The 72,089-nt window shown below is 35.9% G+C and overlaps 4 protein-coding genes across 5 annotated transcripts in view; 2 read left to right on the forward strand and 2 right to left on the reverse strand.

Moving 5' to 3' along the window:
- The window catches only part of LOC107640526 (alpha-amylase 3, chloroplastic-like), an 8,797-nt gene extending 6,119 nt beyond the window's left edge, over positions 1–2,678 (reverse strand). For both annotated transcript variants that reach the window (XM_021123603.2, XM_021123602.2), the window contains exons 1-6: positions 2,300–2,678; positions 1,877–2,007; positions 1,350–1,404; positions 1,131–1,256; positions 878–980; positions 374–735 (exon numbers count right to left, since the gene is read on the reverse strand). In XM_021123603.2, coding sequence (XP_020979262.2) covers positions 374–735; positions 878–980; positions 1,131–1,256; positions 1,350–1,404; positions 1,877–2,007; positions 2,300–2,605 — 1,083 coding nt within the window. In that variant the 5' untranslated portion in view covers positions 2,606–2,678. The remainder of the gene's footprint in view (positions 1–373; positions 736–877; positions 981–1,130; positions 1,257–1,349; positions 1,405–1,876; positions 2,008–2,299) is intronic.
- Positions 2,679–19,304: 16,626 nt separating this feature from the next.
- Positions 19,305–22,123, forward strand: LOC107643538 (mitochondrial outer membrane protein porin of 36 kDa). The gene is made up of 6 exons (XM_016347217.3): positions 19,305–19,679; positions 19,767–19,834; positions 20,439–20,549; positions 21,104–21,190; positions 21,297–21,505; positions 21,591–22,123. The coding sequence occupies exons 1-6, from the start codon at positions 19,631–19,633 to the stop codon at positions 21,895–21,897; spliced, it is 831 nt and encodes a 276-aa protein (XP_016202703.1). The 5' UTR covers positions 19,305–19,630; the 3' UTR covers positions 21,898–22,123.
- An 876-nt stretch (positions 22,124–22,999) lies between these two features.
- On the reverse strand, positions 23,000–25,405 carry LOC107643539 (uncharacterized). The gene is made up of 7 exons (XM_021123607.2): positions 25,180–25,405; positions 24,811–24,890; positions 24,608–24,701; positions 24,350–24,504; positions 24,107–24,227; positions 23,821–24,012; positions 23,000–23,473 (listed from the first exon to the last, which is right to left on the reverse strand). The coding sequence occupies exons 1-7, from the start codon at positions 25,276–25,278 to the stop codon at positions 23,438–23,440; spliced, it is 777 nt and encodes a 258-aa protein (XP_020979266.1). The 5' UTR covers positions 25,279–25,405; the 3' UTR covers positions 23,000–23,437.
- Positions 25,406–28,276: 2,871 nt separating this feature from the next.
- On the forward strand, positions 28,277–29,221 carry LOC148563892 (uncharacterized). Its single transcript, XM_088486974.1, has 2 exons — positions 28,277–28,568; positions 28,773–29,221. Exons 1-2 carry the CDS (start codon positions 28,277–28,279, stop codon positions 29,219–29,221), a joined length of 741 nt encoding a protein of 246 aa, XP_088343100.1.
- Positions 29,222–72,089: the final 42,868 nt, after the last annotated feature.

Genomic DNA, 72,089 nt, shown 5'->3' on the forward strand with positions numbered 1-72,089 from the left:
GAAAATAACAAGAGCAAGTACAAAGTTCTTGAATGCAATGTTGCTTCAATAGTATGCATGTATCCATTAAGGTATATAAACTTACATCAGTGTCTAAAAAAGAAATTGTAGTAAAATGAAAGAGAGAGTACAATGCATCCGGTCAGTAGTCTGCATATAATTTAAACAAAATCAACCTCTTGCAACAGAAAATCATATGGTGCAAAAATCAAGTTTAAAATCTATTGGAAGTATTAAGCATGCCTATATCTTCATAGAATGCATGAATGGCGAGGACCACGCCAGCGGAAGAACAGAATTCAAATTATTTTGATAGCTTAAGGCTATGTTCTAAAACATTGAAAGAAAAATTCACAGCTTGTCAGCACTGTACCTGCAGTTGAGATCTCAAAGCTTTGTCTTTATACGGTACTGTTCCTGGTGGATGAGGACCAGGTGGAACTTCCCACCTTCTTGAATTGCCCCTGCAAAGTCCCCAGTGAAGTACAATATCTCCAGGTAGGTCAGTTTCTAAATATAGGACATTTTTTAATGTCTCAGACTGATAACACTTTTTAACAGAGACAGTAACAGAGTTATTGAAATCAATCTCCTTTGTGATAGGCACTTCTATACAGAAACCTTCTAGTTGACCATTTTCCTGTTTTGGATTAATTAGCTCACTGCTTTTATCTTGATCATTGCGAACTGTTGTTATTGACTTCAGGAGAATGTTACATATCTTTGTCAAACCTCCTACAAGTAATGAAACTACAAATCAGGAGCTGCATCACAGGATAATGATTAATTTGATACCCTCAGAGCACTAAAATGAGAAGGTAATATACACTTTATCAGCAAAGTAAATAAAATCACAACATGCAATGATTTCAGAAACCTGGCCATAAACTAAAGCCCCTTTTAGGTGTCTTAAGGTATTTGGCCAAAGGAACTTTGAAATCTCTTCCCTTATATTGATGCCAAGCTCCATTTTCGTCATCCTAAATCAACCAAATTCAGAAAACCAAAGTAGCAAACGGAAGCAGCGAAAGGAAGAAAAACAATGTTCAGTCAAAAAGGATTCCAAGATCCATCAAGTTATCTACTACTAACAACAAAACAGATACAACTTGTAATTGTTAAACCTAAACCTTGAGAACAAAATTAATTGTGGAAATTTTGCTGTCGGGCTTAAGATCAATCTTGACTTCATAAAATGTATCTCCTTCATCAGCAGATATTGATGACTTTTTCAGGGGTGTCTCTATTGCATAGTCCTGAAATTTTTACTTTCCAACTCAAACTTTTGCCATGCGAATAATGAGCACGCAGCATAAGTGATCATGGCAGGCCATGAAGCCATTGTCTACCTTTATAGTAACAGATCCAGGCGGTATCATATCACAAGGAGGTTTATCCCACTCCCTGCAAGAATCAAGAACTTTATAGGGTCACTAACATTATCAATTAACATACAACAGCATGGTTTCAAACTTAAAGGAAAGAGAGTTCTTAGAGCTTATTTGTTTTGTGTTTTGTCTTCATATTTTCTTTTTTCATGATTGTAAGGAAAAGTCTAGAGGGCCAACAATTTTTGTGTTTTGTGGCCAGCACTTAACCATCAAGAGAAAAGTGAGTGATCTCCCACCATTGGATGTAATCTCACACCATTAAAAAGACTATTGATGGCCAATTGATGGTTACAAAACACAAAAATTGCTGGCCCCTAGCACTCCTCTTTAAAAAATATAAGCAGTGTGAAATGATTTGAAAAAGAGATTTCTATTTAGTTATTTATTTATTTATTTATTTTCCTCACCAACTTCCGAAACAAAAAAATACTCAAAATGAAAATAGTAAATATAAAGAGAAATCAACAATAATATGTACTAAGTACCTCCCAATGTCATCAACATAGGAAACTCCCCAATGAAGAGTCCATTTTCCAGGTAGATTGCAACCCACTGTAAGCTCCCAATTCCTCAAATCCTTACTCTGATCTAATCTCACGAAAATCATTCCCTCCATCTGCAAGATTTCGTTACAATCAAGACAACAATCCCGTAATGGCAAACGCCAAAATATGCTGAGATACATTCCACATAAGGCATGTTAAGTTACAAGTAAGGGGGAAATTTTGTAACATAAGTTTACCATTATCAATCTTTTTTTCTCTTCCGAGTATATTCCCCAACAATTTCTTAGAAAACCATGCACATACTCACGCATAGACATTAACAAAAACACATAATATGCATATCAAAAATATTTTCGTGTTCAAAAAACATTGTTTCATATATTAGATGGTTAAGTTGAGAACCATTTGTGTTCTCTTGATTGGGAAAATATTGGTGAAAAGCAGATCATCAGAGCATTGATGAGGGGAGCATTGCACGTTAGGCGTGTCGATTTCAGAAGCAGCAACCACATGAGAAAGAAACCTATGGGGGTGGAAAAAGGTGGTAGTGGTAGAAAATGCGTTGTTGTTGTTATTGGTGGAAAAGCAAGTGAAGAAGGGTTTGAATTCGTGGTGGTGATTGGAAGATCGTTGTTGAATTGGAAGATTATTTTGTCCGCAGCAAAGGAGGAAGAGTGGGTCTATGGTGGTGAGGGTTCCCATTATCATGAATTGATGATCCCTATTTCTTTTTCAGTCCCAGCAAAAATGGAAAAGCGGTTAATTGGAGGAATGAAATGAAGATACTTTGGCTCAGCATGAACATGCTTTGTAGTACTTTGTAGTTTGTAGTAATTTTCTATACTTCCCGATTGGTTAGAATTTCCTTTTTAGGAAAAAGAAACAAAATGAAATTTCCGGAAAGCAAAAAGAACCATTTTTCAGAAAAAAGGACGTGTAGAATGAGAAGGAATTGTGTCTTGTCTTGTATTAACTAGTGGATTAATAGAAACTATCTATTAATTGATCTATTTATAAATTCAATAGGTATAATAATAAATACAATGGTTAGCTAAGATGGTAGAATACTTCAATCAAGATATGTTGTGTTTAGGTATCTCGTAATTATAAATATATATTTTTATAAATTATATATAATAAAAATTATTTTATATAAAAAATATATCAAATTTATTTCATACCGCTTCTATAAGGTGAAGGTTGTGGTAGGCTTAGAGAAGGGAGTTGAATCTATGCCTTTCTTTTAAGTTACTGAAATGACCCTTTAAAACAAACTTTGAATTCTTATTCTATTTGAACTCAGCAGCGAAAATTTATGAGATAATTTATTTTTGTCTCATGAATATCAGAAAACAGAACATTGCAGAGAAGAGAGAAGCTAACACCAGCATGTATCTTGGTTCGGTTGCCTTGTGCTATGCAACCTACATCCAGTCTCCTCTACAACAATGGAGGAATTTTCACTATAGTTAAAAGTATTACATACACCAATTCCACATGATCGACACAATCCTTTCACACTCAAGTTCTAACCTAACTTGACATTGGCTATGCTAATACCTAACTATTCACTCTTAGTGCTAACCCAACTAAGAAAGGGATACCTCACAAGTACAAGATACAAGACATAAACACACCTAAAGAAATCTGAAAATAATTCTAGATTTTTCTCTCAAGTGTATCACTCAACCTTTTTCCACTAATGGTTTTTACTTGAGCTCTCTCAATATGCCTTTTCACTCAAGAAATTACATAAAGATAAACATTGAAAAATACTTTACAATCTGTAAAACATGAAGGAGATTGACTTCATCAACAGCCTCTTTGCTATGTGATAAACCAGACTTGCAAACCTCTGATTTGGTTCTTCAGTATTGGCCGAATGCTTCTTTGAAAGAAAACATTATCCAAGTAGAGGAACTTCTTTAGGGAACTCTTCACAGAACACAACTCGCTAAACTCTGGTTTTCTCTCCTTGGTTTCTGAATGAGCAGAAAGTCTTCTTTTATCTCCTTGCATATTGTTGGGTTCTTCTTCCTAGGTCAACTCCTTGAGCACTGTGCTTCACCAACCCACACACTCACTTTTTCTCATTTATCCTCACAATGAAAACTTTACTTCTGACTTTTCTATCTTGACCGAAAGCCACATTATCACAAAAAAAATATATATATTTCTTTAATGGTAAACCCAGATCTTGACCATTGAAACACAACTTGGTCCCCAAGACATATTTTCAACCGTAGATGCACAGCAGAGAAGAATAGAAATCCTCTTTTCCATATAACTCAGAATGGATAGACAGAACGTTGAAGATGAAGAGAAGAAGATCTGATGCATGTAAAAGGAAATGGGTTACCTTTAACCTTTACCTAAGCTTGATTTGGTTTGAAATGGTTGATTAGACTTCTGCCTTTCAAGCTTAGTCTTTCTCTTTCTTTCTTCTTTCATGACTAGCTTAGGAACTAAGCTCTCTTTCTTACTTTTTCTGAGTTTTGTGATTTGACTTAGACAGAGAAAGAGAACATTGCTTTGGAAGCAAGACGGAGGGATTTGCTGAATTCAAATTGGGCTTAGTTCTGATATCTAATAGGCAACCCGTTTAATTTCTTTGGTTTTGTTCCTTTTGGGCTTCGCTTGATTTACCAGCCCACCAACCTTGTTATTTTATTTTCATTCCAATTTGGGCTGCTAGATTTAATTTTGGCCTGCAATATTTAGTAAAATAATTAGTAACATACAATTATTAATAATCAACACTAATTATTTATTTTATCCAAAAATAATGTTTGTCATCACTAATTAATTTAGTTAATTCTTTTATTAAAATCTGACCAGCACTTAACTAACAAAAGAAAGTGAATAATTTCACACTATTAAATATAATTTCACATTATTAAAAATACTAAGGATGGCTAATTGATGGCTACAAATAACAAAATCTGTTGGTCCCCTAGCACTTCTCATATTAAATACTATTTATAATTTTAGATCTTGTTACATATCTCCTTTGCAAACGGTATATTTGAAATTTGAAAAATTACACATATCTCATTGAGATATATTCAAAATTATCTCGTTTACAGTATAAACGAAATATATATATATATATATATATATATATATATATATATATATATATATATATATTATGATTAAAATAATATTATCACCAAAAAAATTTTTATTAAAATAATATTAAATTAATTTTTATGTTTTAAATTAATATAATTTTTAAAAATTAAAAACTTTTGTAAACGGCCTCTCTAATATAATTTACTTTTATACAATAATATCAATTTTAATTCTTTTTAATAAAAGTGATTTAAAACCGTCTATTTTTGAGACCAATACATTAGTTTTTAATAACCCATTTGAAAAATAGATCAAATTAGTTTGATTTAAATTTGGAAAAAAAAATTATAAGTTTCATGATGAGAAGAAAGACAGTAATTGTGTCCACAATTAACAAGCAAGAGAAGATGAAAGATGAAAAGTTATTAAATTAAAAGAAGTGTGAGGTTGAAGGAGTAAATAAAACAGAAAAAATATAAAAGATAACTGCTTAAATTACACAAAAAAAGTGGGAGAGATAACAGTTTAAATTACAGAAAAAAAATGAGAGAGATAACTGATTAAATTGTGTCCACTTTTTATTCATCCATGGTCTTCTCTTAATTTAATAACTCCTCATCAATCTCACTTTTCTTCTAATTTAATAACTTTTCATCTTTGATCTTCTTTTATTTTCTAAATATTTCAAATGAATAATTTCAAATCACTAATTTTAGTTTAAAAAGATTAAAATTGATTTAAATTGTATAATTAAATTATATAATATTTAGGAAAAAGAATAGGAAAGAAAAGGGAAAGGATTTGAGGGTAGAAGATGAATAGGAAGAAGAAAGAAAGGGAGGTCGTGGTTTACTGGATAGCATAACGCAAAGTGAAGAAGGAACCCTTTTAACTGCTTAGAGAGAGAAACTATGCACTTCTTTAGGAGAGAGAAATTAGTTTACTTAGACATTAAATTAATATTATTTTAATTGTAAATTTTTTTGTGATAATAGACATATCTCGTTTAAAGTATAATTATAAATACACACTATAAACGAGATATGTGAAATATTTCAAATTTTTTATACCTCGTTTACATGTAACGAGACCTAAAATTGTAAATAGTATCTAAAATATCTATTTCAATAAATAAAATAATTAAAATATTTATTTAGAAAAAAATTTCTTTTTTTTGGTGACTAAAGAAAATACAGAGATCAACTAAGTTGGGGAGAATAGCTCCTTCCTAATAATCTCTTCAACAATACTACAAGGAAGCAAAAAATTAGTATAAGACTATCTGTGTCTAGCCGCCGTCTTTGCTAGAAGATCAGCAGATAGTTCGCTGCAACATCTCAACAATCTTGCAGAGAATGTCACTGCCATCCCTTCGTATCATAGTAGAACTCTTGTATATCATAAGATAAGCCTCCAAGCAATCTATTTTAAGATAACCTCCTTATTCCCACTTTTTCAAGCCAAGCAAAGATCCATCCAAATTGTATATAGCTTACACCGTATTATGGAACCTATCAAAATATTTGTAGCACAACCCATCAACCATTTACCAGTGTTATCCCGAAGAACACACCCAAAGCCAGCCAAATGATAACGCTCACAAAGACTAGCATAGTAGCATAACAGTTTAGCTTAATGACATTGATAGGAGGAGGGCACCAAGAATCAATAAAAAAGGTATGATTAATCACTTAGTTAGTTCGCTTAATAATGCCATAATCAGATGCAAAATGTCTAATAAGCATGCGAACATTTTCCTTACTCCAACTGTCATTTTGATTAAAAAATTCATGGTTCTAATCTCTCCAAATCCACCAAAATCCTGTAGCAAATATCGCTTCCATGACCCGAAGATTAACACAAAGCCAGCTCCAGAAATCTAAAGAAACATATTTAGTTCTCATTCCCACCTTTAAACTTTCCCAAATAGGCTTGACTTTAGTACAAAATCTGAGGCAATGTTCCACGGTTTTTGACGCTTTGTTGCACCTAGGACAGAAATCCGTGGTTGTCAAGCATCTGCGAAAACGAAAGCTGGAAGTGGGAATGGCACAGTGAAAACAGAGACAAATCAGTCTTTTGACCTTTTCAGGGATATTCATATGCCAAAGCCACAACCAATTCTCATTGTAATCCCACCCAACCTTCCTTTCTAGCAACCAATCGTAACCACTCCTTGTGGAGTACGCCTTGCTTTCATTCGACCCCTCAAAAATTAGTTGGACTCATCCCCTTGCTGCACATCTAGATTATAGGTTAAAATATCTAGTTTTAAAAACTCTGGTAAAATCGTCTATAACTCATCCAAATGCCAGCTACCTCCAGACCACATGTCACCTAGCGAAAGGTCTGTGTCCATGATATGCACAAACGGAATCGCATGATCAATAACCCCAGAAGGCCTCGAGGGATGGTACCAGAAGGACTAAGCTAAAGAGCCAGTACACCAAACATAGCCTCCTTTTAATCTACTAGCTACCTTTGTGATGTTGAGCCATATTCCCGAAACATGCATAGGGAAAACAAGGTCCAAACTCAAATTTCATGGCATATATTTCGCAAGCATAATGCGCACCCATAATTTGTTACTATTATGAAAGATCTGCCAAACCAATTTACCGAGAAGGACCGTATTAACACTGTGAGCATCACTACCAAAACCCCATACCTTTTGGGCGTCATCACTGTACTCCACTTCACCAAATTCAAACACCGCTCATCCGTCTTTCTTTCCACAGAAAGTTACGCATAACAGAATCAATCCTAGAAGACACATTATTGGGGAAAGGGTCCACCTGCATCTGATAAATAGGAAGTGAAGAAGCCATAGATTTTAGAAGACATAGTTTGTTGACCCTATTTAGAAGACGACCCTTCCAGCCAGCCAGTCTACTTTTATTTTTTCCACAGACTCCAGACAGGCCACTCTAGAAGCCTTTGGATGATTGAGATTAACTCCCAAATATCTATCCAAGTCATTAGCAAATCTAATGGAGGACATGCCGGCCAGTACTTCCTTACGACTATTAGGCACACTGCTAGAACAAATAGCTTTCGATTTGCGTATGTTCACTTTCATGCCCGAGGCCTTACAAAACAAATTCAAGGAATACATGACCTGTTAATCTTGAGTCTTGCTAGCTTTACAGAATAGAAAAAGGTTATCAGTGAACATAAGGTGCGAGATTCTCAGTCCTCCTCAAGAAACAGCAACTGAGTCCCAAAACCCCAGCTCTGTCTTATTAGAAATAAAGCAAGCTAGCATCTCCATACATAACACAAACAAATACAATGACATTGGATCCCCCTAACGGAGCCATCTTCTAGGTTGAAAGCCTTTTAACCTACTACATCCACAAGATCGAAAGAGAGGACGTTTGAATACACTTCATAATGAGATTCCTGATAGAGGTAGAAAAGCCAAAACAACCCAAAGTGTACCCCCAAAGACTTCCAATCAGCCTTGTCATAAGCCTTCTCTAGATCTATCTTGAACGCCATAGCACCCTTTCTTGACTTGGTTTTCTTCAAAAAGTAGAGCACCTCTTGAGCCACAATAATGTTGTCAGAAGTTCCTCTTTCAAGGATAAAGCCTCCTTGATTTGGACTTATAATGTCAGGTAAGTAAAGTTTTAGGCGGCTTACCAATACCTTAGTCACAATCTTATACATGACATTGTAGAGACAAATTGGCCGGAAGTTCTTCATTCTACTTGGGACTTCAACCTTGGGGATGATTACTATAAGAGTTTCAAGCATAGAAGGTTTAATCACATCTCCTTGCAAAATCCTCTGAACTAGACCCCACACATCCTGCCCCATTACATCCCAGTACTCTTTGAAGAAGAAAGCTTGGAACCTTTCTGGCCCCAGGATTTAAAAGGGCTCATGCTATCCACTGCTACTTTAATTTCCAAGACCGAGATTAGCTTTAAAATGTTCTCACAATCTTCATGGATGAGATAAGGCCTCGAAAAATCCCCCAAACAGTCTACTTCCACCGGCTCAGTTGAACAAGAAGGATATTTGTAAAAGGTCAATGCCTCCTGTTGAAGAAAATCCGGATCTGATGACCAAGACCCATCACTCACAAAGAGGTTATGAATCTTATTTGCTTTTCGTCTAATGATAGTCTGCATATGAAAAAATTTCGTATTTCTGTCATCATTTCTAACCCATTATTCTCGAGACTTCTAAAAGTAGAGCATTTTTTCTTAGGCTAGAACCAAATTTTCTGTCACCATATCTAACCCATTATTCTCGAAACTTCTAAAAGTAGAGCATTTTCTCTTAGACTAGAACTAAATTATACTCCTCTCTATACCTCCTTTCCTCCTCTTTAAGGATAGCCTCATCACAAATTTCCAATCTCTTTTTAAGAGCATTAAGCTTGCGTTTAGGATTTCTTTTCTTGACAAAAATATTCCCAAAAATTTGGAAATTAAATTCTAGAGAAGCCTGTTGTTTCTTCCGAAGCTTATCCTGAATGTGGGTGTTATTACTATTCCAAGCTTGATGAACAACACTCTTGTAAGCCAAGTGAGAGGTCCAAGTAGCTTGAAACCTAAACGGCCTACTACCCTTCTTGGATGGAATTTCATAGCATTTGGTGAGTAAAGGACAATGATCAAAATGCAGACGACTCAACATCTCTGTGAATGCTTCAGGAAACATAACCCTCCAACTACTATTACTACAAGCTCTATCTAGTTTCTTTGCCACCTCCCGATTTTTCTTAACCTTCCTGTACTAAGTAAAATTTTTTTCCACTGTTATCAGGTCAAACAGATTATAAGCATGCAGAACATTAGAAAAAAAAGTTGCTACAGGTAACATTGAAGAGGCCCCCTTTCACTTTTTGAGTATACAAAATTTCGCTAAAATCCCCAGCTACAAGCCAAGAAACCTGAATAGAAATTCCAAGACCTAAGAGATGTTCCCACAATTCTCCATGATTCGTCGATTGAGGGCTATTGTAAACCGCGCTACAAACCCATTTCTTTTCTCCCCTATCAATATCAACAGTAATACATTGATCCATAGTAGCAATTACTCGACACTTAGCTTTACTGTCAAAGAACAAGAATCATATACCCCTTTTGTGGCAATAGCTTCCACTATCCCAACCGGAAAAAAACCAAGACTCTCCCAACAAGATTTCATAGAACTAAAAACATGTGTTTCAACAAAAATAACAAAAGTTGGATTAAATCTTCTTATCAGTTTTCTGCAGTGAATTCGAGCCATCTTGTTTGAAGCTCCTCTCACATTCTAACTGATCAAGTTCATAAAATCACTATCTATAAAAATTGTCATATTATTTTATTTAAAAATAATTTTATTTTTTTTAATTTTTATATTGGATATTTTATGTATATTAATTATATTAAATTTATATTTAAATTGTGTTTTATATATTGGTGTTTAAAATTTATTAAAGATTAATATCCATGGATACACATAGGAATTTGCATCCCTGACAAAGAGAACTAAACGAAAATTTGTGATAGGAATGGGATGGGTACGGAAACACTATCCTGAACGGGAATAAAGATCAGGAGAGGGGTACTCGCCTAATAGATATCAATTGTCATCCCATTCTAATGATCTAACAATCTAATTGATTTGATTACTGGTGCGGTAATTTACAACCACAAACTAACCGGCAAGTGCACCGGGTCGTACCAAATAATATCTCAGGTGAGTGAGGGTCGATCCCACGAGGATTGAAGGACTAAGCAACAATGGTTACTTGATTTACTTAGTTAGACAAACAGAAAAGAGTGTTTGAATATTCAAAGAGCATTAAACAGAAGACAGGAAAATAATTAATTTGGGAATAAAATAAGGAGAAGGCAGTTAAGGGTTCAGAGTTATCTATTTTTTTGGATTAACTTTTCTTACTAACTATTTTAATCATCTAGAATTTAATTTATGGCAAACTATATATGTGACTAGACCCTAATTTCTTAGACCTTTTTAGTCTCCTCTAATTTTCATCAACTGCCAATTCCTTGGTCAATTAATTTCAATTAGAGGGTGATGATCAAATTCCAGTTTATATGCCACAAAAACTCTAATTACCCAAAAATAAAAGGATTATATCTCACGTATCTCGTTAAATCCAGATAATTAAAATTTAGGGGAATATATTTTCAAGCTATTTTTCAAGTAAAGAGCTTTTCCAAGTTATACAAGAACGCATTTAGAAAGAGGGTCATACTTCCGTTCCACCCAAATTCATAAAATAAAGAACGAAAACAATTCTTAAATTATAAATCCATACATGAATTAAAATAGAAAAAAGCAATAAAATTAATCCATACAAATAGACAGAGCTCCTAACCTTAACAGTGGAGGTTTAGTTGCTCATGGCAAAGAGAAAATAAGGATTATGATAAAATGTATTTTGGTAGTGTGGAATGGAATCCTCTAGAAGAGAAGTTTCTTTTTCCTTTTATATCTAATTCTAATTAATTTAAAATCTATTTTCTAAAATTAAAATAATATCTTTTCCTATTTTAAAATAAAATTTAAATTTAAATCAGAATTAATTAAATGATCTCGCGTAGCCTGTTGGAGAGGAGTGGGGACCACTTGATCGAAGAAGGAGTGCACGCCTAACTCAAGATGGAGCTGCGTCTTACTTAAGTTCTCATGAGTCTTACTTGGATTTGGAATAACACTGGTGCCTAACTTGCTGTGTATGAGTAAGGCCTGCGCCTTACTTGGGTGTAGTTTTCGCCTAACTTGAGTTGCTCATGCCAATGTTGCGTGTTGTTGTTGTGTATTGCGCCTAACTTGAGATTTCTCAAGTTAGGCGCAGCCTTGGCAGACTTGGTGGAGAAGAAGTATAGACTATTATATATCGTTGGAAAGCTCTGGACGTTAGCTTTCCAATGCCACTGGAATCACATCCATTGGACCTCGGTAGCTATAGTTATTCAGGTTTGAGTTCATAGAGGTCAGGGTTGACAGCATCATTCGCATTCTTCTCTTTTTCTGCGGAAACTCCATCAAATCCATCCGAATGCTACCTAAAATAAACAGAATTGCACAAGACTCAAAGTAGCATCCATAGTAGCTAAAAGATAATTAATTCTTGATTAAACTCAACAAATTAAATGCAAATTCACTAGGAAAATATAGGAAAGATGCTCACGCATCACAACACCAAACTTGAATTGTTGCTTGTCCTCAAGCAACCAAAACTAATATAGGCTTAGGATGTGAATTCGCATGAGAGTGAGTGTTCGATTAAGCTTATATCTCTTCTTATAGTGGGGTTTACAGCTACAATCCTGAATAGTTTTGGCATCTCATTCTCCTTTGAATCAGAAGGATGTTACTGTCATTCGGAATTAGAATCCGGATAATATTATGGATTTTCTAATCTTTTGTTCTTCAATTTAATCCTTGAACACAGCAATTTCTATTTTCTTTGGTGCTTTGCACCTTGAGCCTAGCCGTGACTTTAAATGTTTTGTCTCAAGTTTTACTTGACAGAGAAATACCACAAGCACTTAATTGGGGAACTCTTTTGAAGTTCTGATTTTTTTTTTCCTTTCAGTTACTCCCAGACAGTGGTGCTCAAAGCCTTTGGCATACTCTGTTAATTGAAATTGATCTCGACTCTAAATGTTTTGTCTCAAGGATTACTTGACACAAGAACACCACAAGCATATAACTAGGGAAACAACTCTTTGAGCTTTTAATCATGTCTGACCTCCCTAGTCATTGATGCTCAGAGCCTTGGACCTTGTTATGTCTGCCTTTTTTTTTTGCTGTTTCTTTTGCTTCAAGGATTAAACTTTTACTTATTATAGAGACTTCATAATAGTTCTCTAAATTCTTGTTCCTTGTACATCAACATTCTTTGATTCAAATTTAAATATGCACTGTTCATGTCACGCATTCAGAGTTACAGAAAATACCACCACATTTAAGTGAATAAGACTACTCTTCAATATAAACTCAATTTCTCATGCAATATATCACTTCTTTTCTTTTTTTTTAGATTCAAGTTCAGTGAGTGGTACATGAAACATTTTTTTTACTAAAAGCAAATGACAGAATGAAATTAACTCTAAGAACTGAAAGTACTAAAGATCATGCAGGCAATCAAAGCAATAGAAAATAGAAGACAACAAAATAAGAACGGAAGAGAAATAGAATGAAAGGAACTCAACCACCTCAGTTATCCTAGTGGCCATCTCATTCTTCTGGTCTTTTTGATTGTATTCGTTTCTGTTCGAATTACTTTGCATGAATAAAAGACACATAAAACAAAAAGAAAAATTGTAGAAACTCATATAGAACGGAATAAAATTAAAAATAAAAATAAAATAAAATAAAAATCAAACTTAAGGATATGAAAATATTGGGTTGCCTCCCGACAAGCGCTTCTTTACCGTCACTAGCTTGACGGTCAACTCCTCTAAGGAGGAGGATCATAGGGGCTCAGCTCTTCACCCCTTACTTTAAACTTCTTTTCTGTGTCTCCATAAATTAGCTCAATATGCTCCAGAGAGAGGATTCTATTTACTGTATAAATCCACACTGGATTGCTAGTCAACACCACTTTCATTCTTGGGGAAAAACCTTCAGTGGGGATCTTTTTGTTTCTCCATCCTCTAGGTACTTTCTTTTTAGGACCCTCTCCCTTGGTGGATGATGCATTCCCAACACCAAACTTAGGTTTGATGTCAGGGAGAAGTTTGTTGATTGTCACCAAGGGAGGTTTGAGCTGCAGATTCTGTGGTGCATCATCAGAAAGTTTTTAAAGGTTTGGATCAATAAGCTCAGTCTGCATGCACCTCTCTTCTTCACCTACTGAATGTATTATCTTTGAAGACATGAAAGACTAGTTGCTCATCATGCACTCTAAGCACTAATTCACCCACTTCTACATCAATTAAAGCTCTTCTAGTGGCTAGGAATGGTCTTCCTAGAATTATAGAGGCATTCTCATCCTCCCCTGTGTCAAGAATAACAAAATCTGTTGGGAGGAAGAACTTACCCACTTTGACCAAGATATTCTCCACTAATCCGTATGCAAGCTTCATAGATTTGTCTGCCATCTGTAATGCTATCCTTGTGGGTTGTGCCTCTTGGATTTGCAGCTTCTTCATCACAGACAAGGACATTAAATTGATGCTTACTCTGAGATCACATAATGCTCTCTCAAAGGTTGTACTCCCAATGGTGCATGGAATTTGAAAGCTCCCTGGGTCTGCCATCTTCCTTGGCAAGTTATTCTGAATGATGGTACTACATTCCTTAGTCAAGACTACTGTCTCATCTCCCTTTAAACGCTTCTTCTTTGGCAACAGCTCCTTCATGAACTTGACATAGAGAGGCATTTGCTCCAAAATCTCAGCAAAAGGAATATTGATTTGCAACTTTCTGAAGACTTCCAAGAACTTTGAAAACTGCTTGTCCTTGGTCTCCTTTTGAAGTCTCTGAGGATATGGCATTTTAGCCTTGTACTCAGGAGCCTTTGGCAATGTAGGATAAGTGTCAAGAGAGTCTGGGAATGGGTTGTCCGCACGCTTTGGAGGGACGTGCTCTACTTCTTCCTTCTTCTCCTCTGGAGCTTCTTTTTCAACTAGCTCCTCATTAACTTGTGCTTCCATACTTGCCACTTGTCTACTTATCAAGGTGATAGCCTTGCATTCCTCTCTTGGATTTGGAATTGTGTTACCAGGAAGGCTATTAGTGGTCCTCTGATCAATTTCATTAACTCTTGTGGCTATTTGACCCATATGAATCTCCAAATTCTTGATTGATGCTCTGGTTTCCTGCACAAAACTCTTCATCATCTCCCAATTAGCATCTTCTTGGGATTTAGAGTTTGCCTGCTGAGACTGAAATTGGCGGTTCTTGTAATTGTTCTGTTGGAAGCCGCCTTGAGAATTATTGTTGAAGTTCTGAGGTCTCTGAGGTTGGTCCCTCCATCCAAAATTTGGGTGATTCCTCCACCCCTGATTGTATGTCTTAGAATATGGATCATTGTTGGAATTTCTAGGACCACTCTCCATGTAATTGACCTGTTCAGAAGAAGGTTGAGCATAATCATAATTATCATTGTGCACAAATTTACCTGTCATATCATAAGAGACTTCTTGAGGTGAATTTTGTGTGTTGATAGCTGAGACTTGCATGCCACCCATCTGTTGAGTAAGTAGATTTATTTGCTGAGACATAAGCTTGTTCTGAGCAAGAAGAGCATTCACAGCTTCTACTTTCAACACGCCTCTCTTCTGAGAGGTCTCAGAGTTCACAAGATTCCTGTTGGATGAGTATAAATATTGGTTGCTTGCAACCAATTCAATAAGCTCAATAGTCTCCTCTGGTGTCTTCTTCTTGTGCAATGAACCACCTGCAGAAGTATCTAAGCTCATCTTGGACATCTCACCCAAGCCTTCATAAAAGATATCTAGTTGAGTCCATTTGGAGAACATGTCTGGAGGGCATTGCCTAGTCAGTAGCTTGTATCTCTTCCAAGCTTCATAAAGAGTTTCACTCTCCTTCTGCCTGAAGGTCTGAACCTCCAACCTAAGCTTAGTCAGCTTCTTTGGTGGGAAAAATTTAGTGAGAAACTCAGTAACAACCTTCTCCCAAGTATTCAGACTCTCCTTTGGATGGGAATCTAGCCATAGCTTTGCTTTATCCCTCAGAGCAAAAAGGAAAAGCATGAGTCTGTACACCTCAGGATTTACTCCATTTGTCTTCACAGTATCACATATCTGCAGAAAATCAGAAATAAATTAATTTGGATCTTCGTGAGGAAGTCCATGATACTGGCAGTTTTGTTGCACTAGGGTGACCAATTGTGGCTTCAACTCAAAGTTGTTCGCAGTTATAGGAGGCACCACAATGCTTTTTCCATAAAGATCTGCAGTAGGAGCAGAGTAAGAGCCAAGCACTCTCCTTTGTTGATCATCCCATTCGGATTTGCCACGTTGGCATTAACAGCATTATTATTATCCATAGTGGATTCTGTAGCTTTGTAGAGTCTTGCTTGTTGCAAACGTCACCTGAAAGTTCTTTCAGGTTCAGGATCAAAGTCTAAGAGATATTCTTTATCTCTGTTCCTGTGCATAAACAAACAGAAAATAAGAAAAGATGGAACTCTCTACGTCAGAGTGCATAGAATTCCCAGTGAGGTAACCGGAGTAAAGAGATAAAAATATTGAATAAAACAAACAAACACTAAAATTTGAAAATTACTAGTAAAATTAAGACTAAAAATTTTCAAAATTATTAGACAAATTAAATAAGAAAAATTAAAATAAGACTAATTAGGAAATACCAAACTTAATTTCAGAAATTAAGAAAAATACTAGTGTTATTTATCTATTTATTTACTTTATTTTATTTTTTAATTTTTTTTTTTTAAATTAAAGACAAAAAAATAAAATAAAATTAATAGAATATATAAAAAAATAGAAGAAAAAAAATAAAAGAAAATAAAATAAAAAGAAGATAAAATAAAAATGAAATAAATAAAAAATTAAAACGGACTAAACTAAAAAGATATAAAAGCAAAAAAAAAAAAAAGAATAAACGAAACAGGAGGGGGAACGAACGAAATTGTACTGGAATGAAAATAAATAAAAAAATATAAATTAATAATAATAAAATAAAATTAATTAAAAAAAATTATCTAATCTAAGAAATCAAACAACGAGTAGTTGTCAATCACAATCAATCCCTGGTAACGACGCCAAAAACTTGGTGCGGTAGTTTACAACCACAAATTAACTGGCAAGTGCACCAGGTCGTACCAAATAATACCTCAGGTGAGTGAGGGTCGATCCCATAAGGATTGAAGGACTAAGCAACAATGGTTACCTGATTTACTTAGACAAACAAAAAAGAGTGTTTGAATATTCAAAGAGCATTAAATAGAAGACAGGAAAATGATTAATTTGGGAATAAAATAAGGAGAAGGCAGTTAAGGGTTCAGAATTATCTATTTTTCTGGATTAACTTTTCTTACTAACTATTTTAATCATGTATGATTTAATTTATGGCAAACTATATGTGACTAGACCCTAATTTCTTAGATCTTTCTAGTCTCCTCTAACTTTTATCAACTGCCAATTCCTTGGTCAATTAATTCCAATTAGAGGGTGATGATCAAATTCCAGTTTATATGCTACAAAAACTCTAATTACCCAAAAATAAAAGGATTATATGTCACGTATCCCATTAAATCCAAATAATTAAAATTTAGGAGAATATGTTTTCAAGCTATTTTTCAAGTAAAGAGCTTTTCCAAGTTATACAAGAACGCATTTAGAAAGAGGGTCATACTTCCGTTCCACCCAAATTCATAAAATAAAGAACGAAAACAATTCTTAAATTATAAATCCATACATGAATTAAAATAGAAAAAAGCAATAAAATTAATCCATACAAATAGACAGAGCTCCTAACCTTAACAGTGGAGGTTTAGTTGCTCATGGAAAAGAGAAAATAAGGATTATGATAAAATGTATTTTGGTAGTGTGGAATGGAATCCTCTATAAGAGAAGTTTCTTTTTCCTTTTATATCTAATCCTAATTAATTTAAAATCTATTTTCTAAAATTAAAATAATATTTTTTTCTATTTTAAAATAAAATTTAAATTTAAATCAGAATTAATTAAATGATCTCGCGTAACCTGTTGGAGAGGAGTGGGGACCACTTGATCGAAGAAGGAGTGCACGCCTAACTCAAGATGGAGCTGCGTCTTACTTAAGTTCTCATGCGCCTTACTTGGATTTGGAATAACACTGGTGCCTAACTTGCTGTGTATGAGTAAGGCCTGCGCCTTACTTGGGTGTAGTTTGCGCCTAACTTGAGTTGCTCATGCCAATGTTGCGTGTTGTTGTTGTGTATTGCGCCTAACTTGAGATTTCTCAAGTTAGGCGCAGCCTTGGCAGACTTCGTGGAGAAGAAGTATAGACTATTATATATCGTTGGAAAGCTCTGGACGTTAGCTTTCCAATGCCACTGGAATCACGTCCATTGGACCTCGGTAGCTATAGTTATTCAGGTTTGAGTTCATAGAGGTCAGGGTTGACAGCATCATTCGCATTCTTCTCTTTTTCTGCGGAAACTCCATCAAATCCATCCGAATGCTACCTAAAATAAACAGAATTGCACAAGACTCAAAGTAGCATCCATAGTGGCTAAAAATAATTAATTCTTGATTAAACTCAACAAATTAAATGCAAATTCATTAGAAAAAGATAGAAAAGATGCTCACGCATCAATTACCTATTTGATTTTATTAATCATGCTTGCAAGACATTTAGTAAAATATTTTTTTTCTTTGTTACAACTTACACGTAAATATAGCAAAAAAATTTCATAAAAGTGGATAATTGCAGAAATTATCTTTTAACATAGGAGTAAATCGAGATCAATAAAATTTTTATAAAGACAAAATCTACCTCTGTAAATAATTAGAAATGAAGACGCGATAAAAATTATTTGTATCATGAGAATTCACTAAATTTTATGAAAATAAATTTATTCAATTTTTTTATTTGTATATTAAATTATATTTATATTGTATTATATTAAATTTTGTTAAATTGTGTTAAATTATGTTATACTTTTGTGTTCATTTTTTAAAAGTAATATACATAGATAATCACATCCGTCTTTTTTGTTGGAACAATTAGGCTCAATTTAGATAACAGCTTAATTAAGTTTTTTTTTTTAAAAAATAGCTTAAATAATAAATGACTATATTAAAAGTAACTTATAAATAAGTTATTTTGTATTTGAATTTTTAGTTTTAAAAGTATTTATTTTATAAAAATGTGGTAAAAAGTAGTAGTATTATGAAAGTCATTTTTTTTAACTTCTCTATAAGCTCCTAAATAGTTTCTTAGAAAGCCGCAATTTAATTTTAAAAATTGCACTAGACATTAATACTACTATTTTTTATAAGTCAAAAATTTAAAAAAGTTACTTTTAAAACTTTCCAAATAGCCCTTAAACATGTCATGACGAAAATAGAATAAAAAAAAATATTTTCTTAAATGAAAATGAGTAAAAGTATCCATTGCCATTTTTACTTACACATAACTACCTAATTAATTAATGAGCTTTTACTTTTTATTAATCTACTTCTTTTTATAAAAAAATATAAATATTTAAAAAAAATAATATTACATATTCAAATTCAAATCTTTTTAATAATTGAATCTAATTAAATTAATTTAATATAATAAAAATTAATTATAATTAATATTATTCTAAATTTTATTTCTTAATTTGATTGGATTTTATCCTTAAAAAGAAAGAAAGCATTACTATTTAAAAAAAGAGTGTTGAACATGAATCGCACGGGAAGAATATGCCAGTGTTCCCCTTACATTTTCCGTTCCTCGTGTCGTAAATCAACTTCTACTATGACAACATGCGATCCAATTCACGATCCAACGGTCAAAGTTAATCGTCTTAGTCTCACACAAACCCCACAAAATTAGGGAACTCTCTCCTTCACCCATCACCACTCGCGCCATTCCCACACTTAAACATTACCATCACCAGACACCTTCACATATTTTCGCTCTCTCTTGTTTTCTATTCTCTCTTCTTACAATTTTCTTTCTCGTGTTTTCTGCGGAGAAAATTTTTAAAGAAACAGAGTCATGGTGAAAGGTCCAGGATTCTACTCCGATATCGGCAAGAAGGCTAGAGGTTATTGATTTTTCTTTTTTTTTCATCTCATTTTATTATGCAATTCTTTTGTTTGTTTTCTAATTATGTGCATTTATCGCGATGCAGATCTTCTGTACAAGGATTACCAGAACGATCGCAAGTTTACTCTCACCACTTACACTACCAGTGGAGTGGTGAGTTTAGCTTTTTTTTTTTCCTTTATTTTAGCTAGGATATTTGATTTACGGTTGAATTTTCGTTGTGTTTTGGTTATAGAAATGCTATTACGTTAGATTGAGGCATTGTTTTAAATTTTCTTCAATTTCTATGTTTTAAGGTTTAATTGCTCGTTTACTGTAAAAAAAGTGGAGGAAAGTAACATATTCTGGAAAAAATCAGGATAGTGTCAAGAAAATGATTAGAGAAACTATTAGAAAAGACCTTGCATTTATGGTTGCCTTAAATTGATAGGGCTTAATGATGTTATAAGGCTTAATGATTGATCTATATCCTGATTTGGCATTGTAATTGTTGTGTTTGAAGCTATGATTACTCTCTGTTAAAACTTGGAATATATGTTTGTTGTTTGGATCTTCCTCGGTTTTAGTCTCTTGCCAATACGTGATAATTTTCAATACTAGCTAAGTATTTGTATTGATTCAAGAAGCTGCTTTTGGAATTTTCATATCACGAATAGTTGATACCTAGATTGTTATTATGAATTCAGGGTTAACTGATTAAGCCTAAGAGATGAGGTTTCTTCGTGTTCTGATAGTTTCAGTTGATTTCTATCTTCAGGAAATCACTTCAACTGGTCTCAAGAAGGGCAATGTATATTTGGCGGATGTTGCCACAAAGCTGAAGAACAAGAACATCACGACTGATGTCAAAGTGGACAGTAACTCAAATGTGAGTCGAATTATCTTGCTAGGATGATTATATTTATCAAACAAAATGATGCTCCATTTTCCATATATATATATATATATATATATATATATATATGTGTGTGTGTGTGTGTGTGTGTGTGTGTGTGTGTGTGTGCTGGATAACTTCTACAACAACTTACATATCCCTCAATTTTTTTGAGTATTCAAGTATTGGAATAATTGTATTTTGTTAGTTATTAAAGTAATATAATTTCTTTAAGAAATTTTGTCAATATGCTTCATTGGCTGTATTAATTTATTTCAACTCCTATGATTGGAACATATATCTGAATTATTTATTCTAATATGTTTAATTTGTTGTTTTTTTCTATTGCTTTAAATTCTAATTATGGTAGAAGCGATGTTTCATTGTTGCTTGTTTCTCTTATATGTGATATATAACTGATTTTTCTTACCCAATGTGGCATGTTGTATGTGGTGCCCATTTCCATTTAACAATCCTAGCATAGTCTCATGCAACAAAATTTTCTACGTTTGCAAGTGCTTATGGTATTGTTTTGGAATATTTTTCAGCTCTTTACTACCGTTACGGTGGATGAGCCTTCACCTGGACTCAAGACAATTTTTAGCTTTATTTTTCCGGATCAAAAATCTGGCAAGGTACTGAAAACTTTCCTATATGTCCTACTTTGTGAATGCTTACTAGTTATTTACCATATAGTTACAATAAATGAGGATTTTTATTCTCTCTTGGATATTTAAAAAGGTGGAACTCCAGTACCAGCATGAGCATGCTGGAATTAGCACTAGCCTTGGATTGACGGCAAAACCCATCGTTAACTTCTCTGGTGTTGTTGGAAATAATCTTGTCACTCTTGGGACAGATGTTTCATTTGATACTGCATCTGGCAACTTAACCAAGTATAATGCAGGGTTGAGCCTCACCCATTCTGACCTGATTGCATCTTTGAGTCTGTGAGTACCTATGCCTGCCAAATTTCATGATTATCTTTTATTTTTATTCCTCTTCTATTTTATGTTCTTTGGTTAATAAATGCAGGAATGATAAAGGAGACACTCTCATTGCCTCCTATCACCAGAATGTAAATATACTGACAAACACTGCTGTTGCTGCTGAGTTTTCTCATAGCTTTTCCAGCCATGAAAACAAACTCACTATCGGAACACAACATGCACTCGACCCCTTAACCTTGATCAAAGCTCGTGTCAACAACCATGGCAGGGCAACTGCTCACATCCAGCATGATTTGTCCATAAGAACCCGTTTCTCCATTACTGCTGAAGTCGACACTGGTGCCATTGACAAGAGTGCAAAGATTGGCCTTGCTTTGGCCCTGAAGCCTTAAAGTCAGTTATTTGTGAGTGAAATGCCATGCCCTAGTTAGCTGTAGGTTTTTCGCTTCAGATTCCAGTTGGAGCAACCTTTGGTAGGTTATTTTTTGAGCTACCTTTTGGAAGCCAAATAATTGGCACAAAAAAGTTATTTACATATCTAAGTTTCAACTATCCCCAAACATAATTAATTTAATTGATATATTGCTGAGTACAATTTCGAAGGTGATTGTTTTTTAATCCTACTTTGCCAATATTTATTTAAATTTTGATTCAGTTCATGTGTTATATAAATGATTTCATGTACAACACTTAACTATGGATTCCACCTCCTTCCTTCCTCCCATTTTTACATTGTTAACATGAAATTTTTAATGTTATTGTGAGTTTAAGAATTTGTAAGCTTTTTTAATGGCAAACTCGTCTTTCCAAGCAATGAGAATTTTTGCCATAGACTATTTTATTTGGATTTGATTAAATTATGATTCACATTAGAGTATTAATAAACTAATTGTTTGACATATAGAATGCTTGGAATTATAAGAAAAAAAAGTTGTCCACCACAATTTTCTTCTGTGCCTTTTAAGTCCAATTTAGGAGTTTAAAAAAAGAGGTCCTATTATCTGCCAGAACATGTTACAGTTTCTCAACCAAAAACACCTTAGATGATAGATGTCTAGCATAGCAAAAAATAAGAATATATATATATATATATATATATTCAGTAAAATCTAATACTTAAAAAAAACTATAATAAAGAAAATACACAATAATACTTATTTCCAATTGACAAAAATAATGTTTTCAACTCTCATGATATTGGTAAGGAGTATTAGAGGCAAATGGGTGAGATTTGGATGGAGACAAGAGCAAAAGTTGACACTAAAAGGGGGCATAAAGCCGTTTTTGCAGGTGGAGTGCAGTGGCTCATGGAAATTTAATTTAATAAGATTATAGGTGATATGTGTATGAGTTGCTTGTTTTATTTTGTATATAGGCAAATTTTATGTGTTTGTTGAGACTTTGTGGAGTATTTGTTGTGTTTGACAAAAACTTCTGATTTATAGTCTGTCCTTAATGGCAATGCCCAAGGAAATAAACTATGAATCAAAAGACATTATTTTGGGTCAAGTTAGTATGAACAATCTAAAGAAAAATTGTCTTTACTGTGTCTGTCACCAACACCAAAACATAACTAAGAATAATGCATAATTATTTTCAAATAGAAAGAGACCACATTATCCTAAACCCAAATAAGAATTTCACCCCTTCAAATCTTAACACATTTCATCTTCTTGGTTGACATTTCTCCTTATGTTGTAGCCTCAATTTCATTGTACCCGAAGTTGAGTGATTGACAGTGTTGTGATCCATCCACATCATTATATTGACTCATCAAGGCTTATATAGCAAAAAGTGAAAGAAACAAAGATTATTCATAAAACTCTATGTATAGAATTAATTTGATACTAATCCAAACATGTCTAAAATAGAAAGACCGCAGCTTAACACAAGAGAAGCGTTAAACATTTTGGAGATCTAAATTTTGACTTTTCATAAGCTCTGGGATATGCTGGCTGTCAATCCAGTCTGTAAGTCAATTATGTAAATCAAGTTAGATAAAAATACTAAACTTTGAAATTTATAAAATATTATATGACTGTTTTTAGATAATGCTCTGAGCATTGAGATAAAGAGACATAAATATAGAGATTGTGTAGATAGAAACCTGTTTGGTTATGTAAACAAGGATAAAAATACAATTTTTATGTAACAGACAAAAATAAAATCTTTTATTTTTCCATACATCCTAAAAGTTGAAATAAAAATATCTGATTATGTCTCTATGTCTTTACTTTATATTCTATCTCAGAACAGAATTCAAATGCAGCCCATGTGTATGTATGTGAAAGTTTATGCAGCAAATTAATTCAAACCTTAGTATCAAAAAATCCAGGATCCTTCTCTTTGAACTTAGTGATAATGGAATCATTAAAACAAATGTCAACAACATCGTATGCCGGTTCTTTCGAAGTGAAACAAATTTTCTTAACCTCAACCTTAAAAACGAATGATCTATCACATAACATATGTTGAAATTCTGAGAGTTGTGTTAAGTCAAAATCACCCTGTTTCAAAAAAAAGTGATACTAAATCAGTACTAGTAAGTTATCATATCATAACCAAACTTACACTAATATATTATTGTTTCATAAAACTTACATTTTCAGTAGATTTCAAAATCTCAGTGCAGGACTTATGGAGCAAAAGGCATCCAAGCTTTTCAAATATGACAAAGGTTGCACTCCCTGAGGAATCAATAACTTTCACCTTAATTCTATACCTGTTTTTATAATATATAATATATACAAATGAAATAATCAGCATAAATAAACCTCGTACCAAAACTATAATTTCAAGGAAAACAAATCAATATTTTGAAGAGTAAATGAAAAATATATTGACCTTGGAATAATATTCTCAACATGCTTTGAACACTTTTCACAATAGTATGACCCAAACTTCAGAACAACTTCAGTGCCACATCTACATTGAGCAACAAACCAATCAGGTCCACCAATCACTCCCATAATTGTACCATACACAGCATAATCACCATCCTAAAAGAAAAGTAACAAACAATAAAAAAGTGCATTACTATTTTAATTTGGACTTGAATGATGAACATGAAAAGAAAGTAAAAAATAATAAAAAATGACTAACCTCTTTACATTCCTTCAATTCTCCAATTGTCTTCCGAGGTGTAATCTCGAGAAAATCTTCCGCAAGTGAGTAATAGTGATCATGTTTTTGAGCACTATTTGATTTCAAAGATCATATAAAGAAAGCAAAATTTTAGATATTATGTAAAGGAATATAGCAATAGTATAGCATAACCATGAAGCTTTAAAAAAAAAAGGTTGAACCTCGTATTAACGTTGGAAAGGGGTTTCTGCCTAATCAGAAATCTATCAAAGTTTTGTTTATGCTTAACGGTGCTATCAACCTGTTGCAACAATTTGGCGCAACAAAAGGGAAATAGAAAATTTAGTTAGCAAAGACAATAAACTTCAAGACTAAAAGGATACAAATGATCATAGTGCCACATGATATGTACGTTGTACATATTTAGTTATTTTTGTTTTCCAAAACCACAAATAACATCTAACGTCATGTCTTATTTATCAAATTGGAAGTGAATGATTAAATAAAATGGCATATGTCGCTGCAACCAAACTCAAAATTTAATAAAAAAACACACCATTAATTAACTATAGAAACATGAATTTCTTAACCTTGTTGAAGGCTCGTGTGAACAACTTCGGTATGGAAATTCCTTTTGTCCATGACGTGTCTCCAAGAACACGTTTTGATGAGATCAACTTTTGAGGCATTGAAAAGCGTGCAGAGATTTGTTTTGCTTTCAGCCTTGAAACCTTAAAGATGGTTAATCAGTGAGGGTAGATTTTCACACTTCCACTAGATGTTGATTTATTTCTGCTTGATCTAGGGTTGAAATAAATTAGGGGGTGTTACGTATTTAGAATCTTTTCTGGTCACTGGAATCATTAAAAATAGTAATTAAGTAAGTTGAGTTGATGTAGTAATTAGTTCATTAATTTATTTAAATGTCGAAAATTTGAATTTTACTTTGTCTGTATAAATCCATTGGCGAGGAGTCCAGTTCCATAATAATTTACACAATCCATTTAATCTGAAAATGATTGCATTTTATTTAATAGATTGTTTATTTATTTTTCATATTTAAGAAATTTTTTTTTCACCTCATCAAAAAAAAAAAATAATTTCTACATTAAATAAAAAAAAAAGAAACTATAATTTGAAATACAAACTTTTTACATCAAATTTTTTTATTTTATGTCAATTTTTTTATTTTAATAACCATATTAGATATATTAATAAAAGTAACCAATTTGAGTTATTCGGATACCGTAGACAATAAAAAAAAGTTATTAAATCAGTCACTTTTATTTAAAATATATATTAAAATATAAAATACACATTAAAAATTAATTTGATTACTACATAATATTTTTATTATTTTAATGTTTAGACAAATCCACAATCATGACAATTCAAACGAATTGCGAGGTAAAAGAAGCGAAATAGTGAATTGAAGTATTCAACTTTAAGTCGAGTATATTACTGTAAGGCAAGAGTGATAAGGTAGCAATTAAGGAGTGAAGTGATTTGAGGGATATTGATTTTAGTTTTTAGAGATTTAGTCTCGCAGTATCAACTAATTCTATTACTTTAATATTCATTTTATCTCAATTTGAAATCAATTATTAGAGATATAATCAGTACCTTAGCTTTACCTACGAAATATGAATAGAAGTGATGAGATGCGTTGGTTGGAGATGGGCATCACTAATTTGTGCAGCAATATCTCTTACAGCATAATTAGATTTTGATGATGCATCAAATTCTTTCCTTGTGTCGAAGTTTTGGGTTACAAGAACCATGTCCATGGAACGTTTGATCTGTTTCGGCTTTCTTGTTAGCAGCCACCACCCACAATCTTAATCTTGCAGCTGTTTGTGATGGTTGAAAGGAAAGAATTTTTTTTTTAAAAATATTTAGTACGAAACTCTTGATCCAAAAAGGGATATTACAAATTTAACAAAATACATCTATTTTATAACAGAGAATAGATCTTTTTAATTATTGAAAAAATTTAAAGGAATAAAGTGTAATTTTTAATTTTTTATTATTCTTTTTTTATATTTTTTATCTCATTTATAAAATTAATAATAAAAAATTATATTTTATTTTCTTAATTATTAAAAAAAATTGAAAAAAATAGGACATAACACTCGTTCCTTTTCTAAACATACATGAATCATCTACATAAATCTTCAGCTGAAAGGATCACGTCACAATTGGCAAACATAATTCAATATAACCATGATACGGAAAGGTTGTTGCTATACCTTTTATAGCTAATGCCACACATTATATTATTATTGGTTTTAAAATATCACACATTAATATTTTAAGTTGATCACTTTGTGTATTGTCACTCTATTTGATTTTGTCTTATTTACTCTATTTAGTAATGATTTGTTTCTTCTAATTCTCTTTTCACTAGTGCCGCTGTTCAAGTCCATCTTTAATTCTTCTTCTTAATTATTTTATATCAACTGCCTTTTAATTTATAGAAAATTATCTGATGCTGCAAAAGGCAGCATGTGATAATGTCTGTGCGGGGTATAGTGGGAGCACAACACGTGTATAGAAACCTGTGGCACAAGAACAGGGTTTATGTGCTTACTGTAAGGAGTGGCAAGTTTTCTGTTTCGCGTTTTCGATAGCGGAAGCATAGTTAGGCATAATTACATTGTTATGTAAAGTGGGTATTTGGGCCACCAAAAGGGATTTGGTGTCAGGCCCAATTATGTTTTGGGTGTAACGTTTATTTGTTAGTCCTTAAACTTTGGTAAGTTTGCAGAGAAAAGCAAAACAGACTTTCATAAGTTGGCCTTATTGAAGAATAAGAAAAGCTGAATAATTCATTGTTTATTTTTGTTTATTTTTTTGCAATGGTTTATTTGTAAAAAAAAATTGTATTGCAAGATCAAGCTGCAATCATTGGAGATTGAGTTTGGATCCTCTAAATTTTAGATTTTTACTTTAGAGGATAAAGTGAGATCTCTCACCATTGAATGTTTTTTCTCTCATGTATTCTCTTGGTCCCACCTATAAAATAAATAGTGATAGATCATACTTTATCCTTTAAAGTTAAATTCAAAATTTTGAGGATCCACTGAAATTTGGTATGAAATAAAAAAGATATGATGACAAAAAGAGTAGGAGAAAAAACCTATATAATATATATTTCGAACTTATGAAGGATGGTGAATTATAGCCTGCACCGGCCCAATTGAAGAGAAGAATGCACCTTGTCCTTTCTGCATTGCTGTCCAGTTTGAGGGAGTGCCATGCGTAGATGAGGTACGGTGAGGTGGCATGTGGCAGGTGCAATGTTCACCGGTGAAGGGGGAGTGGTTAATGGGTGAAATTTTAATTTGGCCCCCATTGGTGGCTGGTTTGTAAATGTCAAAAATTCATGGGGTGGGGCTGAAACTGATTTTTTGTTGGGATGGGCAGCACTTTTTTGGTCCAGTTTGGGGCCTATGGTGTGATAAAATTTGTGGGCTTAATTTTGTTTATTCAGAAACACAATAAATTACAAGGGAATGGAAAAAAATTTCCAAGGAGGAATTCAACTTCATTAAATTGTTGAAACATTAATAATCATGTCTGGAAAAAAATGTAAAACCAAGAACCTAATTTCGAATGGAGAATAAATGTTTATATATAGGCGCATGGAGTTAATATTCGAACACTTCAGTCTGAAGGATAGGAGAGATGGAGGAGAATATGCAACGCTTCTTGTTCATTGCCGTTACGAAGGGGCACAAGCCCGATATATACATGAGTTGGGAGGAGGTGAACCAGCAAGTTGTGGGTTTTATGTTTTCTGAGTTTCACGAATTCAATAGCTTTGAACACGCATGCTCGTGCTTCAAAGCGAGGATGTCGTCCATTTGTACTGAGAAATGTGGTAGTGGTGAAACTGGTGGAGTCAGGCTGGATGGAGGTGGCGGCAAGAAATTGGCTGTCTCCGGTAGAGGCTATCCTTGCCGGCCAATTATTTCATGTATGACTTGTGAAACGGCGTTCGGTTTTCAATAATTAGTGTATTTATGAAGCTATGCTTTGCAGTGATGGAATGTGATTTTATTCGATTTGGAGTTATGTTAGTGCTGTTTATTCTGGTCATTTTATGTTCGGTTATTAATCTTTTTAGGTTTGGAAATTTATTTATTTATGCAATTTTTGTTGTTCTATGACTGTGCAAAAGGGCTTCTTGTAATTTCGGCCGAGGAGCTTAACACGGATTTCACAGTTGTGAGCGGCATGGAGGAGTGGTTGCTGAAAGTTTGCCTGGAGGCAGAGATCCCTTGCCCCTATTTCTTCAAGGTGGAACGATTTGTCGGAGAGCAAGGGCCGTTCTTTGGCTTCACGGTTGTTATTCCTGGGCATCCATTTGAGATAGAGCTATTTGTCACTGGTCGTTTCTCGATGGTTGAAAAAGCTGCAAGAGAAGATGCTGCTTATGAGATGCTATGCATGTTGCTTGATGTAACTAGAAAAGAGATTCGGGATTATAACTATCAAAAGGTGAAGCTTCTTGGCGACTCAAATAGCGCGCTTCGGGCCAGGGTAGGTCAACTGGAAGAATCTTACGAGAAGATGAAGGCCAGTTACGATTCCCTTGTAAGACGCCATGTGGAAGGAGAAAGAGTTTGATGTGTGTGTACTGAATGTGTCGTTGGTGTTTGGTTATGTTGTAATTGTTCAATTATTGTTGTGTGTCCTTTACTTTGGTGATTAAGGCGCAAAGTAGTATGTAATGTGTTTTAGTTTGTTGTTGAATGGCAAGGTTTAGTAGATAATGTCCAAAAATTTGTGATAATTAGTGATGATGTTATGATTAACGGCATTACTTTATAATACAATGAAGTACGATTTGTGTTGAATCCCGTTTGTGTTACCCTGAAATTTTATTGTCGTTATTGTGCAGTGGTTGTTTTAAATGTTGGCAAAGATATCCCTCCATGAGAAGAAGATTACGCTTACTTTGGTTTTGTCTTTTTCTGTGGACTGGCTTGGATTGTACAGCTGTACCTGTGGTTACACAACGTACAGAGGAAAATTTGTTGTGGAGTTGCTTTTGAAACGCATGTTCTGTATGTGGTCAGGTGTCGTAAATAGAGGATGAAGATAAATGGATTAACGGGTTAAAGTACGAAAATGACGTTCGAATAATTATACTTTGCTGAGTTAATGACAGTTAGGCTGGAATAACAACCTGATATAATGCGTAAAGTGAATATTAGATTAATTAATACAATAGAATATATGTTAAAAAGTAAACAAATGAAGACAGTGAAAAGTAAGCCTACTTCAATGCAGGTAACATATGATGCTAGGTGGTGGTTTAAGGTTAAGAGGAGCCTACTTCCTAACCAGAGCTAAGTAAAGGACCAAGATGGTAACGAAGATAAATAGAATACACGGGTAGGGAATTGTTACCGCTGCATTTCGTTGGATCGGTTGTTTTGACGGATAATTGGGTGGTTGTCTCCATGTTCTTTCGGACGATGACCCTGTATGCCTTCCTCCAAGGGGAGTATTTGGTCAACAATCGGTGATGGGTTCTGCTGAATGGTTGGTGGTTGATTTTGATGCAGTAGAGGACCATTGTGGGTGAGCTGATTGATAAACCCCCTATTTTATGATTCATCTTGTGCTCAATTGAGTGTTTATCAATTCTTCACCCACTTATTCATAAGATTTGTATGGTTTTACAATTCCTTCCTTATTTTATGATATATGTGAAAACATATTTCCTATGCCTTAAAAATAATTATTTTAATTATCCTTTATTACCATTCGATGCCATGATCTGTGTGTCAAGTATTTTCAGGTTTCATAGGGCAGGAATGGCTTAGAGGACAAAAAGGAAACACACAAAAATGGAAGGAACGCACAAAATAGAGTTTTGAAGAAAATGGTAGCGACGCGCACGCATGGACGACGCGAACGCATGCCTAGGCGCAGAGCACAAACGACGTGAACGCGTGACTGACGCGTACGTGTGACAAGGGAAAACTCCAAATGACGCGAACGCGTGACCCACGCGCACGCGTGACGGACGCCACATGCAGAAAATTGCAGAAGTCGCCCCCCAGCGATTTCTGGACCATTTTTCAGCCCAAATCCAAGCCCAGAAACACAGAATAGAAGCCAGAGAATGGGAGAATAAAAAAAGGAGAATCGATAGAACTTTCATAATTCACAATTTTAGGTTTTAGATGTAGTTTTAGAGAGAGAGAGAGGTTCTCTCCTCTCTCTTAGGTTTTAGGATTAGGATTTCTCTTAGTTTATGGTTATTTCTCTAATTCCAGGTTCAATATTCCTTTAATCTATGTTTCTCTTTTACTTTTAGTTACTCTAATGCTTTTACTTGTTAATTACTTATGTTGCCAAATTGGCTTATGAATCTTTCCATGTTAGATTTGAATATTCTATTTAATATAATTTGAGGTATTTTAGATTTATGATTGTTTTATTCTATTTATGATGCTTTCAATTTAATTTAGATTTTTCTCCTTTTGGTTTTGATTAAGTAATTGGTGACACTTGAGTTGTCAAACTCAGCAGTTGATTGAAAATTGGAAATTGCTGATTGATTTGGATCCCTCTAAAGCTAGTCTTTCCACAGGAGTTGACTATGACTTGAGGAATCACGTTAATTGGTCCACTTGACTTTCCTTTATTTAGTAAGTGTTAACTAAGTGGGAGCAATAACAATTCTCATCACACCTGATAAGGATAACTAGGATGGGATTTCCAGTTCTTATAGCTCGCCAAGAGTTTTCTTTATAATTTATTTATTTTATTTTTCTTGCCATTTAAATTACTTGTTCCTTATTTCAAAAAAAAAAAAAACCAACAATACTTTTCCATAACCAATAATAAATCATACTTCCCTGTAATTCTTTGAGAAGACGACTCGAGGTTTAAATACTTCGGTTATAAATTTTATTGGATTTTTTTACTTGTGACAACCAAAGTTTTTGTACGAAAGGATTCTCTGTTGGTTTAGAAACTATACTTACAACGTGATTATTTTTATAAAAATTATTTACTGAAAGAAAACCAGTTAGTCACGGATTCTGTAATCGTCCGGCATAGAGGCATTTTTTGAATGCCATACGAGCTTCATCGAAGGTGTCGTAAGACTTATGGAGATTGCCGCTAAATTCGTTAACTTGGCTATGACAGGCCAGCTAGGAATTATAGATGCTAGGGACCCTCTAACACGGGATCGTTGGCATTTCTGCCGTCGGCGGGGGGTTGACCAGATGATTCCTTCACTTCTCGGTTTGTACTCAGGGACGGGAAAGGAGAAAAAGGCTGGAGCTTGCTGAAAACTTAAATAGGATTTGGGTTAGGGTTTCATTTTAAATATGGAGTATTTTTGTCATTTTAAATATTTTAGTCTCTACTTTTATTTCAAACCAAACTGGATACTAGGACATAACTCAGTGTTGTAAACTTTTACACCAAACACAATACTGGAACTTATTTCGGTCTCTGTCTCCTAGTTTCTGTCTCTCAGTCTCAGTCTCTCTTCCAAATGCTACCTAATATATCACTTTATTCACTCACTTTACATTTACAATAGTCCCTTATTTTTGGACTTTTAAAGGTTCTTAAAGTTTAACACTAAGGGCCCATTTGGGAAGCTCCAAAAGTAACTTTTTTGAACTTTTGACTTATGAAAAGTAGTAGTATTAATGTCTAGTACAATTTTCAAAATCAAATTACAGCTTTCTAAGAAGCTATTTAGGAGCTTATAGAGAAGTTAAAAAAAATGACTTCTCTCATAATAAAAAGTTTTTTTTATCACATTTCTTTTAAAATAAACACTTTTAGAACTAAAAATCTAAACACAGAATAACTTATTTATAAGCTACTTTTAATATAGACATTTATTGGTTAAGCTATTTACCCAAACTGAGCCTAAATATTAATAGAAATTCGATTAACATTACGTATTTTTAGAAATAGAATATCCTATTTTAAAATTAAATAGCAGTTTAATTTTATTTACCAATTAGAATTATAAATGGTTCATAAACTGTGAATATTTTGCAGTATAAAAAATATATTTTATTCTTTTCTATTTAATTGTATAATGAGAGATGTAGTTAATTTTTTACAAAAATGTGAATATTCTCTAAAAGTAAAATATCTAAATTACTACCCCAAAAAATGAAAAATCCAACTTGCCATTATCCACTACAAAAAAACGTTGAGTACCGTTAGATTTACCGTCGAATTTAGCAACATCGATTATCGTCAGATTTAGCGTTGGTTTTTGTGTCGGATACAAGGTAACTCGGGTTTCCCAAAATGTTTACCATCAGATTTTATATTCTGACTCTAAAACTGATGATTAGTGGTGCGAAATATGATTTCGTTGGCACCAACTTTACTAGCAATTTTACCGTCGAATTTCGCCGACGCTAAATCGCTTGAGTAAAATGTTGTGTTTGGCCAATTTACCGTTGGAGGATTCCAACGGTAAAGTTAGTTTAAAATTCAAACGCGAACCCATCCTCCCTCTCTTGTCCGAAATCTCTCTCTCTCTCTCTCTCTCTCTCTCTCTCTCTCTCTCTCTCTCTCTATCTCTCTCGTGTTCTTTCGTCGAAAGAGGTGCTGCCGGCGTTACTGCCACTTGCCGGAGCCTCTGGTGTCCCCGCCGTTGGACGTTCATGCCACTGGAGCTGTCGGTCATTGCTAGAAAGGTTGGGAATGCCACTGCTGTTCTTCGTGGCCACTACGGTCGGGAACGCCGTCACTATTGGTACCACCATGCCTCCAGCATCCTACAACCACCATCAAAGGTAATTTTGGTGTAGTTTTTTAATTTTATTAAGATTTTTATGTGAGTTTAGGGTTTTTATTAAATAGTTTATGAAATTACTGATTAATGTGTAATAAAATTTGTGATTAGGATTTGGTATAATTTTTGTACTATTTTTCAGATTTTATTGTGACTTTAGGATTTTGTTAGGTAGTTTACTAAATTATTGATTAAATTATGGTAATGGAGTTAGTGGTTAGGTTTTGGTTTGGGATTTTTAGTTTTTTCGGATTTTGTTGTGAGTCTAAGGCTTTGTTATTTATTTTATTATCAAATTGTTGATTAAAATAGGGTAATGAAATTTGTGATTAGGATTAATGATGTTAATTTAACGTAAATAAAAATTATAATTAAGTTAAAGTAGGTTAAGTAGGGTGAGATTAAAAGTGTTCGACATTGTTGGATGACTTTATGTAGGTTGTTGAATTACTTGGTTTCACGTTGTGAGTTTAATAAGTTTTCTTTTATTAGGACGGTGTTATTTTTTGAGATTAATTGGATTTCGCTTGTTCCGTATTCAGTGCATCCGTATTTTAGATAGGTTTTCTATCTCTAACTATAATCAATTGTTTAAGTTTTATGTTGAACTTACTTTTCCTAGGATAGAATTTTAGGACGGAAGTAGGAGAATGTCGTGTAGAAGCGCCTTCTCGAAACCCTTGTTTGTTGAAAAATTGTGGAGTTATAAGGGTTGCATACTAGAAGGTTAGGATTTGATATGTTATTGAATTTGTATTTATTCTAATTTATTCTTGCAGCTGTTTTTACTGTGAAAATTTCTATATTTATGATGGATATCTTTGAATCAAGGGAAAGTTCTGCCAAAATTTTGTGTAATTTGTTTTAAAACTTGTTCAGTTTGTAGAAAATGATAATTGTATTTGGCGGAAGATTCTAATTATAGGGTGCTCTATCGGATTTTGTAAAAAATTTATTAATTTTTCTTGTTCGTTGAATTCTAGGGTGTGTGTTTCAATATGATTCCAAGTCATCAGCTATGGATGTATGGTAGGGATAACGGTGGACCGAGGGGGATTAAATCCTGAATTCTTTGAGGAGGTTGACACGTTTGTTGCACATGTGTTCAGCATGAAACTGTTTAGGTCCGAAGGGGTATCAAGTGTCTATGTGAAAAGTGTCCGCTCACTAAGTGGTTAATACCTACGGATATAACACTTTACCTTTACCATAATGAGTTTAAGAATGAATATTGGATGTGAATAGAGCACAGAGAAGTGGACGAACAGGGAATTAACAGGTTTGCCCCGAATTTGAATAGGTCCAACTGTCAATCAACGAGGATTTAGGTGGAAAGAGAACTAAACATAGAAGACATAACTTAGGAGGGTAACCAAGAGAGATACAACGAGATGGTGTTTGATGCAACAGGTGTTACAAAATTGGAACAGGCTGAACAAGAGCCTAACCCGGAGGCAAATATATTTTATCATCTGTTATAATCTGCTGCGAGACCATTATTTGAGGGTTGCATTCATTCAGAGTTATCTGCATATGTTAGAATGATGACTATTAAGTTGGAGTCAAATCATACCCAAGAGTCATTTGATAAGTGGGCCACCCTTTGCAACGAATTGGTACCTGTCGGGATCACTGGCATCTCCCGAAATCACTACGAAGCAAAGAAGCTAATTTTAAAATTAAGTCTAAATTCGTTGAAAATTTATTGTTGTTCGAATGTGTGTATGTTATATTACGAGAGGGATGCAAGCCTAACTAGATGCAGATTCTATAAATCACCAAGGTTCCAAGTCGAGAGAGAACATATTGGTATACGCCGATTAAAGAGAGTTCCGATGAAATAGATGCACTACTTACCCTTGATCCCTAGGTTAAAACGATTGTATGCATCAATGAGTTTGGCCCTTCACATGATCTGGCATAGTAACAACAAGAGGGATGATGAAATCATGATGCACCCGTCACACAGAAAAGCTTGGAAACATTTTGATCGGGTGCATCCTACTTTTGCGAGCGAGCTGAGAAATATTAAACTAGCTTTGTGCTCTAACAGGTTCATACAGAATTTTAATTTCGGTAACGTGTATTCTTGTTGGTCTGTAGTCGTGACACCGTATAACATGTTCCTAACTTGCATCATACCTGATTCTAGCAATTCAAAGGCTAAAATAGATATCTTCTTACAGCCCTTGGTGGATGGGTTAAAGGAGTTGTGGATTGATGGTGTAGAAACGTATGATATTTCGACAAAGATAAACTTCCAACTGTAACAACTCTAATTTTTGCACTAAATTTTTTTAAAATAATATTTTAAAGTGATTAGTTTTATTTTGATGAGTTAACTTCGAACCCCAAAATAAAATAAATAGTAATATAATTTTATTATTATATTATTTATTTATTTTACTTGTTTTAATTATAATGAAGCCTAGATAATAATATTAAATTATCAAGTCCAATTTTTGCCGATATAAGTAATTATCGATATTTATTGATGAGGTTAGAGTTGCTAATGTTTTATTAAATATCTTTTATCCTTAAATTTTTAATGTCATTTATATTAGTAACTCATATATATTTAATTATATATATTATCATTAGTACCCATTGCCGAAGCGATTAAGGAAGCAAAGCAAAAGCAAAGAATGAAAACTTGGCTTTTATATATATATATATATATATATATATTATCACTAACCCATTCATCAAAGTCAAATTATTAGGAAATAAAAATAAAGAAAGCCAACGTGGCTTGAATTCATATATGTATATATATAACGTGTCACATATCCCCCATTTTTATTCATTAATCACTAGTAATCTTCATCTTGCTTCATCTGGTTTCTTTCATCACCGAACCAATATAAAGAAATAAGAGAAGGAAATGACCAAGAGAGAAAGAGAGAGAACCGTGGCTTCATTGATCTTCCGGTTTCGATTTTTTGCGATCCGTAAATTCAATAAAAAATTAATTTGATTAAAGTATTTATATCTTCCTCCTCTATGTATTGATATCATTTTTGTTCGGTAGAAGTTGACGGTGACGTAACTTTCTTTTTTCTTGGAGTTTGGCCCTTTGATATTCCTCTGGCAGAGAAATTAATTTCTAACGTTTTCTTCTTTAGTAAGTTGGTCAAAAAGTTTTTCCGGAACATTGAGTGTTTTGATTTAGTATAGAGGTAGGTTTCGATAAATTCTCACCGATTAAATTTGTGATGGATAAGTGAATGGTTGTTGTGATTGATTATTGATGGAGTTTAGTTGACTTTATATTAAATTTTGTTGATATATTGTGTTATATGTGATTAAGCTTGTGATTCAGTCATGGTTGTGCTGTCCAAAACGTGATAATAAGGCTGATTTGGGGTTGTTATTGAGTTAGTTTTTGAATAAAATAGGTGAGGTTTAATGACCAAGAAATTAAATTAAAAGTTGTAAAAAATCGGTAACCAAAAAGCTCGAAAATAGATTTAAGATCAAGTATATATTTTAAAAGATCACATGAAAAGATTTTGGTTTTGAAAGAATGTTTGTCACCAATACAAATATTATTTTTGAATATGAAAATGTAAGTTAATAAAAGATCGGGGTTAAAAGATAGTAATTATATAAGTTTTCGGGGGTATTTTGACTAAAAAGTAAAAGTTTTGGAATAATCCGGATATTTCATAAGAAATCAGGGTTATTTCTAGAAATATGAAATTAAATTCGTAATTTTACTAAGTATGAAATTAAAATTAGTTACTTTAGAAAAATGTTGGATTAAAAGGTAAAATATTTAAAAGCTTAAAGTTAGAATATAATTCTTGAAAGCTTAAAGAATAGAACGTTAATAAGTAGGTTTTAATATAAAAATAATAATGTTAACACTCTTTTATTACTAATACTAGCATTATTTGTATCAATATAATATATTAATGTTTTATTTAAAAGATATTATTTTATTTATGATATAATAAAAGGATAAGTAGAAAATTGTTCTAAAAGTTTAAGAAAGACAAATCTAAATTAAGAATCTTTAATTCTCTTTCCATAAGACACTTAGGGAAATACAAGGGAATAATGCGAAGATAATTTATAATGTGGAACGATAAGAAAGAAAAGAAGAAGAAAGAAAAGAAAAGAAAAGAAAAGAAAAAGACCAAAGAAATCTCTACCACAGTAAAGTAGAGAGCAAAAAAATAAAAGAATCTAAAGAACCTATGCCACAAAAGAGTAGAGAACATAAGAGAAAGGAATGTATTAATTAAAGGAATCTCTGTCACAGGAAAGCAGAGAACAAAGATTAAAAGAATCTAACGAATCTCTGCCACAGGAGAGCAAAGAACAGAAAAAAAAAAGAATGTATTAACTAAAGGGATCTTTGTCATAGGAGAGCAGAGGGTAAAGATAAAGAAAAAGCTTTAAAAGACTATCTACCACAGGAGAGCAGATGTGACCTTATTTGGGCCTTAGTGCCAAATGTATAGTGGGGACGCCCACATATTGAGAACTGTTTTCCAGATGTAAGCATATTGAAATACATTTAAAACACATTATATGTGGCCTAACCGTAAGACTTTTATGCACACTGTATGCATCTGAAAAGCCATATCTAGGACTTGTGCCCAGGTAATGTCGGGAGCGGATAGGCAACCGACACATGAGCTCATGGCCTGTGATAGGAATGACATGCATCATCCTTGTTGCACATTTGCATTTTACTTGATGATATGAAATTAATTGTGTTTATGCATTCTTTAATTGTATACTGAATTATTATGACTGGTTACTTCTCTATGAATCTTGTATCATTGGCTGTGAATCAAATTAAACTGTGATAATCCCGACTTAACTAACTACATTCGACCCTACTAAGAACTCCCCAGTTCTTACCCCCTATTTTCACCCTATAGATGGGGACGAAGGTACCTTTCCATGATCTCTAAGAAGTTTTCGATTACGGGGATTTCAATCTACCCGCATGTACATACTTCAAAATCGCCAGAGAAAAGGACTAAAAGGAGGACCATAGGGTCGCTATTGTTTTGAAGCCGTCTTGTTTAGTCACAACTAAAGATCTAGAGTGTCTTTCCCTCACTTTTGTGGTCTTAACAGGGACTAGGCTTATAGAGAGAATTAGGCTAGTATGGGTTTCAGTTTAGAGGCTTTTTTTTTAATAGGCCAGAATCTGAAATGTCATATGTATATATATGTATTTGTGAGATGCTTACGAATATTTCTATAATATCTTGTGGCTGTTATTATATCTGTTGTTGATGTGTGTTGACTTAACGTTTTGCTAAAAGAAAAAGTTTTTTTAAAAATCGACAACGTATTAACTACGATCAGGCTCATATTTATTAAATAATAGATAATAATTAGGAAGGCAAGTGGTGACACTCGGTTTTCAATACGATCATGACGTACTAAAAATTGGGTCGTTACACCAACTGCGGGCTGCGTTGATGTGGACCATTAACAACTTTTTTGCATACAGCATGTTGTCAGGTTGGTCCACTTAGGGAAGAATGGCATGCCCCATTTGTATGGAGGATACGAAGGCATTTTGCTTGCCAAATGAGGGTAAGAATTCATGGTTTGATTGCCATCAAAGATTTATCGACTTTGATCATTCTTTTCGGTGCAATAGGGACTCGTTCAAAAAGAATACAACTGAACACGAAGAGACACTCGTAAAATTGAATGGTAGGCAAGTTTGACATCGCGTCAGTAGAATCCCAAGAATCGTCGAAAACGGGACAAGTTTGAGACCTCTAGGATATGGCAGGGAGCATAATTGGATTAAACGGAGTATATTTTGGGAGTTTTCTTATTGGAGAGACAACTTGGTTCGACATTGTCTTGATGTGATGCATATTGAGAAAAATGTGTTCGATAATATCATGCACACAGTAATGGACGATGAGAAAATAAAGGATAATGATAAGGCACGATTAGACTTGATGAACATTTGCAGGCGGTCAGATTTGAACTTAAAGAGACTTGATAACAGGAGGTGGGTTAAACCAAAGGCGGTGTTCACTGAAGGATCAGAGGCAAAATGTTTATACTGGATTAGGGGATTGAGGTTTTCTGATGGTTACGCCTCTAACTTGAGCAGGTGTGCCAACGTGTCACAGGGTAGCTTGCTGGATTGAAGAGTCATGATTGTCACGTATTCATGGAGTCTTTGCTCCCGGTCATGTTCAGAGAACTTCCAACCAACATCTGAAAATCTCTCACAGACATAAGTGAGTTCTTTAGGGAGTTATGTGCTACCAAACTTAGCATTAATGATCTCACAGTTATGGACAAAAATATTCCCATGATACTTTGTAAGCTAGAGAGGATATTCCCTCCATCCTTTTTTGACATTATGGAATAGTTAGCAATCCACCTACCCTTCCAAGCACTACTATGTGGGCCGGTCCAATTTTTGTGGATGTACCCATTTGAAAGGATGATTGGTTTATTCAAGTGCACCGTGAAGAACATGGCTCAGATTGAGGGCAGCATATGCGAATCATTCCTAGCTAAAGAAACATCCGCATTTTGCTCATTCTATTTCTAGCCTCATGTTGAGTCATGTAGAATAAAGGTTGCACTACAAGAAAAATATGTTTTAGCGACAAACTTTTAGTAGCAATAATATAATAGCCACTAATTCTTTAATTTAAGTTATGTTTTTGCGGCAATTATATATTTGCCATTGTTACTATATATTATAATGGCAATTGTCATAATTGCCACTAATAAATATAAAAAAAGCTTTTTTAATGAAAAATTTTAGTGGCCATAGCATTATAGCCAGTATTATTCTTATTAAAATTACTAAAATTATACTATATTAACAATTATCATTATTACCATTAATAAATATAAAAAACAATTTTTTTACTAAAAAATTTGTAGTGTAAGAGATTCAGAGAAAGAGATTTAGAGAGATCTTAATCTCACCGCGGAAGCCCCTCATAGCCGGTGTTGCCACCCTCGCCACCGCAGTTCAGATCGAGCCAAGGCGCCTCCTCCACCAACGCATCTCCAGATCTGGTAGCAACGCCTTCTTCGCAAACGAGGTTTGTCGCTACATTCATCTCTTATCTTTTCTGCTCTGCCATTGCCGATCTCTCACCTTCACAATACCATACCTCCGCCGCTTGCACCGCCATCGGTTGCACCGCCGGTAGATATTTTTCCCTTATTTTTTAGATTTTTGTTTTTCATTTTATATTTTTGTTAATTCTGAAATTCTGCAAGATTTTGGTGTTGTTGTCGTTGTCGCTCAGCTTGCTCTCCATGGCCACCATGTGAAGTAGGCTCTGACGACACAACACCAGCAGCATCACACACGACTTCCTCCTCAGGTAGCAGCGGCGATGACATTGGTTTAAAGACTCACCTTTCTTCGATTAATGTTTGTTTCACCAGCCCTGCTTGATTAATTACGTTTTCGGTTACTTGTAAGTCTAATTTCTGTTTGATTATGTCAATTCTCTTTTATTATATGGTTTGAAACTCTCTATTATGTCAATTCATTCTTGATCTCAGTTCAAAATTTTTTTGAAGATCTTCTGGATATTTAAAAAACATACTCTGCTATTATAAAGATCTATTTATTTAGTTTTTAGTTTTACTTTGAGTTTTGACTGATTTCTGTTTCAATGTATTGTAATGTTGGTATGCAAATTAGTGTTGTTGGTTCTGCACTGGTTCCTGTTTGATTTGGATAGGTAGCAAGCATTTGGAATGATGCTTTAATGTGCTTGAAATTCTGATAGTCTGATAAACTGTGACCATGGCTTGATCTCTCTAATTGTAAATAGAAAATTCAATAGCATCCGTCATCTTTGGAATATTCTATGTTAATGTTGATGACATCAAATGACCTAAAATTCGAAGTGACTTTCTGCTCTTTTTTCAAATTTATCATTTCCATGCATCACATCTGTTATGAGTTTCTATTTTCTTCACCCTTTCATTTTTCTTTTGTGCATGAGAAATAGTTTTGTGGATTTCATATTATGCGGTTTGATTTTATGGCATGACCGTTAGAGAATTGGGTTTATTTGATACTGTTCTGGACTCATTGGCTCAATGCTTTTCTAGAAATACTAGTGAAATTAAGGTTTATTTTTGTCATTCATTGGTATTGTCCCTATTGTATTTACACTTCATCTCCTTCTAGATTATTCTTATGAAAACTGGTCGTAGTGTAAGCATTTGTCCAGCCGTTTCCCATTTCCTTTGTACTGGCTTTACAGAGATATGAATCACCATCAAACGTCTTATACATGCCAGATATGAAACTCTTAGTAACGAAGACAATGCTTTCCAAGAATAGAGATACCGAAGATATTTCTAAAAGTGAAAAGTCTTTTCTGGAAAAGGATCTTGAAGCAGCTCTTGACTCATTTGACAATCTTTTTTGCTGACGCTGTCTTGTAAGCCTTTTATCCCTTGGGGGTATTAAATAGCCTTCATTTTCTTTTGCTCTTTTTATCTCGCCAGCAGTCCTAATGTCAATTTTCACCTTTTCAGGTTTTCGATTGCCGATTACATGGATGTTCCCAGGATCTTGTCTTCCCCGTAAGTTTTATTGATAGGTTATTATCTTCATGAATTTTCTTGCATATTTCTTGACTCAATAAATTTAACAGGCTGAGAAGCAACCTCTGGAACCCTCTTGATACTAAAAATGAACCATATGGGCTAAATTGTTTTAAATCGATATACAGTCTCTGCTTTTGATTTGTTTGAAGAATTTTTTGAAACAGATTACTTAAGGTTCTTGAATTATTTTAGGTACTTAAATCAGGAAGATTTTTCAATGCTACCTCTTCTGCCTAGGTTGATGTTGAATAGAAATGTTCAGGTGGTTCTTTATCTAGGAAGAAATCTTCTACTAAAAGGCGAATAAAATGCAGCTAAAGTGAAAGTGCCTTGGAAAGCTCTTGAAAAAGGACTGCTAGAGATAGGAATGGAGATATTTTGGAGAAACAGGTCAGCATATGCTTGGGTCAAATGTATTACCAGTGCCTTTTCGGATGGTTACTTTCATGTGTTGGACCCCTAATCTTCATCTTCGATTTGTTCATGATGTTCAAAGACTTGGATGACAAGAGAGTAAGTTACTTTATTCCATTAACATAGATCTATTTTCTTTTCCAATTTTATTTAATCTTGCTTGTGTAATAATTAATTAACTCCATAGTTTAGTTAATTTGTATGTTATTATTACATATATTTGCTTCTTTTTTTTAAATAATATTTGCTTATTTAGGATGTGTATATATATAGGAGCAACACCAAAATTGGTTCTTCAATTGAAGAATATCAAAGGTTTAAGTATTGCTCATGTCGAGTCATTTACAGGTATATATATGAAGTTACATAATTGTTATCACAACCTGAATTTGAATCTTTTAATTTGGTTAATTTCTTTTATTTTCATCTATCTATTTCTTTTTTTTTTTTTTCAGATGTACAAGAGCAAGAAGATAGAGGACACAAATCATCAAGGTACATATATATAAAATATTTAGTTTAATTTTTTTAATTACTCTTTGCAAGATTATCAATGAGTAATTAGGATTACATTTGTGCTTAATTGCAAACCTAATGAATTTGATTATGTGTGTGTATATATATGACAGTAGTAAAGGCTGATCATCATAGGCTTCTAATAGAAAATGGAGAGACAAATAATGTTTATAATCTCAGCCAGTTTCCCATGCTTCAAAGTTATAGGTATACGCACATTAGCTTCACCACATTAATTAATTTAATTAATTCAAATTCCCTCAAATATTTTTTTATTATTTCTCATAATCATTGTAAATAATTACCTTACAAACGTATAACCGTTTTCTTATATAAGTAAATAGATTTATAGTTAGCTTTATTTGCTCTTGGAATGAGTAAATAAAAATCAAATTGTAAAAAAGAAATAATTAGACATAAAGGAGGCGCATGTCTATATAATAAAAGACAGCAGAAATAGGCAGTGCAACTTAAGAAAACCATAGCACATGATGCACTTTAGTTAGCTTTTGTACAGTTGACCATGTTGATGGCTGCAACTAGTAACTAGTAACTAAATGTTTAATTAAAATATGAATTCATTACTTTGTCCATTATTGTTGGTATCATACTCAGTTGAGCTACTTTTTGTTTCATAGTTTCATTAGCAGAACCTTTTGGTTTTATCTCTATAATCTTTGAGCGTCAGAGAGTTCAAATTTTTAAGTTTAATTAATCACTAATCAGATTCATTCCTTTTCTTGTAGCAAACAAAACATGTACCTTCTAATTGTATTAAATGTTTTTTTGATGTCATGAGTCCTGATACTATTTGCATGATGCTGATTTTTCTCCCAAATTTTCTAATATGCTTTAGTTTGTTTTCATGTACCCTCTCAAGTTTGTAATTGATTTACGATGCTATCCTTTTGGTCATGTTTAAGTAATATCCAGCTCTCATTTTACATGCAAGAAGAGACTATTTACTATGATAACTGACCTTCCAACAATATTTGATGTTGTTACAGGAATGGGAAAGACATCAGCTTCTAATCATAGCAGTAACAAATTTAGGCTAAAAATGAAAGTTAGGCTACTTTTAAATTCTTAGATCAATTGCTAAAAACGAAAGTTAGGCTACTTTTCAAGGTGCAACTTTAGATCATTGCTAACACTTGTATTTTTACATTGATGTAATATAGTTATAGGCTTGTAGCATTTTTTGTTGTTTAGATTTGTAACATGATTTATTAATTTTCAAGAGAAATTCGTGTATCAATATTTTGAATTTAATGAAATATCTCATTTTGTAATAATTAATTTCAACATTTTTATATTATGCATAATAATAATAATAATAATAATAATAATAATAATAATAATAATAATTGTTGTTGTTGTTGTTGTTGTTGTTGTTGTTGTTGTTGTTAAAAATAATTGAAATTCTAAAAAAAAAGATAATTTGTTGCTTCTAAAAAAATGAGTATAATATAACTAAAAAAAATTTTAAGATTTTATGAGCAATAGTAATGGCAACTAAAAGTAAATAACATTACAATTTTAGAATTATTTTTAGTGGCCATCTAAATTGCCGGTAAAATGGGTTTTGGCGGCAATAGTAATGGCCACTAAAAGTGAATAACATTGCAATTTTAGAATTACTTTTGGTGGCCATTTAAATTGCCAAGAAAATGGCCGCTAAAAGTTATATGCTTTTTGCAGCCATTAAAAAGGTCTTTACTGGCAAATGTTATAATTGTCGCTAAAATCTTTTAGCAACAAAGCATAAGATGGCTAATGTCTAATTGCCGGTAAATGTATTAGCGGCTATATTTATTGCCGCTAAAAGCAAAATAAATGGCCGCTAAAAGTGATTTTTCTTGTAGTATTGCAAGGAACGATGAGAGGGGAGAATCATCATCGGGTGGAACAACATACCCAATCTTTGCTCCTAAAGGAGCTGCAATGGATGCGGGCAGTGACTACTGGTTAGAGCAGAAGGAAATCGATGCTGCATATCTACATATGTTGCTTAACTATGACCAGATTTCACAGTACCTCATGTGAGTTTTTTAAGTCCTCGTAAATATTGCAATCAGTAACATTATAACTTCTTAATCTAATAAAAGCTTCTTTATCCTATTCTATCATATAGGTTATTCCAAGAGAAAAATTCTAATACCTCATCGAATAACTTTGCACATTGGTTCAGAGAATATGTTAGCGTGCATCTATAACAGATTTGGAACTAGTTGCACTTAGTTAGGGCCCAATGAATAATGACACTAGCTACTTGATGTACACTGTTAATGAATATCAGTTCCATACCTTACAGTGGCCGATTGGGAAGAAAATAAATAACACTGGAGTTTGGGTTCATGGGATTTCAGGTGGTGGTCATTCTAATTAGTTTAGTGTGTTGCACAATATAATTAAATTAGAATATTTCTGTCGCACTACGTAGAAGGTGTGCATGTTTAAATGTGAATGCTATAATCCAGGTTTGCGACAAGGAACACAAAAGCACAAGGACTACGATATCACAAAAGTTAATGTAACCAGGAAATATAGGCACTACGATCCTTTTATTCTACATCAAAATGCACGACAGGTGTACTTTTTGCTTTATCTAGGTTCATGCAAGTCTAGTTGGGTAGTTGTGATTAAGACTAAGCCTAGAGACCGCATCAAGTTTGATGATAGGACAGAATGTCAAGAACCATACTAGATTGATTACCTAACTCTTTCAAAAATAGTGGTTGATACCGGTGAGTCGATTACCCTTCGCTCGGCTGTTATGGATGATGATATCATTGACCTTGTAATACATGAAGATGCACTACCACAACAGGACGATAATCTTCAAGAAGAAGATGGGTCGACAGCGACGAAGAAGAGGAAGACGAGTTTGGTGATCAGGAAACTACCTCGAAAGAGGAGGATGGTGAACCAGAGGAAGAAGATGATGAATCTGAATAGAGTTAATATAAATATAGTTCTTTGATATGTATAATTCTTTACCAAACTTTGAGAAGAGTGTAATATAATTAACATTGTTCCAGATATATCAACCACCATCATTTCGTATTTTTACTGTGTACGTTTGAGATTTCACATTAGGTTTAAATGATTATGTAAAACACTGCTTCGATTATGCTATTATCAGGGTATGCAATAAATAGACAAAAAATGATTATGTAAAAAAATAAAAAATACTACCGTCTGAATTTACCGACGGTAACAGCCTATTATTTTTAAATCTCCAAAATAAATTCCATCGGATTCATTCGACGGTAACATGGCGCAGATACTTACTGCATGGCGCTAACATTACTGTTGGATTAATCCAACTGTAACTTTCATAAGAATGCGTTATCCTACCACCTATATTTTGTCGCTAATTCCGATGAAAATTTGCGCCGAATGCTAAAATGTCGGCAGTAACTATTTACAAGTGAGGCTTATATCATCGCATTTATTTCGCTGTTAAATTCGATGGTATTCGGTGACTTTCTTGTAGTGGTCATTCTCACCCTACACGAATTCATCATACCACACTTTTGCCATCAACTCAATACAAACAAACCTAAATTAAAGAAAAAAAAATAGAAAATCAGGTTCATTATTATCATATTTGTTAGAGGTGACATAAAAAAAGTGGTAGAGGTAAAGATAACATTATCATATATCTAAAAAGCAAAAAACAAGGACATTGAGGAGAGAAAGACAATGGTGGACAATTTTCCAATTGAAAGGATAACAAATTAGAAGAGTTCGTTGTTGTGGCAGATTTGGAGAATCATAGAGAGAGCAAAATGAATTCTATATATATGTATGTATATAGAAAGTACACACGTGGTGGGTGAGAATTGTACAAGAGGAGATGTGGGGGTAAGAGGTGTGGTAATATAGGATTTAGTGGCGGAAGAGTGGTAGTGAAGGAGAAAGGGGTGGAGGTCGAAAGCTTGGTGGGGATGGAGGGAAGAATAAGCGGAGGTGTGGTAGGAAAGCAAGGTAAAGGACGCAGTGCGAGACTTCGAGCACTGTGGAGATGAGGGAGATTTAGAGCGTGAGGTAGGGGAGAAGAGAAGAATGAGAATAACTTGTAGTTATTTAAGTTTTTTAGACTTTTTACTTTTAGATAGGGGTGTGTTCACGTATCAGATATGATCCACAAATCCGCGGTATTTATCCGGATCCGATCCGAATTTTAAGGATAAGAGCACCTACAATGGTGAGTTCCTCTTTCACTTTTTTCTGACACATAGGAACTCTAACCATTGGAGGAGAGAAGGAATGAGTTCCCGCACGAGTCTCAAGGTGAGGGAGTCCCTCTAAACAGGGACTCACGTTAACCAATAATAACTTGCCATTTGGCAAGTTATTTTAAAAAATAATAATATAAAATCTGAAATAATTAAATAATTATATTAAATAATGAAATAATAATTAAATTAGTAATAATTATAATAAAAATTATATTAAATAATTATATTTTTATTTAATAAATAATTTATATTAATTATTTAAAAAATAATTAATTAGATTAAATAATTAAATTTTTATTTAATTAATGATTTATATTAATTATTTATATCATAATTAATATTAAATATTATTTATATTATTATATTAAATTATAATTAATTAAATTTACTTACATTAAAAAATAAATTTAATTTTTACACCTTACAAAATAATTCTTAATTGAGTTAGTTATTTTTATTTTTAAAATTTAAAATGCTAACGATATTATTAAAATTAGCAATTGTAAACACAAAACTATAAATTAGTATAATCCTGAATTATATATTGTGTATTATTATTATATATGAATTTATTTAATATTAATATCTTTTAATAGTGAATTATTTTTAAATTTATAAATTTAAATAATATTATTAAAAAAATTAATTACATTAATTTTAAGTATTTTAATTAATTAATTAAGTGGGACCACAACAGACTAAAGTTAGTTCCTCCTAATGGAGAAGAGAGAGATGCTTTGAGTTCCTATTTACCGTTTATGACGCAAAAGCTGATGTGGAGTTACTTTTTATGACAGGTGGGCCATAAATAGGGACTGAGATGAGTTCCCTACTGGAGATGGTCTAAGATTCAATCCACAAGACCATCAAATCGGATTCGATCCAATTCGATAAGCACATAAATAGGATAAAATAGCGGATTTTAGCTTTGTATATGCGGATCGCCGGATCTGATATGCAGATCCGCAAATAAAAAAATTATAAATTAAAAAATATAAAATGTAACCTTAACCATAATTTCTTATTTTCTCTCATTCTTCAGCACCTCCAATGCACTTCTAACCTCTTTGACACCCTTACTCACTCACTCTCCCTCTCCTCACTAAACCTTACTAACCACCATTATCACTCCTTCTCCTTACCAAACCAACCACCATTGTCCGTCTCAACGTCTCCTCTATGCCACCATGACTTTTTCACTGTCTGTCTGTACCTCCCTTACACTCTTTCTCCTCACCAGTCACGAATCACGAATTCATTGACCACCATTATCGTTTGTTCATCTATGCCCCATAAACCTTCATTTGTCGCCTTTGTTCTTTGATTTTTGGGTTCTTCCTACACCACCAAGCTACACGACTACGCCATTGTAGCGATGTCCTCATTTTGCTTCTGTCCTACATAGTACTAATTCTGCATGACTTTTCTGTTCTGGCTGTTGGTGGCTTCTCTTCTTCTTTGGCTGGTTTTCTTTTTTTCTGTTGTCATTGGTGTTAATGTTCTACCTGCCATTTTTTTTGGCAAATATTAAACTATATTTGAATTTAGGGTTTCAACTTCAAATTTTGGGATTTTTTCAATTTTATTGATTCATTTTTATTATAATTTATTTTTCAAAACTAGATCCGACCATCCAATCGATCCAAAATTTGTCAGATAAGATCGAATCAAATCCAACGATAAAAAATCTCAATACTTGATCTGATCTGTAGATTTAAGTGTGGATCAGATCAAGAATTTACTCAAATTTAATCTGATTCGATTTATGAACACTTCTACTTTTAAGAGTATTTGGAATTTTTATATTTTTGTGAGAAAATTAACTCCTTTTCAAAGAATAAAATTAAAATTAAAATAAAATATTTAGATATAATTAATACTAATTAGATTGATGGGATATTGAATTTAAAACAAAATAAAAAAGAATATAATGGTAATAAACATTTACATTTACATCTATTTTAATATATATATATATATATATATATATATATATATATATATATATATATATATAATTATTTTTAAAAAGTTTCTTACTAACTTTTAATTAAAAAAAAACATATGAACTTATGTTTATATATTTTACTATTATTTTTGTGTTTTTAACATTAATTAGAAGAGTATTTTATTATTTTAAATTGAAATTAAAAATATTATTTTTTAATTCATTTGAATAAATCTAATCCTAAAAGCGGATCTTAGTATTTAAAATTAATACTCAATATATAGTGTATTTGGATCTATTAAAATCAAAATTAAATTTTTACTTTCTAATTTAGTGAAACAATCTTAATTGTATAATGAGTATTTTTATCATTTCAAAATGATCTAAAAGCGTATTTTATTCTTTTAATAAAATTAAATTTAAATTTTAACATTTTAATTCTATTATAATATTAATCCTAAAATAATATTTTGGCTTTTTCAAAGTTAATTCTAAATAGAATATTTTAATCTTTTTAATGTTAATTTTAAATTTATTATTTTTAATTACTTTAAATAACAATGATCCTAGAAAAATATTTTATCTTTTAATTAATCTTTAAATAGATATTTTAGACTTTTGAAATTAATCTTAATTAAAAGGGATAATTTTATCTTTTTATAATCAAATTAAAATTTCTAATATTCAAAACAATCAAAATAATCTAATACTAAAAGGGAATTTCTATCCTTTTAAATTAACTAAGAATATATTTTAGTCTTTTTAAAGTTAAATCAAATTTCTAATTCAAATTAAGTAACCTTAATCCTAAAAGGTATTTCGATCTTTTAGAATTAAACCTAAGAGTATATTCTTATCAATCAAATTAAAATTTTTATTTTCACATTATATAATTAAGAAACTTGAATTCCAAAAAAGATACTTTTGTCATTTTAAATCAATTATGTTAACTAGTCTTTCTAAAATTAAATTTAAATTTTTAATTTCTAGTACATGTAAACAAAATTAATTTCAAAATGTTATTTTAATATTTTAAAAACTACTTTCAATTTTTTTTAAAAAAATTTTTGGTTTTGTTATAATTATTTTAAAATAATATAATATCAGTCCCAAAATAAAATAAACTCAAAGTAAAACATTAAAACAAAAAGTCTTAGCTCAAACATATTTTAAATGAAAAAATAAAACAAATATAAGCAATAACTTTTTAACTTTTCAAAAGAAGTTTTAATGCTCCAAATTTCGATTCTAAAAATTAAATCAGACCAGTTGATTCAACCTGGTTAACAAAATTAAAGGTTAGTCTTTCAGTTGGTTTAATTAAAAAAAAAAAATCTTTTTGCAATAAACTAAAGAAAAAATCAATCGAACCTGTAATTAAATTTCGGTAATGAGTCTCCCGATTTGAGAGTTTTTTTTTTTTTTTTTAATTTCACCCTTGAAATGATATTTTTTGGGATTTTCTTAAAAAAAAAAATAGAAACCTAAATCAGATATAGAAGAATAATTTGCTTGAAAGCTCTCCCGGACATTGTGATGATTATGGATATACATTATGCATAGTTATTTCGTTCAAATTAAGAAACTTTACACATATAGTTAAGGGTTTTTTTGGCTATTTCTTGAACAACTATTATTTCTCATATACAGGGTATGATGACTGCTGTTTCTAATGGACTATAGATAGTTAGATATAGAAGAATAATTTGGTTTGTATGATGACAACATACGTTGGAGCAGCATAAAGCTAAGTGCTACAGAAGCAGCATTTTCAACAACAACAACAATCAAATGAAGAGTCTCTTACATGTTTTGTTTTCTTCTTGATTGTTTGTGTGAGATTAGAGAGACAATTAGAGTGGAGTGGAAGAGGCACAACTATATATATCAGTGTATGATTTATAGTATTTACACTGAGATTGTTAAAGTTTAAGATCGAAGAATTTTAAATATACTTAAAACATTGATTTTCTAATAGTTTTAATCGTTAATTTTGACTATATATATATATTAATTGAAATTAATAGTTAAAATTAGGGGTAAGTGTTGTTTTGATCCCTAATGTTGAGGCTCAGAATCGAAACCGTCCCTGATGTAATTTTTAATTTAAAATCGTCCTTAATGTTACATTTCATTTTAAAATCGTCCTTTCTAATAAAATTTTTTTATTAATGACAAAACTACCCTTTTTTTCACCATATTCTTCTTATTCTTCTTCATCCAGGAGAAGCTTGTTCTTCTTCTTTCAGAAAAAACAAATTCTTCTTCCATTAACAAATTAAAAATACAAGAACAAAAACCAGATTCAACAAAACCAACAACAATTCAGAAATCAAAAAAGTATAAAACCAATCAACAGCAATTCAGAAATCAAAACAAGAACAAAACCAACAAAGATTCAACAAATCAAATCAGATTCAACAAATCAAATCCAGATTCAACAAATCAAAATCAGATTCAACAAAGAAGATGCAAAAGCAGAAGCAAAAGCAGAGACACTCAACAAAGAAGATGCAGAAGCAGAAGAAGCAAAAGACGAAGCAGAAACAGATATCGAAGCAAGAAGCAGAAGCGGCGAGGAGCAGCGGCATGAAGCAGTGGCGAGAACGCGGCTCCAAGCTTCGCCGGCGTGAAGCAATGGCGTGAAGCAGTGGCAGTGAGGAGCGAAAGCCGAGGCTCTCTCCCTGGCTTGCGACGGTGACGGCGACGGCAGCTCCAAGCTTCGCCGGTGCCGTCCCCCTCCCCCTTCCCCTTCCCCCTCTCCCTTTCCCCTTTTCCTTCTCCCCCCTCCCCCTTTCCCCCTCATGTCTCCCCTCCCCCCATGTCTTTTCTTTTTTTTTTTTCTAATTTTATATATTTTTTATTTAAAATAATTATTTATAAAAAAGGGTAATTTTGTCATTAATAAAAAAATTTATTAGAAAGGACGATTTTAAAATGAAATGTAACATTAAGGACGATTTTAAATCAAAAATTACATCAGGGACAATTTCGATTCTGTGCCTCAACGTTAGGGACCAAAACAATACTTAACCCTTAAAATTACTAGAATATTGGTATTTTAGATATATTTAAAAAATTTTTCTATATGTTCGTTACCTAAGGGACCTTGGGTGCTCGACGGGTCGGGTGATACAGAGAGGATGATCGAGTGAGGCCTTGAACGGACTTAGAGCGGGGGTAAAGGTGTCTGCTGGAAGATGGTGACGTCGGAGACGGCGTGGACGGCCGGGGGGGCCACCTGTAAGGACATTCTGATGATCAAGTCAGTGTCCGTACGGGGTGATGGCCAAATTAGGTAAGATGTTACGTACCTCGGGGGGAGAGCTGACCTCTCCCCTTATATACTGTGCTGGGTGGGCCCATAGGTGTCCTAGCCCACTGGCCAGGAAGCTTATTATGAGCTGTCCTAGTCCACGTGGAGGTCAGGTCGTTCTAGCTTCCGGGTCGGGGGCCTCGGGTGCTGCCTCAAAGGTACCGACCCGACCGGTTGCTAGGCGTGGTGACTTGAGCCGCTGTGGCAGGTCGCGTGTGCTTCGGGTCGGGTGTGGTGGTCCGACCCGTCGGGTTACCTTTGTTGAGGCTGGTTCGGAGCATGGGTCGGAAGTGGTGGTCCGACCCGTCGAGTAGGCAGGCTGGACTGTGGCAGTCCGTAACAGTGCCCCCAACGTGCCAGCTTTGAGGTTTGGAGCTCGGGGCTGGGCGCGTTTGATTTACTCGCCGCATTGGGACGTGTCTTCTTTCCTGGGAGCTCATTGATAATGTCCGTGTTCTTCACGCATGGCTGGTTCGTTTCGCCCTTGGGGCTGTCTTCTTTTGACGGTTTATGCCTTTGGGCCTGCCCTTTTCGTTTTATAACTTCTTCTCCACTCTTCTTTTTTTCTTCTTCCGTTTTTCTCTTATCATTGTTGCTTCCATTCTTTTCCCTGTTTTTGCTGCTGACTCAATCTTCTTGCTGCTGTTTTAACCTGCTGCTTCATTCTTCGGATTCCTCTTTTGATTATCTGCGAATCCTTCCTGCATTTTCCTGGTATGTTATTTTTACAGTTTTCCCTGCTTTCTATTTTCTTTTGGCTTTCCCTTGTGTGTTTTCCTTTGCGCATGCTTGGGTTTTGTTTATTTTGGCTGCGTCTTCTTTTAGATGGGGTGCCACTGGGTGTTTTATTTCAACTTTTAATTGAGCTCTGGGTTAGCATAAAGGTGCATGGGGTGGTTCAAGGAATTGTAGCTTATTTTACTGTTCTTAGGGTTCTCGACCTCCCGTGCTGACTGAGTGGTGCCCCCATTGTAGGTATGGCCCAGCGTCCTGTGGTTCCGAACATGGCTCAGTGGCCGTTAGCCGATCTGGTCAACCACTACGCCTAGGTTACTTCCGACGTGAAGGATACGCCGTCCAGGGTTACCCGCGAGAGCCTCCAAGAGCTTCGTCAGGTTGAGCTCTTGTGCATAAGGGGTCCCGAGGAGGCGCTCTATCACGTTTACGTCCCTGTTGACCGGGAACGTGTTTGCCACAAAAACTTGGCATCTCCGCATGTGGTTGATTGGTTGTGGGTTTACAGACCCATGTTTACTACCCTGGGAGTTTGTCTCCGTTTTTCTCCTTTTGTAATGGGTTTGTTGAACCGGTGCGATGTTGCTCCGTCGCAGCTGCACCCGAATAGTTGGGCCGCTATTTGGTGTTTTGAAATGGTCTGCGAGTCTGGAGATCCCAGTCTCCATGAATGTTTTTCTCTACCTCTTCCTCCTTACCAACCCTTCTCGGGAGGGAAAAACAAAGAAAGGGTATATGTCTTTTAGGGGTCAACAAGGTCGTAGGGTCGTTGGCCTTTTTGAGGACTCTTTTCATGGCTACAAATCAACTTTCTTTAAGGTCAGACTGGTTGAGGACCATCAACCTTTCTAGCTTACTGCGGAAGGGGAAAGACGGATCCCGACCTATTGGAGTTTTAGGGCGGGGTCCGACTACTTGATCAAAATTTCCTATAATTGGTTGAGCTTGGAAGAGCGTAACATTGCCGATGTCCTGTTGGCTATTTTTGGCAAGAAAAATCTTAACCCTCATATGGTTATGGGGGACCAGGAAACCGGTCGGTCTTATGTTGGTGAGTCCTTTGTTTACTTGTATTTTTCTTAGTGTTTTGCTTTCCCTTGCTCACGTCTTGTCTTTGCTTGCAGTTTCCATGGCTGGTGGGAAAACTACTATGGCTGAGCTGATGAACCTTCTTGAGGGGAGTGGCAAGGACTCCTCGGCAACTCCCTCAGCGGATCATGGTTAGGAGGGCACTGGAGAGGGTAGTGGTTAGGTCATCGGGGCTGATCAGGGGGAGGCGGAGTCGGCCAAATGCGGACTTTGAGGAGGAGATCCCTGTTGAGGGGGAGGGTCCGGCGTTTGGTGATGACGACCTGATGATCGTTGGTAACCTTAAGAAGAGAAAACTAGACTCGGGAAAGGCTCTTTCTATTATGGAAAAGAGCTTTGATGCTGGGCATTTTATTGAGTCCCAACTACTTCCTGGCACCGAGGAGTTTTTTCGGGATGCCGACTTTGCGGGCCAGGTGAGGTGGATTTATCGTAGCCTTCTCCGGGTTGCCGCAATCGCCAAGAAGGTAGAACCCATCTTGGGAAGTGTTCATGTTTTGGAGGGAAAACTTCGGAGTTCCCAGAAGGATCTGACGGATTCGAGATCTCGGGAGGAGTCTCTGAAGTTGAAGTCAGAGGAGGATGCTAAGGAGATCAACAGGTTGTTGGAGTGTGACCTCTCTCTGATGAATTCTTTGAATGCCTCTCATGGTGAAACTGCTGCTGCTGAAAAGAAGGTCAAAGATTTGGAGGAGAAGCTTACTTTGGCGGAGAGCTCAGCTGCAGCTGCTCGCCAGGAGATGCCTTCTTTGAAGAAAAAGAACAAGGAGATTGCGAAGGGGGCCCGGGAGGCCGTGAAGCTTACTGAGGAGGGGATTAAGGCTCAGGTGGCCGTGTTGGCTCCCGACCTCGACCTTTCTCAAATTGGGGCCTTCAAGACGGTTAAGGATGGGAGGATTGTGGATATCCTCAAGCCTTGAGATCGAGACATCTCCTTCCTTCTTTTTCCTTTTATCTTAGTGTTTCTGAACATTACTTTTGGGCCTGTTTGTGGTGCCTTTGGTTGTAATAGATACTTTCGACGCTTTACTTTAATTAGGCCGTTTGTGTTTTTGCTTTGGTATTCATTTGCTCGGGCCGTCGTGGCTTTGTTTATTTATTACTTTACTTATCCGGGCCGTTGTGGCTTTTTGGTATTCGGTTTACCGTGTTTTCCTGGTTTTTACCGTTTTGTTGCTATCCTTTTTGTTGCGTGTTTGTTTTGACTTTGGGTCCCTTTGGCTCCCGGGGTGATCAGTCCTGGGTTTTCGTTAGGTCGACCGCTCGCCATTTTGTCTTATTATCACGTCGTTGTGGCGTGTTGATGTATATCTTGCAGAAACAAGGTAATTACGCATGCATATATAGAATTTAAAACAAAGGAATAATGTAACGTGTAATTAAGTGACAGAGGGGTAAAGAAATGGAAAGCAATTTAAAGTGTAGGACCGTCAAGTCATGTGGCCACTTCTTCTTTATGAATAAAATCTTTTTAGGTTTGCCATATTCCAGGTCCTTGGCACCTCGCTTCCGTCTAGCCTCTCTAGCTTGTAGGCGCCCTTGCCGAGGACTTCCCTTACCCTGTAAGGTCCTTCCCAATTCACAGCCAACTTGCCTTCTCCCGGGGTTGGTGGTCCTATGTCGTTGCACCGTAATACCAGGTCGCCTTCCCCGAGGCTTCTCTTCAGTACTTTGTTGTTGTACCTTAGTGCTATCCTTTGCTTGATTGCTGTTTCCGTCAGATGTGCCATCTGCCTTGTTTCATCGACCAGGTCTTTTTCGACCGCCTCGTTTCCCCCTCCGAGGAGTAACCTTGGACTTGGCTCCCCGATCTCGACTGGGATGACAGCGTCGACCCCGTATGTGAGTCAAAAGAGTGGTTTCGCCGGTAGATGTTTGGGGAGAGGTTCTGTAAGATCATAAGACCGAGGCTAATTTGTCTACCCATGACCCCTTCTTCCCTTCAAGTTGTTTCTTTAGTCCTTTTAAGATGAATTTGTTGGCTGCTTCTACCTGGCCGTTGCTCTGGGGGTGCTCGACTGAGGAGAACTTCTGCTTGATTCCTAGTCCTAGTAGGAACTCTTTGAACTTCTTGTCGGTGAACTGCGTCCCATTATCTGATATGACAGATTCTGGGATTCTGAATCTGGTGACTACTTGCCTCCACATGAATTTTTGACAATTAGCCGAAGATATGCTGGCCAGTGGTTCGGCTTCTACCCATTTGGTGTAGTAGTCTATGGCTACTATTAAGTATTTTACTTGCCCTGGCCCGGGTGGGAATGGCCCTAAGAGGTTGAGTCCCCATCGGGCGAAAGGTCGTGGTGCCATCATCAGACTGAGTTCTTCAGGTGGAGCTTTGTGGAAGTTGGAGTTTTCTTGGCATTTTCTACATTTTTTGACAAACTCCCGAGCATCCGACATCATTGTGGGCCAATAATATCCTGCCTTGATAAGCTTTCTTGCTAACGACCTTCCTCCGATGTGGTGACCATAACACCCCTCATGGACTTCGCTTAGGACGCAGTCTGTTTGGTCGGGGCGTAGGCATTTGAGTAGGGGTTGGTGGAGCCCTCGTTTGTATAACTGACCTTGTATGATCACATACTTGGGGGATTCCCTCTTGGTGGCTTGTGCTTCCTTCTCGTTCTCGGGAGTTTTGCCGTTCTCCAAGTATCGGAGGATGGGGTATATCCATGAGGGGGGGCTCGGCGCCTGGGTTGCACACAGGATGACTGCTGGTTCAGTTGTCAGCCCCTGGATTAGAGACCTGTTTCTCGTTCCGGGTTTGGTGCATGCTAACTTGGAGAGGAGGTCTGCTTGGGCGTTTCTTTCTCTGGAGACATGTTGAACCACGACTTCCTCAAAGCTTTTGCATAGCTCTTTTACTTTCTCCAGGTACTTTCTCCAGGTATTTATCTGGGAGGTGACGATCTGGGAGTTGCTGCTGACTTCTATTCTTGATGCCCCGACTTCTTTGGCTAGGATTAACCCTCCTATCAGGGCTTCGTACTCAGCCTGGTTGTTGGAGACTGGGAAGTCGAACTTGATCGATTGTTCGTAAGCTACCCCTGCCGAGTTTTCGAGGATGATTCCGGCCCCTCCAAATGTTTGGTTGGATGCTCCGTCAACGTGGAGCTTCCACCGTGTGCTCGGTATGTCGGGTGCCTCTCCCGTGACTTCTACCAGGAAATCCACCAGTGCTTGGGCTTTGATTGCCTGCCCGGGCTCGTATTGCAGGTCGTATTGAGACAGCTCTACTGCACATGCCATCATTCTCCCTGCAAGGTCGGGTTTTTGAAGGACTTGCCGTATGGCCTGGTCGGTTCTCAGGATGACCACGTGCCCCTGGAAGTATTGTTTTAGCCTTCTAGACGAGGTTAGTAGGGCGTAGGCCAATTTTTCCAGCTTGGTGTACTTCAACTCCGCCCCTTGGAGTACTTTGCTGATGAAGTATATTGGGTGTTGAGTCTTGTCTTCTTCTCGGACGAGGATTGCCGCCATGGCTTGTGTGGTCACCGCTAGATATAGGTACAGCAGTTCTCCTTCTCTGGGCTTGCTGAGCACGGGAGGTTCTGATAGTATCTTTTTGAAATGGTGGAATGCTTCTTCGCACGCCGGAGTCCATTCGAAGGCGATCCCTTTCTTCATTAGGTTAAAGAATGGGATGGCCTTCTCTGCCAAGGCTCCGAGGAACCGGGACAAAGCCGTAAGTTTCCCAGCGAGCCGCTGCACATCTTTGACGCATCCTGGGCTAGTCATTTTGAGGACGGCTTCGCACTTGTCGGGGTTGGCCTCTACCCCCCCCTTTGTGTTATCATGAAGCCTAGGAATTTCCCAGCTTCCATGGCAAATGCGTATTTGAGTGGGTAAAGCCTCATCTTGAATTTCCTTAGTGCCTCGAAGACGGTTTGGAGGTCGTCAATAAGACTGCTCGGCTCTGCTGTTTTCTCCAGGATGTCGTCGACGTACACCTCTACTATTTTGCCGATGAGGTCGTGGAAGACCTTGCTCATCAGCCTTTGGTAGGTGGCTCCTACGTTCCTCAATCCGAATGGCATCACCTTGTAGCAGTAGGTGCCTGCCGGTGTTATGAATGTCGTTTTGTCTTCGTCAGGTCGGTGCATCGAGATCTGGTTATAGCCAAAGTCTGCGTCCATGAAGCTGAGGAAGCGATATCCTGCCGCCGAGTCTACCGAGGTGTCGATGTTGGGGAGGGGGAAAGAGTCTTTACGACATGTTTTGTTCAGATCGGAATAGTCGACACACATTCTCCATCTCCCGCTGGCTTTTTTAACGAGGACGACGTTGGACAGCCATGTCGAGTACTTGGGCTCTTTGATGAATCCGGCTTCTAGTAGTCCGTCTGTTTGCTTGGCCACCTCATCGGCCCTTTCCTGAGACATCTTTCTTCGCCTTTGGGCTACTGATGAGCGGATAATTTATACGCTTTTTGGCATTATTTTTAGTATATTTTTAGTAGGATCTAGTTACTTTTAGGGATGTTTTTATTAGTTTTTATGTTAAATTCACATTTCTGGACTTTACTATGAGTTTGTGTGTTTTTCTGGGATTTCAGGTATTTTCTGGCTGAAATTGAGGGACTTGAGCAAAAATCATATTCAGAGGTAGAAGAAGGACTGCTGATGCTGTTGGATTCTGACCTCCCTACACTCAAAGTGGATTTTCTGGAGCTACAAAACTCAAAATGGCACGCTTCTAATTGCATTGGAAAGTAGACATCCAGGGTTTCCAGCAATATATAATAGTCCATACTTTGGCCGAGTTTAGACGACGCAAAAGAGTGTTGAACGCCAGTTCTACGCTGCAGTCTGGAGTTAAACGCCAAAAACACGTCACGAACCAGAGTTGAACGCCAGAAACACGTTACAAACTGGCGTTCAACTCCAAGAATGACCTCTGCACGTGTAAACTTCAAGTTCAGCCCAAGCACACACCAAGTGGGCCCCGGAAGTAGATTTATGCATCAATTACTTACTTCTGTAAACTCTAGTAACTAGTTTAGTATAAATAGGACTTTTTACTATTGTATTTTCATCTTGGGACGTCTAGTTCTTAGATTATGGGGGCTGGCCATTCGGCCATGCCTGAACCTTTCACTTATGTATTTTTAACGGTAGAGTTTCTACACTCCATAGATTAAGGTGTGGAGCTCTGCTGTTCCTCATGAATTAATGCAAAGTACTACTGTTTTCTATTCAATTCAACTTATTCTGCTTCTAAGATATCCATTCGCACCCAAGAACATGATGAATGTGATGATTATGTGACGCTCATCATCATTCTCACTTATGAACGCGTGCCTGACAAACACTTCCGTTCTACATGCAACCAAGCTAGAATGAGTATCTCTTAGATATCTAATACAGAGGACCGAGTCCGAGATATTAGAATCTTCGTGGTATAAGTTAGAACCTATGGATGGCCATTCCTGAGATCCAGAAAGTCTAAACCTTGTCTGTGGTATTCCGAGTAGGATCTGGGAAGGGATGGCTGTGACGATCTTCAAACTCGCGAGTGCTGGGCGTAGTGACAGACGCAAAAGGAGGGTGAATCCTATTCCAGTATGATCGAGAACCTCAGATGATTAGTCGTGCCGTGACAGAGCATTTGGACCTTTTTCACAAGAGGATGGGATGTAGCCATTGACAACGGTGATGCCCTTACAGAAAGCTTGCCATGGAAAGGAGTAAGACTGATTGGATGAAGACAGCGGGAAAGCAGAGATTCAGAGGAACGAAAGCATCTCTATACGCTTATCTGAAATTCTCACCAATGAATTACATAAGTATTTCTATCTTTATTTTCTATTTATTTATTTATTAATTTTGAAAACTTCATAACCATTTGATATCTGCCTGACTGAGATTTACAAGGTGACCATAGCTTGCTTCATACCGACAATCTCCGTGGGATCGACCCTTACTCACGTAAGGTTTTATTACTTGGACGACCCAGTGCACTTGCTGGTTAGTCGTGCGAAGTTGTGAAATTATGTCTGGACCATGGTATTGTGCACCAGTTCTTGGAGCCATTGCCGGGGAGAGAACGAACAACAAATTTTACAACCTCTGAGATCACAATTTTGCATACCAAGTTTTTGGCGCCGTTGTCGGAGATTGTTCGAGTTTGGACAACAGAGTCAACCAGAGTCCCCACAGTCAAACTCTAAGTTTGGTGTTGAACTCCTATATCCAAACTCTAAGTTTGGTGTTGGGGAGTCTCAACAATGCTCTGAACATCTGTGAGGCTCCATGAGAGCCCACTGTCAAGCTATTGACATTAAAGAAGCGCTTGTTGGGAGGCAACCCAATTTTTATTTAATTATATTTTTTATTAGTTATATGTCTTCATAGGTTCATGATCATGTGGAGTCACAAAAATAAATTAAAAAATTGAAGAAAAAATAAAAAAAATAGCAGAAGAAAAATCACACCCTGGAGGAGGATCTTACTGGCGTTTAAACGCCAGTAAGGAGCATCTGGCTGGCGTTCAACGCCAGAACAGAGCATGGATCTAGCATTGAACGCCAGAAACAAGCAGCATCCTGGTGTTCAGACGCCAGAAATGCACACTGAGGAAGAGCTAGCGCTGAACGCCAGAAACAAGCATCTGGGCGCTGAACGCCCAGAACAAGCATCAATTCAGCGTTTAAATGCCAGAATTGCATGCAAAGGCATTTTACATGCCTAATGGGTGCAGGGATGCAAATCCTTGACACCTCAGGATCTGTCTGTGGACCCCACAGGATCCCCATCTACCACCACTCACTCTCTTCCCTCTTCTCAATGTTCATCCTCTCTTCCCAATAAACACTCTTCCCCAAAACTCTTCACCAATCACCTCAATCTCTCTTCCCTATCACCACTTCACCACTCACATCCATCCACTCTTCCCCATAAACCTACCTCATAAAATCCACCTACCTTCAAAATTCAAAATCAATTTCCCACCCAAACCCACCCTATATGGTCGAAATTAACCCCCTCCCCTCCCTATATAAAGCCCTCCATTCTTCCTCATTTTCACACAACACAACCCTCTCTTTCCCTTCTTGGCCGAATACACCTCTCCTTCCCCTCCTCCATATTTTCTTCTTCTTCTTCATCTATTCTTTCTTCTCTTGCTCGAGGGCGAGCAATATTCTAAGTTTGGTGTGGTAAAAGCATAAGCTTTTTGTTTTTCCATTACCATTGATGGCACCTAAGACCGGAGAATCCTCTAGAAAAGGGAAAGGAAAGACAAAAGCTTCCACCTCCGAGTCATGGGAGATGGAAAGATTCATCTCCAAAGCTCATCAAGACCACTTCTATGATGTTGTGGCCAAGAAGAAGGTGATCCCCGAGGTCCCTTTCAAGCTCAAGAGAAATGAGTATCCGGAGATCCGACATGAAATCCAAAGAAGAGGTTGGGAAGTTCTAACAAACCCCATCCAACAAGTCGGCATCCTAATGGTTCAAGAGTTCTATGCCAATGCATGGATCACTAGGAACCATGATCAAAGTAAGAACCCGAATCCAAAGAATTATCTCACCATGGTTCGGGGGAAATACTTAGATTTTAGTCCAGAAAATGTGAGGTTGGCGTTTGACTTGCCTATGATGCAAGGAGATGCACGCCCCTACACTAGAAGGGTCAACTTTGATCAAAGGTTGGACCAAGTCCTCATGGAAATATGTGTGGAAGGAGCTCAATGGAAGATTGACTCAAAAGGCAAACCGGTTCAACTTAGAAGACTGGACCTTAAGCCTGTGGCTAGAGGATGGTTGGAGTTCATCCAACGCTCCATCATCCCCACTAGCAACCGATCTGAAGTTACTGTGGATCGGGCCATCATAATTCATAGCATCATGACTGGTGAGGAAGTACAAGTTCATGAAGTCATCTCCCTTGAACTCTACAAAATAGCCGAAAAGTCCTCCCCCTTGGCAAGGCTAGCTTTCCCTCATCTTATTTGCCATCTATGTTACTCAGCTGAAGCTTTCATAGAAGGAGACATTCCCATTGAGGAAGAGAAGTCCATCACTAAGAAAAGGATGAAGCAAACAAGAGAGCCCACTCATGGAGCTCAAGAAACACATGAGGAAGCTCATCATCAAGAAATCCCTAAGATACCTCAAGGGATGCACTTTCCTCCACAGAATTTTTGGGAGCAAATCAACACCTCCCTAGGAGAATTAAGTTCCAACATGGGACAATTAAGGGTGGAACATCAAGAGCACTCCATCATCCTTCATGAAATTAGAGAAGATCAAAAAGCAATGAGGGAGGAGCAACAAAGACAATGAAGAGACATATAAGAGCTCAAGGACATCATTGGTTCCTCAAGAAGGAAACGCCACCATCACTAAGGTGGATTCATTCCTTGTTCTTATATTCTCTGTTTTTCGTTTTTCTTATGTTAAGTGCTTATCCATGTTTGTGTCTTATTACATGATTATTAGTATTTAGTAACTATGTCTTAAAGTTATGAATGTCCTATGAATCCATCACCTCTCTTAAATGAAAAATATTTTAATTCAAAAGAACAAGAAGTACATGAGTTTTGAATTTATCCTTGAACTTAGTTTAATTATATTAATGTGGTGACAATGCTTCTTGTTTTCTGAATGAATGCCTGAACAGTGCATATGTCTTTTGAAGTTGTTGTTTAAGAATGTTAAATATGTTGGCTCTTGAAAGAATGATGACAAGGAGACATGTTATTTGATAATCTGAAAAATCATAAAAATGATTCTTGAAGCAAGAAAAAGCAGTGAATACAAAGCTTGCAGAAAAAAAATATAGCGAAAAAAAAAAAGCAAGCAGAAAAAGGCAAAAGCTCTTAAAACCAAAAGGCAAGAGAAAAAAGCCAATAGCCCTTAAAACCAAAAGGCAAGGGTAAATAAAAAGGATCCCAAGGCTTTGAGCATCAGTGGATAGGAGGGCCTAAAGGAATAAAATCCTGGCCTAAGCGGCTAAACCAAGCTGTCCCTAACCATGTGCTTGTGGCGTGAAGGTGTCAAGTGAAAACTTGAGACTGAGCGGTTAAAGTCAAGGTCCAAAGCAAAAGAAGAGTGTGCTTAAGAACCCTGGACACCTCTAATTGGGGACTTTAGCAAAGCTAAGTCACAATCTGAAAAGGTTCACCCAATTATGTGTCTGTGGCATTTATGTATCCGGTGGTAATACTGGAAAACAAAGTGCTTAGGGCCACGACCAAGACTCATAAAGTAGCTGTGTTCAAGAATCAACATAATGAACTAGGAGAATCAATAACATTATCTGAACTCTGAGTTCCTATAGATGTCAATCATTCTGAACCTCAATGGATAAAGTGAGATGCCAAAACTATTCAAGAGGCAAAAAGCTACAAGTCCCGCTCATCTGATTGGAGCTATGTTTTATTGATAGTTTGGAATTTATAGTATATTCTCTTCTTTTTATCCTATTTGATTTTCAGTTGCTTGGGGACAAGCAACAATTTAAGTTTGGTGTTGTGATGAGCGGATAATTTATACGCTTTTTGGCATTGTTTTTAGTATGTTTTTAGTAGGATCTAGTTACTTTTAGGGATTTTTTTATTAGTTTTTATGTTAAATTCACATTTTTGGAATTTACTATGAGTTTGTGTATTTTTCTGTGATTTCAGGTATTTTCTAGCTGAAATTGAGGGACTTGAGCAAAAATCAGATTCAGAGGTAGAAGAAGGACTGTTGATGCTGTTGGATTCTGACCTCCCTGCACTCAAAGTAGATTTTTTGGAGCTACAGAACTCAAAATGGCGCACTTCTAATTTCGTTGGAAAGTAGACATCTAGGGCTTTCCAGTAATATATTATAGTCCATACTTTGGCTGAGTTTAACGATGCAAAAGAGCATTGAACGCCAGTTCTACGCTGCAGTCTGGAGTTAAACGCCAGAAACACGTCACGAACCAGAGTTGAACGCCAGAAACACGTTACAAACTGGCGTTCAACTCCAAGAATGACCTCTGCACGTGTAAACTTCAAGCTCAGCCCAAGCACACACCAAGTGGGCTTCGGAAGTGGATTTATGCATCAATTACTTACTTCTGTAAACCCTAGTAACTAGTTTAGTATAAATAGGACTTTTTACTATTGTATTTTCATCTTGGGACGTCTAGTTCTTAGATCATGGGGGCTGGCCATTCGGCCATGCATGAACCTTTCACTTATGTATTTTTAACGGTAGAGTTTCTACACTCCATAGATTAAGGTGTGGAGCTCTGCTGTTCCTCATGAATTAATGTAAAGTACTACTGTTTTCTATTCAATTCAACTTATTCCGCTTCTAAGATATCCATTCGCACCCAAGAACATGATGAATGTGATGATTATGTGACGCTCATCATCATTCTCACTTATGAACGCGTGCTTGACAAACACTTCTGTTCTACATGCAACCAAGCTAGAATGAGTATCTCTTAGATATCTAATACAGAGGACCGAGTCCGAGATATTAGAATCTTCATGGTATAAGTTAGAACCCATGGATGGCCATTTCTGAGATCCGGAAAGTCTAAACCTTGTCTGTGGTATTCCGAGTAGGATCTGGGAAGGGATGGCTGTGACGATCTTCAAACTCGCGAGTGCTGGGCGTAGTGACAGACGCAAAAGGAGGGTGAATCCTATTCCAGTATGATCGAGAACCTCAGATGATTAGTCGTGTCGTGACAGAGCATTTGGACCTTTTTCACAAGAGGATGAGATGTAGCCATTGACAACGGTGATGCCCTTACAGAAAGCTTGCCATGGAAAGGAGTAAGACTGATTGGATGAAGACAGCGGGAAAGCAGAGATTCAGAGGAACGAAAGTATCTCTATACGCTTATCTGAAATTCTCACCAATGAATTACATAAGTATTTCTATCTTTATTTTCTATTTATTTATTTATTTATTTTGAAAACTTCATAACCATTTGATATCTGCCTGACTGAGATTTACAAGGTAACCATAGCTTGCTTCATACCGACAATCTCCGTGGGATCGACCCTTACTCATGTAAGGTTTTATTACTTGGATGACCCAGTGCACTTGCTGGTTAGTTGTGCGAAGTTGTGAAATTATGTCTGGACCATGGTATTGTGCACCAGTTCTTGGAGCCATTGCCGGGGAGAGAACGAACAACAAATTTTACAACCTCTGAGATCACAATTTCACATACCAGCTACCGGCTTGGCATCTGGTTTGATGGATAGCCGGTGGGACATAACTTCGGGGTCCAACCCCGGCATGTCTGACGGCGTCCACGCAAAGAGGTTACTGTTTTCTTTGACGATCTCCATGAGGGGGCCCTTCAGCTCGTGAGGAAGGTTCCTATTTACAAAGGTAAACTGCTCTACCGAGTTTCCTATTTGGAACTTCTCCATGTCTCCTTCTGGTTCTGACCTTGACTTGTCCTCCATCCTTACGTCCAGGTCTGTCAGGAACACGCTGGCTGCCTTTTTTGACTCTATCCTCAGGAAGAGACTGGCGTTGTCGCAGGTGACCGCCGCTTCTAAGTCTCCCCTAATGGAGCCAACGGCTCCCTTGTCCGTTATGAACTTCATTGTTAAGAATTTGGTGCATATTACGGCTGAGAACTCGTTGATGGTTTTTCTCCCCAGGATGATGTTGTAGGCTGTGGAGTCCTTGAGGACTACGAAGTCCGCCATAACCGACCTCCTGATGTCTCCGGTTCCTAGGCAGATTCGGAGGGAGATTGTCCGGTGGGGTTTGATATAGTTATCGCCTAGTCCCATGACCCCGTGCTGGTGGCTCTTGAGGTCAGATTCTTTGAGTCCCATGGCATTGAATACATTCCTGAACAGGATATTGGAGTCAGCCGCAGTGTCGACGAGGATCCGCCTGACTAACCCCGTCCCGACCATCGCTGCGATTACCATGGGGGTTTTCGGGGATATCGTGAAACCATTGGTCTTCTGGACCGAAAGATATCATTTGAGTTCCTCTATTTGGGATGGCGGGACCTCCCGTCGAGATGGATAGGACCCGGGCATTCTCTTTTGCTGCCAATCTGGACTTGGGGGGGTTATCACGCCTGACCACGATGTTGAACACGAAAGTTGGGGGTCGTCGGCATTCCCTGTGGGTTCTTGTCTTGGTTTGACAGTCCGGCTGAGGTCCTCCTCGGAGCATTCTCGCTCTCGTCTCCTTGGTTCTTGGATGAGTCGGGAGAATTCGTTCAACTTTCCCTCCCTGATGGCTTGCTCTAAAGCGACTTTGAGATCGAAGCAGTCCTAGGTTTTGTGACCGAACCCCTTATGGTAATCACAGTAAAGGATTTTGTTTCCTCCTGTTCTCTCTTTCAATGGTCTGGGTCTGGACAGGATTCCCTTGTCCACGATCTGCTGGTAGACTTCCACTATGGGCGCCATGAGTGGCGTGTAGTTTGTGAATTTTCCTACCCGTGGGAGTTGTTTTGATTGTTTTGTCGAGGTTCCGTCCCTGGAAGCTTCCTTGTACTTGTCAACCAGAGGGGTCTGCCGTGCTGAGGGGTTCGAGGGCTGCCGTTTATTGGCTGCCACAACCTGGCTTGCCTCCTCGTCGTTGATGTATTCTTTAGCCACGCTTTGAATTTCCTGCATGGTCCAGACGGGCTTGGTGGTGAGGTGCTTTCTAAAGTCCTCGTTTAGCAAGCTGTTCATCAGGAAGAGACTGGCAACCGAGTCAGTGAGGCCATCGATTTCTAAACATTTATCGTTGAATCTATCTCGGAACTTCCTGGTCGACTCTCCGGGTTTTTGGGTAACCCCCAGCAAGTTGATCGGGTATTTTGCCTTGGCTATGAGTGTCATGAATCAAGCTAGGAAGCTTTGGGAGATGTCCATGAAGGTCGTGATGGACCCTTGTGGGAGCGCGTTAAACCATCGGATCGCTGGGCCGGCCAGCGTCACGGGAAATGCTCGGCACCTGACCGCGTCGCCTACCCCTTCCAAATTCATTCTTGCTTCAAATGCCGTGAGGTGTTCTTGGGGGTCCTTAGTCCTGTCGTACCTCATGTCCGTTGGCTTGTCGAAATTTCTCGGAAGCCGGACCTTGAGGATTGAGGGGTGGAAAGGAGTAGCCCCCATGATGATGGGTTCCAGCCGTTTCCTGGCTTTTCCCTTTTGGGACTCCCCGCGACTTTTGGATATACCTTGGGTAGATCGGGAGGTCGCCTGTGTATGCGCTTTGTCTTCGTGTTTCGTCGAACTCCCTTCTCAGTTCTCGCATCTCCAGGAGGGGGAGTGGGTGCGGGATTGGCTGACGTCTTCATGGGATTGGCTCCTCGTTGCTAGCTCCCTTTCGAGGTTTTGCACTCTGTGTCTAAGCTCCTGCATAATCTTAGCGTTGTCGGCTTCCGTCCCTCCGAAGGGACGTTTTTCAGGGGTCTTGGTGTAGATTGGTTGGTTTGGCTGAACGGAGGATCGTGGTCGTTCGCCGGCGCGGGCTAAAGATTTTACCCACTTGAAGTTTGTATTAGGTGGTAATGGCCGTGGGAGAGGTGTTTCCAGTGGTTCTTCAAGCTCCACTTCCTTGCACTCCTCTGTGAATTCTTCCAATTCATGACAGACCTCTTCAATTGCAACCTTGTCTTGATCAAAATCTTCAGTTTCTTCCTCATCACTCAAGTCATAAGTTGGAGGTTGAGAAAAATCTACCTCCACATCATCTTCATATTCACTCGGAGAAGACTCTTCAATCTCAAAGAATTCAATTGTGGATGCAATTTCATCATTAGGAGAGCTTAGTTCGTGATCATCATTACCAAGGAAACTTGCTTCTTGATTTGTTCCGTCCAATTCTTCATAAGGTACATGCTCTGGGGGTTGTGCACTATCCTCCTTAACATCAACTGCAAATTTCTGGGCAGAATTCTCCACAACTTTTGATTCCCATGGAGGTTCAGCGTCTCCTAAGTCTTCAACAAATTCTTCTTTCTTGATAATTTCAGCTTCTTCTACTTGTTCCAGTATAAAGTCATGTTCCGTGTTGTCAACCGGAGCTTCTAGTGTCTCCTTCGGACTGGGGACTAATCAATTTATCGCTTGCTCCAATTGATGAAGGGTTGCATGAAATTTATCCACGATTTCCTTAAGACAATCCTGTGATTCTTGGGTCGACGGATATGGACATGATACATATGGAAGTGGTGGTTTTCGGGAGTAATTGGATTGAAATTGGGGTGGGTAGGGGTTAGGGGCATATGGAGGTGGATGGTTGTAGTTGGCTTGTGAGTATGGTGGTTCAAATCTATGTTGAGGAGGTGGTTTATAGGCGTATGATGGGGCTTGTTGGTAACCACAAGGGGTCCACCATATCTATCATCTTGGTACGCACCTCGAAATGGCTCTTGACCATAGTAATTTGGTGGAGATGGTTTGTCACGAAGGGGTCCACCATAACTATTGTCTGGGTATGCATCGTAGAATGGTCGTTGTCCCTGGTACTTTGGAAAGTGTTGTTGCCGAAAGGGTTGATCAGATCCTCGTGGCTCCTTCCATCTGTGATTGTTTTGACCTTGATGCATGTTCCTGTTATAACTTCCATTCCTTTCAACAACATTAGAACCAAACTTAAAGCGGACGGGGGTGAGAACTCATAGTAACTAATAAAAATTAAAAACAAAAAATAAAAATAAATAAACAAGCAAAATAAAATATTTACAATAACCAATAATAAGGCACACGTTTGCAATTCCCCGGCAACGGCGCCATTTCTTTTTTGACGGTCGGTTTCTTGCTAGTAAAGAATTTTATAAAAATAATAACATTGTAAGTATAGTTTCTAAACCAACAAAAAATCCTTTCATACAAAAATTTAGTTGTCACAAGTAACAAACCCCTAATAAAATTGATAACCGAAGTATTTAGACCTCGGGTCGTCTCTCAAGGAATTGCAGGGAAGTATGATTTATTATTGGTTATGAAATTGTATCTTTTGGGTTTTTGAAATAAGGAACAAGTAATTTAAATGGTAAGAAAAATAAATTAATATTTAGAAAAACTCTTGGCAAGGTATGAGAACCGGAAATCCCATCCTAGTTATCCTTATCAGGTGTGATGAGAATTGTTTATTGCTCCCACTTAGTTAACCCTTACTAAATAAAGGAAGGTCAAGTGGACTAATTAACTTGATTCCTCAAGTCCTAGTCAACTCCTATGGAAAGACTAGCTTTAGAGGGATCCAAATCAATCAGCAATTCCCAATTTTCAATCAACCGCTGAGTTTGATAACTCAAGTGTCACCAATTACTTATCCAAAGTCAAAAGGGAATGAAATATACTCGAATAAAAATTCCTTTTCATCAATTAAATCTAAGAGTATCGTAATTTTGAAATACCTCAAATTGCATTTAAACATAAATTCAAATCTAACATGGGAAGGTTCATAAGCTAATTTGGGAACATAAGTAATCAACATATAAAAGCATTAGAGTAAATAAAAGTAGAAGAGAAACATAAATTAAAGGAACATTGAACCTGGTATGAAGAAATAACCATAAAATAAGAGAAATCCTAATTCTAAAACCTAAGAGAGAGGAGAGAACCTCTCTCTCTCTAAAACTACATCTAAAACCTAAAATTGTGTATTATGAATGTTGTATCAATTGTCTCTATTGATTTTCCCATTCTCTGGCTTCTATTCTGTATTTCTGGACTTGGATTTGGGCCGAAAAAGGGTCCAGAAATCGCTGGGGGCGACTTCTGTAATTTTCTGCACGTGGCGTCCGTCACGCGTGCGCGTTATTTGGAGATTTTCCTTGCCACGCGTACGCATCAGTCACGCGTACGCGTCGTTTGCATTTTGCGCTAGGCACGCGTCCACGTCGTCCATGTGTGCGCGTCGCTGCCATTTTTCGGTAGGCACGCGTCCGCGTCATCCATGCGTGTGCGTTGCTACCATTTTCTTCAAAACTCCATTTTTGTGCATTCTTTCCATTTTTGCATGTTTTCTTTCTGTCCTCTAAGCCATTCCTACCCTATGAAACCTGAAAATACTTTAACACACAGATCACGGCATCGAATGATAATAAAGGATAATTAAAATAATTATTTTTAAATCATAGGAAACATGTTTTCACATATATCATGGAATAAGGAAGGAATTGTAAAACTATGCAAATCTTATGAATAAGTGGGTGAAGAATTGATAAAAACACTTAGTTGAGCACAAGATGAATCATAAAATAGGGATTTATCACTTGCTTCCAAAGATATTATAATAGTTAGCTAGTTTGGTTTTTACAGAAACAAAATCTGGTTGCTAAAACTAAAATTTTTTGCAGCGAAAAAAAAAATTGTTGTCACTGAGTATAATTTATTAGCAGAGAATTATTTTGATGCAAAATTTAGATCTTTAATTTAGCAGCAAATAAAAAAGTAACTACAATAACTTTTGGCAACAAGTTCTAATATAGAAACGTATAGGCATACAACAATTTTTTTTGTTGCAAAAACTTGTTCTAATGCAGAAAAAAATGACATTTTCCAGCAACTTTTTTCTCTTGTAGTATCAGCAACCAATGTGATTCAACCAAATCTATCCCAGCAGAACCTCTGAAGCGATCTTCAATCATATTAACTGTGCATGTTTTTGTTTGATCCGACTACAAATGGGGTTTCAATATATTATATATATAATATGGCTTCAACTAGTAATAGATTAATGAATGCATATAGAATTGCCACCAGCTGAAATTAATAGATCTCTATCTCATCAATGATTTGAGGATTGACCACATAGAGGGTGCATGTGCATGATGGTTGGAGCTTAATTTCTCATGTTAGATTAATTCTCCTTCAATTGAACGAGTTTAAAGATCTTTATCAATGACCTATTGAACTCTTGATGCAACAACTCCAGCTAGACGTACGTGCAACGAATTTAGATGTTACAAAATGAGATCCAATGAGATTACTAATAAAAGAGTTCAACTATATAGGAAACAAAAATGATAGAGAATCAATTTTTAATTAGTTAACACTAGTTATTTTTTTATTACAAAATTATTTTTAACTCTAATATTTTAGAGAATTTAAAATTTAAAATAGAATTTAGAATTTGAATTTAACATAAAATTTTGGTGAAAAAATTAACTCTTTAGTTAAACTCTAGCAATCAATATAGAGTAGTTAATCAAGATGATAATTATTTTCTACTCTAATTAAGAAATGTTAACTTTAAAGTTTAGAAATATAATATATATACATATATTATTTTAAGAACAAGTTTTTGTAAACGTCTGTGCTATCATCCTGGTCTATCAATATATTTGTGAATTGTATGAAATAAATATCGAGAAACTAAGCAGTATGCACATTTGTTAAATCAACTGTCCTTGAAAAACAGGGGGAAAATTATTAAACCAAAAGAACTTGTATGTTAAATCAGCTGTCCTTGATAACAATCTTTGTTGATCACTATTAAATCAAAAGAACTTACAATCTTTATTGATCATTGTGGCAGCTACGGAAGAGCTTACCGAAGAGTTAGGAACCATATAATATTTTATCTTGATGATATATAGTCAAATATGAAAGAGAAGTAGTGGATCAATCCTAAGAAAGTTGAATCGAGTACATACAGGACATAAAATAATAGCAATGAATTCCCATATAAATATATAATAAAATGCTGTGTTAGTTGCACCCAAGAGTTCCCCCAAACACTTCATTCATTTAATTATATATATATATATATATATATATATATATATATATATATATATATATATATATATATATATATATATATATATATATGAAGCGTTCAGAGGAACTCTAAGGAACACCCCACAAGTCAAATAATCTCATACATACACATGCATCATACTCACAGAAACTATGATCTATTTAT

This window comes from Arachis ipaensis, chromosome B5, assembly GCF_059453495.1.
Source record: "Arachis ipaensis isolate K30076 ecotype BB chromosome B5, ASM5945349v1, whole genome shotgun sequence".
NCBI lineage: Eukaryota > Viridiplantae > Streptophyta > Magnoliopsida > Fabales > Fabaceae > Arachis > Arachis ipaensis.

Excerpts from the sequence above, each read along its gene's own strand:
- LOC148563892 (XM_088486974.1), top strand. The coding sequence starts at position 28,277 with ATGGAGGAGAATATGCAACGCTTCTTGTTCATTGCCGTTACGAAGGGG. Across the intron at positions 28,569-28,772 it reads TTGCCGGCCAATTATTTCAT|GGCTTCTTGTAATTTCGGCC; the intron begins GTATGACTTGTG and ends ACTGTGCAAAAG.
- LOC107643539 (XM_021123607.2), bottom strand. The coding sequence starts at position 25,278 with ATGCCTCAAAAGTTGATCTCATCAAAACGTGTTCTTGGAGACACGTCA. Across the intron at positions 24,228-24,349 it reads GTTGAGAATATTATTCCAAG|GTATAGAATTAAGGTGAAAG; the intron begins GTCAATATATTT and ends TTATAAAAACAG. Across the intron at positions 23,474-23,820 it reads CTGGATTTTTTGATACTAAG|ACTGGATTGACAGCCAGCAT; the intron begins GTTTGAATTAAT and ends ATTGACTTACAG.
- LOC107643538 (XM_016347217.3), top strand. The coding sequence starts at position 19,631 with ATGGTGAAAGGTCCAGGATTCTACTCCGATATCGGCAAGAAGGCTAGA. Across the intron at positions 19,680-19,766 it reads TATCGGCAAGAAGGCTAGAG|ATCTTCTGTACAAGGATTAC; the intron begins GTTATTGATTTT and ends ATCGCGATGCAG. Across the intron at positions 21,191-21,296 it reads CGGATCAAAAATCTGGCAAG|GTGGAACTCCAGTACCAGCA; the intron begins GTACTGAAAACT and ends ATATTTAAAAAG.